Source organism: Phycodurus eques, chromosome 12 (assembly GCF_024500275.1).
Source record: "Phycodurus eques isolate BA_2022a chromosome 12, UOR_Pequ_1.1, whole genome shotgun sequence".
NCBI lineage: Eukaryota > Metazoa > Chordata > Actinopteri > Syngnathiformes > Syngnathidae > Phycodurus > Phycodurus eques.
Window position 1 is genome coordinate 16,796,569 of NC_084536.1, and position 72,089 is coordinate 16,868,657.

Sequence of the window (72,089 nt, forward strand, 5' to 3'; positions counted from 1 at the left end):
TCCCGGCAGCAAGAGACAGCGCCAATGTCCAAACATGAAGAAGCTCCCTTAACACTTTCAGCAAATCCTTGCCAAACAACGTTATTGTCGATGAGGTGTGGATGAAATTACTCAAGAGTCCAAATAAGAAGAGTCCTGGTATCGCTGTCGCAAAAAGAGTCCTGGTAATGCAGACACAGAGAGGACAAAGGTTTTAGACCAAAAAAGCCTTGGCTCGTCATGCGGCTCCCTCGGAACACGTATGCAGATGAGATGTGCGGCGGCGTTAATCCTCTCCTCCCTGTGCTGAGTTGATATTCTCCCTGGAACAGAGGTTGCACACTGTGTTTGGATGCTGTCAGGGCAGGCAGAGTGAGGGGGAGGAGGACGGGGGTGGATCCTGTAGTAGTCACGGCTGATTAAATGGATCCCACCAGCCAATAGCGGCATGCATTCGTCGGCTATGGTGACCGCCACCCCGCCCCCCTCCACGAGCCACGAGCTATCGCCATCAGATAACCGAGCAGAGGAGCTGGAGTGAGCTTGGGCCGGTAATGAGCAGTGAACGAGTCACACATCAGCACAGAGTGCTTCAACAGAAGTGGGCCATTATGAAGAAGATCTGTTTTGAAAATTGCCTTGTCACAGAAACAGGTAATGAATGGATGGGCCTAAGGGAACAAAAGGACAAAATACAATCAAATATAGTATGACCTAAAGAGAAGAATATGTACAGTGCAGTGAAAAGGTATTTGCCCCCCTCCCTGATTTTTTTGGCGTACTTCTCACATTTAAATGTTACAGATCTGGCCTAGTGGTGAGCACATCTGGGTCAGTTCTGAGGATGGGGGTTTGAATCCGGGCTCTGGTCTTTCTGTGTGGAGTTTTACATGTTCTCGCTGTGCTTGCGCAGGTTTTCTCCAGGTTCTCTGGCTTCCTCCCACATTCCAAAAACATCAGAATCGGAATCATCTTTATTTTCCACGTATGTTAAAAACACACAAGGAATTTGTCTCCGGTAGTTGGAGCCGCTCGAATACGATAATAGACCGTCATTTTGACAAAAAATACTTATGTGACATAAAAACACACTACGGAGAGTCACCGAGCAATGGGAGGTTACGGTGTCTTCAAACCAATTTTAATATCTCACAAAGACAACCCACGTAAATACAAAATGCACTTTCTAAGTAATAAGGAGAAAACATCTGGCCCAAGGTGGAAAAGCAACCTAATAATTGGTCATGTCACCCTTGGAAGCATAACAGAAATCAAGCAACTGCGATATCTGGTGGGGAGTCTTTCGCATCACTTTGGAGGAATTTTGTTCCACTCTTCGCAGAATTGTTTTAACTCAATCATATTGGATGGTTTTCAAGCATGAACTTCCCGTTTAAGGTCACACCGCAGCATCTTAACTGGATTTCATTCTGGACTTTGCCAACTCCAAAACCTTCATTTGTATTGAATTCAACCATTCAGAGGTGGAGTTGCGATTATGTTTCGGGTCACTGTAATTGCGGATCTCTTGACTCAACATATCTGGCGGTGATGAGGCCAGTGAACTTGAACTCAGCCTTCCAGAAACTGTGTTTAATTAGAGTTAATGATAATTATTATATAAAAAGAGGAGAGGGTGAGGGCTTATTCCCTTTTTTACATAGGGCCAGAAACGTTTAGATTTCCCCCCCTTAAACATATATATAGCGTTTAAACAAACTGCATTTTGGATTTACTTGTTTGTCTTTGTGAGACAATAAAATTGGCTTGATAGGCCGAAGAGGTACGTGTGATAGATAGGCAAAAGGAAGTGTAGGGTACAAATACTTTTTCACCATACTGTATATTTTTGAAACAAGCAGCAACAACTTCAAGACAGTTAAGACAACAGTCACACCCTTACGATGACGACTGAACGCAAACATCTAAGACCCCACAGTGAAACAGTTTGTATTTTATCGAAGTTAATCAGACAAACATTTCTGAGAATGTTGATCAAGTCTAGAATCTAGCCATGTAGAGTGAGAACTAGTACATAGATTGTCCATTCTTCTGGATGAATGGACAAATATGTATACTCGCAACATCTTCCCAGAAGCTGTTACAGCGAGGAGAGAAATTTTTTTCCACATTCATTTTTTATAGGGGTAATGGCTAGATTTCCCAATACCTTTGTTCATACAGTACACTGTAGCAAGGGCAAGCTTACATATATTATGAGCTCACTTTAAAATATGATACCACTACACAGCTTACTGTTAAAAAATGTATACCCAACATGTTCTGTTCTGTTTAGACATGATGCATTTTGTCTCCTGCGCTACCTTGCAGTCCAACTGTTGTTTTCTCGAGATTTATTGTTACAATCCTGATCCAAATGCAAATTAGGTATCAAATATAGCATCACCATAGCAATGTGAGAGCAAATATGTGCAGCCAGCTTCTGTAATACGCACTCCAAGTCAAATGTGATTATTCCCCCGTGTCGTGGAGTCTATTTCAGACAGTAAAGGTATTCACACTTACACTTCTACTAGAACAGTACAGAGAAAGCCAGTGTGCCAACTCCCTTTGCTAGAGTCACGGTAGGTGGAAAGGTATTAAAAAAATCAGAGGCAGAGGGAAGCAGAGGGGAGCTTTGAAGAGGAAGTGTACGTATGTAGAATGACATCCCAATGTGTGATGTCTAACAGTAGCTGAATCATTACATGAAAGAAGTCAAACAGACGCTTCTGTAGCAAGCCTCCTGCTCAGAGCACGTCCTCGCTCAGTTGGGTATTTGAGTTCCAAACAGATAAAAGACGGCAAAAGCTTTTGTATGCACCAGTTCATCCTCTCCGTCCACAAACACTGTGGTTTCCGAGTGCGATTGTGTTGCCTGCTGTTAAGTGCAGAAGGCGTGTCCCACTCCCAGGATGTGGTTCACTTTGAACGCAGCTCGAAGTGACGCTGATTGAGTTACTTGGCTCTCAAAATTGGCCAGAAATTACACTCAAGGAGGTGGACATATGAAGTATAGTATCCATTACAATGCCAAAATGCCCATCCATAGCCGGCCTTGTAGCAATCCTTTATACACAATATTTTACAACGACAGTACATTGAAAATGATCTATTTTGCAGCAACAACAGTCCCACAGCAATCAGAATCAGAATCATCTTTATTTGCCAGGTATGTCCAAAAACACACAAGGAATTTGTCTCCTCATAGTGATAACCACCAAAATAATGGCATGGAAAATAGTGTCCACAGCATACTAAGCAAACACTGAAAATGCTATACAGTAGAGCATCTAAAGTCAAACATTATTTTCAACAGCAAAAATGGAAATAATTGGTTCCAGGGTCACAACCGTCATCAGATCTTTTCTAAGTAACGTAACATTCTTTCTTATCCGTCAGATAACGAGGTTTGCTGAAACTACGGCGGAATAGCCACCTCCAGAAAATGTTAAAAAGCCCATCCCCTCATCCCTTGTTTGCCAACAACCGGCATTAGACTAGCAAACAGAATCAGAGCGAAGGTACCTCAGGCAGCCGAAAGGATTCAGAACCGACACCGAATTTGCATAATCCCGTCTTGACAGGTACTTTTAACACCTCGTATTATTCATTGTACATTCCAAAAAATAAAACTTCAAACCAATAACATTTCGTGTTATAGTAACACTCCAACACAAATAAGTCATGCTACCTACGTAGCAGCCGTAGATAACGTCAGCTTGTTTACAGTGTTAATGCTAGCTCAGTATTGCTAGCGCTGCTATTTTGTTGAAGCTGAGTTATGTGTTCTCTGTGACTATTTATCATGACTACCCACTTTCATAATCGCATGCTGTTATGAATGGCCATGTTTAATAATTGTGCACGTTAGTGAGGGGCGCGGCTCTGGTCAGAGACTCGATGGGGTGATGGGCTACTAAAGCGAGGTTGCATTAAAAGCTTGCCAGCAGTTCAAACACGACAAACTCTGCTAAATAAACGACAAATGACTCGAGTGTAACGTGAAGATGACAAAGGTTCTTCCTTGCCACGTGTGTAAAAAGAAGTACCACAGTAAAAGGGAAAAAGAACAACACTGACATTGATAACAAGTGACGCCAATGTCTTACTGCTTTGAATGAGAGTTTGCTTACATAACATCATTTATAACATAGCTCTACATTAATTTCATAAGACGGCTCGGTGAGGCTGATCCTTTTGGAATTCACCAAGCAAAAAAATCCACAAAAAGCCAAATAATAAAACCAAAACACACACCTATAATTCATCCTTTTAATGCTTGCTGAAGGAACACGTTCATGCTGCCAAATTATTTCTCAATCTCACGACTGTTCCTACTTTGATGCAAGAACTTTCCTTACTCTCTGCTTCCCTCTTCTCTGACCTCAAGCCATTACGCATTTGGTGATATGATACCTTTTTTCCGCTGTAGTTGTTACATAAGGAAATGTTCCTCTAATGCAGCGCTGACCCAACACCGCTAACCATTAAGAGGGCGGTCACATTCTTTGCTCCGATGTGATTTTGATGTCCACAGCAGACATGCAGATAATCATGTTCTTCATCATTTAAAACTATAAGAATCCTAATCTGGAAATCCCACCTCACTGCAATAAACCCAACATGTACTTTTAGTGATGCACAACTCTTGCTCAACTGAGCTCATCCTCGAGCAAAGCTGCAGATACCAAAGTTACGTCATGTTTTATGTAAGCAGAAAACATGAGTGAGAGATGGGACACTGCGATAAAGTCCAACTACAGAGGAACGAGGATGCCTTCACCCTCCAGTTTTGTATCGCCAACATCGAGCAAGCCAGGCATATCTTCATAATTACTTTTAACGAGATGACTATGGTATAAAGTTTAAAATCGACATCATGTATTATTTACCAGTGTGGAAGAGCACAATCCCAGACAAAGAAACGCTACTTAATGAGACTGTGAGAGATACCATATAGATTTAAGATGTCGCTCCAACAACCCCTTTTTTTTTTTTTTTTTTTGCTGGGTTTGCAAGAAAGCTGCAACAAATTAAATACAATTTCATCAGGAAAGATAAATTACCAGCATGTGGCTGGAACAGCCTGTGCTGTGACAGTGATGTATGGTGCTCCGCTATCATGATTTGCTATTCATAAGCGAGGTCAGACCATGGGTAATGCAACACATAGATGAATGAAATATTGGGTGTTGCTATGACCGTGAGCTGCAGTTTAATTGTGGATTATTTCAACCACCATGACACAAGACTATTATCTGAATAAACATGCTGCGGCGGTTGAATTAGTGCCTCGTGTTTGTTTAGAACAATGACATCTTCAGAATGTATCGGATGTATGAAATACATCATATAAATGTGCCGTCATTCAATGGATCTACTGATCCCATGTGGAAGTCCTGTGGTCCACTTACCTTTTTTTAATTATTTATTTTCATCACAAATTCAGCTAAGGCGGCAAAATGGAATCAAAGCTCACCATCCCAAACAAAATGGTCCAGGCCAGTTTTGTCTGGAGAAGTCATTTTGGTCTGCTCAGAGATATCGACTGGGGGATCATGCAGGAAAAAATGGGAAATATATAGGCTGGTAAATGATAATTAAAATGTTTTATCTCATTGTGGCCGCACAAAGAGCTGTTTCCTCCAGTGATAGTCAGAACAAAAGCACTCAGACTGTGACGAATGGCTTTTGGTGTGCTGGTTATTTTGGCAAAAGGAAATGATCACAATCGCAGTTGAATTTTGGTATTCCCTGAATAATTTAGTCATCAAGTGTCAATCATTTAACTGAATGTAAGCTGTCAGAAACCAAATAATTTAACCCATACGCTATTACTTTCTAAAAAGAGGTGGTTTGTTCCCATAAACCAATTTTGCGTGGGTGAAATTGGTTTGACTTATGATCAACTACTGGGGAGGGTACTTACATGGCAACTGATGTGAGTTGTTCAGAATTGTAAAATATTAGTAGACAATATCATTGAACTGATTGACTACAGGCTGAATGTTTTTAGTTGTTGACCAAGCTTGGTAACTCCAGCTGTTTTTCTATTCTTTTACAAGTAGTCATGTCTCCCGTTATTGAACATCATGGTATTTTTGCGTAACTGTCTCGACAATGTGCTTCGAACCTTGAGGGTCATCGAACCAACAAGACCCTTACTAAGGCAACAGGTTTACCACTGAAAGCATGATTTGGAACGCAGTCTTTCCTCCAACTAGAATATCTTCAAGTACCTCTTTAAGCACTTAAAATTCCTGAAATGAAACTCGCAAATCACATGCCATAACAGATGATAGATACAGAAAGTCATCTATTTTTCCATTAATTACATAATTGGACACTCATACATGGCTGAAATGTCAATGGGGCTCATTTTGCAACAATTTAGATGGCTGATTGAAATAAATGATTCTGGCTCCTTAAGGCATTGTGCTTTATTGAATTTATTTAGAAAGAATGCTAGAAAGATGAATGGCTGGTAACAAATGAAGGAAAAGACCAAACTTTGGGTTAAAAAATACACCCCAAGGCTGAAACTGTTTTAGGTTGCAACTGAATGAAATCAGTTACTCGGTGTCCTTAATTGATTGGCTTACCGTTAATCGGGCAAAGCTTTCTTGAACTAATACAGCAATGTACAGAAATGTTCAGAACACATACAAAGACAGAATTGATTTCTAACAATACGTCCACGCAAATGTTGGATCCTTTAGTTTTAGTGATGTTGATGGTTTTGAAATGTATCGACTAATTACTGGGTAAGTATTTGGAGTCAAAGCCCTGAGTTTGAGACAGAATACTCAAGGAAGTCAAGTAAGGCAATTAAGCTACTGTCGTGGGAGACAGCTGGTCTCAACTCACATTTGGCAGCAGGGCTCGATTATGTGATCTGTAATCTGCTCACTGTCTGCTTTGGCTGCAGAGGACGCAAACCTGTGGAGTGCTGAGCATATTGCATCTTATGTTTCACTAGCCGCAGACAAACAGCATCTGCTTCGAGTTCCAGGTTCCCATGAGAACATTTCTGAGCCACCGGACTTCTTTTATGCACCGCTGGTTGTCTTAATAGCTTCGTTATCTAACTGGTCACATGAGGAGTCGATGTTCATTGATATTTTAGAGGTGTGTGTTAATATTACTGCAAGTTACAATGAAAACCGATTTTGTTCTTAAAAACAAATGAATGCTTCAAAGAACTGTGGTCACTCAAGGACACGGGTTTCTTCAGATGCTTTTGTCGGTTGTCCTTGGGAGAATTGATGGCCGAGCTCATCGTTCGATAGCCTTTTATTAATCAGCTGACGGAGTTATTACTCGTTCTCATCACATTGAAAATAACAAGACTGCTGTGCCTTATTAAGTAAACTTAATTCTCATGAAACTTTCAATCGTTGAGCTCACAAAGTTTCAAATTGAAGGATGGATTATTATAGTTCACAACTTGATGTTTCTAAAAAAAAAAAAAAAAATGTTTCTAATGATGATTTTCTTGCTGCAAAATTGACATCCGTTTGTTTTCTCCTACAACCTTTCATAAAATTGTTGAGAGTGATTAAAATACTTTTGATCGAAACTGCATTATAACTTAGCTGACCATTATTCGGCACTAAGACTTTCACAAGCTGACCGTCATCATTTCGACAGTATTCAATTGTGTCCCGAGGGCCGCAAATCCATCACAGATGACAAATCCATGAAAAAAGTACAACAGCACTATTAGTTTTTGGTGCTTTGAATATTACATTACAGCATCATGATCATCCAATGATGTATTACTTTTAACATCTAACCTGAGACTGAACCTTGCCCGGAGGTCCCTGAGTTTACGCTAATTCTCTCAACCCATCATGCCAACAGACACTAGCAAACAATTTATACTCTTACTTCCCTGTCTCACTTGTATGAAACCATCGTGACCTTACATAATATCTAGAAAAAGGTGTTACACAAGCAGCGGGATAATGACTGTGATCTGCCAGGATTTTCAAACGGTTGCTTTGTGTATAACCACTGGGGTTGAACTCTTTTGCCATCCGCTGTCCCGCTATGATCTTTGAGCTCCCCTCATTGTGTGATTTCATCACAAAGTCACACAATTGCAAGGACTCATTTGTCCGAGATAATCCAACTGCAACGATCGCCCTCAAGCGTGCGCAATTGTGTCGCTTTATTCCAAACCACAGAAAGATTGACAGGCGCTATGTAATGTCCTCTGCGAAGACAAGCTTGCTTATTGTTGACATGCAGCCTTGCTTGCCTCTGGCTCATTGTCCACTTTCACACGTCTGTACTTCATCCAAAGGCCTGTCTCTCAAAGATAAATATACAACTCAAAACCCATTATGGATCAGCAATGGTCTGTTATCTAACATCCTCAGATAAACATGGAATAAAATCGCCCCCAACTATCTATCTAACACATGAGACAGCACGTACCCACCTTTAAAAAAAAGAAAAGAAGAACTGGCTGCACAGCATCATTCAAATAGCAAAGAGAACATTATTTGCTGTGGGATCAAATGGTGTGACTTGAGAGCAGTGCTGCACAATAAACAAGGAACAGGCAGCATCTATCAGGGCAGTTTTATGAATATAGATAAAGTATCCCCAATCCCATAATATTGTCATCTTACATGTGACCCACTACAGGAAGCTAATAAGATTTTTGTTTTCAGAGATGGGCAATAAAAAGGGTGAACAGACCACCAAATGTCTGCAGAGATCAATGCTTATCATCCACCAACATCTTCCAGAGAAGAGCCAAAAGACTCGACTGCAAGAGTAATCAAAAGTGTGTAAGAACATGAGTACAACTATTTAAGGTATAGCATGGTTGGAAAAGATCATAACAATACACTACCCATCAAAACATATATAATCTGCTGAAATTACTGTTACTGTAGTTATTAATGTGCAGTTAGCTAGCTAGCTATGCATACACCCCGAAATGGCAACTTCCCTGAATGCCACAATTTACAGAACAATTCAAAGCCGTTATTTAAATTCGTTCACCGGCTGAGCGGAGCCCCGTAAGCTAACGCATGGAAAACCCAGCGATGTGGGCTATATTCCGGTCACCGCAGCCTTTAAGCAGGTATATTTTTTGCAGCTCAAACACGTAGGAATGTGTAGGCATAAGAAAGATCCATCCATCCATTTTCTGAGCCGCTTCTCCTCACTAGGGTCGCGGGGCGTGCTGGAGCCAATCCCAGCAGTCATCGGGCAGGAGGCGGGGTACACCCTGAACTGGTTGCCAGCCAATCGCAGGGCACATACAAACAAACAAACAACCATTCACACTCACAGTCATGCCTACGGGCAATTTAGAGTCTCCAATGAATGCATGTTTTTGGGATGTGGGAGGAAACCGGAGTGCCCGGAGAAAGCCCACGCAGGCACGGGGAGAACATGCAAACTCCACACAGGCGGGGCCGGGGATTGAACCCGGGTCCTCAGAACTGTGAGGCTGACGCTCTAACCAGTCGGCCACCGTGCCGCCCATAAGAAAGATGATAGACAAATTAGCATCCATTTTTCAGGGGGGGGTTATAGTTTCTTGCATTTGGCGGACACGTCCACAGCATTTGAGAGAAGACCACAGTTTGATTTTTCACGATTTTGAAGCCTGATTTTATATATTTGCCGATTTGTTTAGTCATTCAAATTTGGCAGGGTTAACACTTTGTTGAGTATCCAATTTAGAAGACATTTATTTCCACTTACAGGGACGGAGAGATTTTACAAATTGAGGTCTCATACTTTCACAGCTTTATTACCTCTGCCACCTACTACACCCACTGGAAAAATGAGAAACATTTACAAGCTGCCTGTATGCGTTCCATGTTGTTTCTCTTACACACTGAATTACATTAGATGTCAAGCTGGACGGGTGGAATTTAGCACAGACATTATAGCTTGGTCATAGCGGGGGTCTGCAGTCTACAGAGTGCTCTTGTTTTAACAGGGAGAAAGGTTTACCCAAGCTCAAGGAGTTACAATAGCATCAAGGAAGTAAAAATTATACAAAGAAAAATAGGTTAACATCAGCTCGGGTAATTTGAATAGCATCAGGGAAGTCAAAGTTTTGCAGAAAAATTAAATAAAATGTCTTCAAGCATCCTGTTGAGCATTTTCGCCAAATTTGCATTCGTCCTCTGAGGTCATATCCTGGTACTGCTGGTACTCAGATACCAGATAGTTTATGTTGTTTTCGGCTTCAGTGAATTCAGGATGTGAGATTTCTGTAACAAATACTTGGAAAAGGCTATTTAAAAAAAAAAAAAAAGTGTAATTACAGAAAGTATTACAGGATGGTCAATCTGTGAAAAACAATTTAAGCAAATTATGCACGTATGATTAATAACAAAAAATCAAGACATTAAGTACACTCCCCCCCCCCCCGCCCAACACTGACGCTGAGAATCAAGGAAATCTCTATAGAATGATATTATGTAAATGATCAAATCACTCGAATGTAAATCTGATACCCAAGGCTGAAAAATGATTAAAAACCAATTATAAAAAGGCACTGACTGCTCTATGTAATTACTGTATGTTAATCAGAATCAGAAATACTTTTATATTGACTCTCCCAGGGATATTCCTTTGTTATGGTGTCTGACTCAAAGTACGGAGTCGTGTACAATACACAGGATATAACGAGGGATGCTAATTAAGTATATGTATAGACGTATAAAAATAACTGCACATGAGAATACACCCAAAGTACCTCAGATTGCTGCCATTTTAGATGTGACGAAAGTGTCAATTACATTAGACTTCAATTACAATGGTACAAAATGTCAAACACTACTCTTAAAATGTGTTTTTGCCTTGTGATTGACAGTCCGGGGGTTAGCATGCTATAATCAAGAGTTACACGCATATCATGCAAACTCCACACAGGAAAGGCCGCAACTGAGATTCAAACACAAAACCTCAGAACTATGTTGCAGACATTTCAACCACTTGATCATCGTGCTGTTTTTACACTTAATTACACTGCTATAACTGCACTATTAACTACACAGTCAATGTTAAAAATCCTAATCCATCACAGTAATCTTTTTTTTTTTAATTATTATTATTATTATTGTTGAAGCCTATGATTTTTACCACTGTAATGGACTCATTTTTACACTTACAAAGTATAATAATGTCTAACTGTTACATATTGCCAGTACAGTTCATGAAGGTTTCATGATGACAAAATTTTTGTCCTGGATTGGATTCTTTCTATTTCCATTATTTCAAGGTTACACAGATTAAAATCCATTGTGGCATACCTGTATGGAAAGCATTTATTTGCTATCCATCTTAAGGTCCATGCACTAGTTTGCCACAATTCAGTGAAGTAGTAAAACAACCGTCTTACGGGTAATGCATTTTTCGGACTACTGCGCTACACTACAGCATGACAATTGCGCATACTACCAAGACAACTACATGTTACTAGTGAGGTAAAACTACATGTGGTCATTTTGGTGCTACTAGAAGGGTCCAGCAGGCTACTAGTGTATGACACATGTCTACTAGTTGGGTAGTATTACTCGTGGAGCAAGAAGTTCACTCATGAGGTTTGATTGAGTCGTAGCAGGCCAAAAGTGACACTGGTAGTGGAAAAAACATGACTAGCAAGACACAGTTCTACTCGTCTACTAGCGTGCCCTCGTTGTTCTACTCGTGCACTGAATTGTCTTATTAACTGAGGACAAAGAGCGTACTTGGTATGTGGACCTTAAGATGCATATCAAGGATAGTGACTACTGTAAATGCTCGAACAGCTTTCCATAGTGGCATGCACATTTGCTTGTATGGGCTTTTAGTTTGCCAACTAATACAGCAGTAAAACTATAACATCCTACTTCCTGGCCTTTTAGTGTGCTTTCTGATCACTTTGTGACTCCTGGCTTTGAGCTCTTGAGGTGATCTTAAATAAAAAGAAGCAACAAGTATTTTGTTACATTTTTGTCATTCCTGTCCCCAAGCAGCTGGCTTTATTGGCTAATCAAACACGGGGTGCTTGTCACGTTACACTAGCTCTCACAGGTCAGAGCGTCCTTTTTAGTTTTATCACCAGCTGGTGTAGAAGGGGAGAGAGTCTTCTCTCGTTGCTCTTGCCATCAGTCACAGACTTTATGGCCCCGGCTAGTGTAGCGCTGCCTCTTTAAAGCAGTGACCTGGTAGCCCCAAATGTCTCCAGATCAACCTCATAATCTACATCGCTCAGTAGCTTCACTGGGACATTTTATAGGAAAATCCCAGTTTTGCGGGGCCCGTAATCCCATGAAATGAACTGGTCTTGCATGAGAGAACGAGCACAGGGCCGTTCAAGAGCTCAAGCGGACAGAACAAATTGTAGCTAACTGTGTGGATCCCCTAACATGTTGTTAAGCACCAACATGAACATGTATTTGAACCCAGCCAGTTGATTTATGTGGAGTATATTCCATTGAGGCGGCACGGTGAAATACTGGTTAGCACATCTGCCTCACAGTTCTGAGGACCTGGGTTCAAATCCGGCCTCGCTTGTGTGGAGTTTGCATATTCTCTCCGTGCCTGCATGGGTTTTCTCCGGGTACACCGGCTTCCTCCCACATCCCAAAAACATGCATGGGAGATTAACTGAAGACTCTAAATTGCCAATAGGTGTGAAAGTGAGTGCAAATGGCTGTTTGTTTATATGTGCCCTGCGATTGGCTGGCAACCAGTCCGTGGTGTACCCCGCCTCTTGCCCAGAGTCAGCTGGGATAGGCTCCGGCACGCCAGCGATCCCAGTGAGGATAAGCGGTATCGAAAATGAATGAATGAATATTCCAGTGAAGGGCGTCTGACGTGGAAAATGAGACTTGCTGCTGATGCTTGTGTTTATAGCTCACAGCTAATGGAAACGCAGAATTCACGCTCTTCAGAAATTAGAATATTACATAAGAAAAAAAAATTGCATTATTATTGATGTAGAAATTAGATAGGCCTTGTAAAAAGTATTTTTCTATGTTTAATGAATGACTCTATGACATGAGTTTCACTTTTTGATGAAATTCTGATTTCTTGAGATGCACATGTATGTACAAGAATGTGCCTTTAAAAAAATATGAAAACTCAGTTCTGGTTGATTTTGAGGAGGGGCCAAATACGTTTTCATGTCATTTTAATTGGATGAATGACGAATGAGTGCTTTTCTCCAATTTTTCCTAAAAACAGTGCAGCATGGGAGTATAGTGGTTAGGATGTCTGGCTCACAGCTCTGAGGGTTCTTCAGAATCAGAATCATCTTTATTTTGTCAAGTATGTCCGAAAAAACACAAAAGGGATTTGTCTCCGGTAGTTGGAGCCGCTCTAGTACGACAACAGACAGAGAACACTTTTGAGACATAAAGACATTGGGGAAAACAGTCACTGAGCAATGGAGGGTTGCTAGTTATAAGGTACAGTTGTTCTTTTTTTTTTTTTTTTTTGGACAATTGTGCAAAACAATGCAGAGTCCTCTAGCACTTAGAGCAGTTTGAATGACTAATATAGCAATAGTCCAGTGCAATGACCATTGTGCAAAGGGCGCCGAGACTTCAAGGAGTGTATGCAGTTTCAAGTGACGAGTAGCGCGATAATCTGGGACAATGTTGATTGTGCAAATGTTGCAGATACTCCACAATCAGTGTGCAAGTGGTGCAGATGCTACTCTGGCATGAGTGGCCAGCATTGGTCAACAACAGATATGCAAATAGTTCAGCGTGGCAAGACTACTACAGTGAGTGCACGAGTAATGTATCATTGGCCCGACAGAAATGTGACAACAAACTCAAGACAAAAAAAATTGGCAGCATGTTGCAATGGAATTGTAGGTTAGTTGTTTAAGAAGTCGATGGCAAGAGGGAAGAAGCTGTTGGCATGTCTGCCTAGTTCTAGTTTGCATTGATCGGTAGCGCCTACCTGACGGAAGGAGCTGGAAGAGCTGGTGACCGGGATGTGGAGGGTCCAAGAGGATTTTGCACGCTCTTGTCTTAGTTCTGGCAGTTCGAAAATCATCAGCGGCCTCCCCGTGGAGTTCATTTTCCCTCTTAGGTTTTCTCCGGGTATTCCGGCTTCCTCCCACATGCCAAAAACATGCACGTTAGCTCCATTGAAGATTCAAAATTTTGCTCACGTATTAATGTGCATCTGAATACTTGTTTATCAGTATGTGCCGTGCGATTGGCTGGTGACCAGTCCAGGGTGCACCCCGCCTCTTGCCAAAAGTCTGCTGGGATAGTAAGCAGTCCAAACAAACATGCACAAAAACCAAAAAAAAAAAAGTTTTATGTTTGAACGTCTATTTATGAAAAGACCGTGTCACTGTTACGAAGGATGAACGGCTCAATAAAAGCCAGCGTACAATATGATGGACAGTGTAATGAAGGAGCTAATGAGGGAGATCAAGACGGCCGCAGAGACAATAAATCAGCACAAATGTGCTTACAAAGATACAAGCGCAATCAGTGGTCAGTGCACAGGGGGAGCGGGATGGGGGGGGGGGGGGGGGGTAGCACTGAGAGGGGGTAGATGTGCCATTGGTTGACATTGTAATGCAGTCAATGTCAGTGAGCGCGCAAGAGATGTTTTACAGCTTCTGAAAGAGCATCGTAACATTTTATATGCAGAATATGAAACCAAGGAAGAAGTTACAGGATGTGAGATGTTTTAATTAAAAAGCTTAATAGGAATATGGTCATCATTGCAAGTCGTAGCTCATGGGAGAAAACTACCCTGAGGTCTTCTCACTCTTGTTTAACAATCGAGTATAGTGAGAGAGCACATGTCAAAGTTCACTCTTCACAGTTTTCTGTCATAATATTCCTCATCCATTCATTTTCTAAAGCGCTGATCCCCATTAGGGTTCTGGGTGAGCTGGAGCCTATCCCAGCTGACTTTGGGCAAGAGGCAGTATACACCCTGGACTGGTTGCCAGCCAATCACAGGGCACATATTCTGTACAACCATTTAGCCTATCATGAACAATTTAGTCTTCGATGAACCTAACATGCTTGTTTTTAGAATGTGTGAGGAAGGCCGAGTACCCTGAGAAAACGCAGGCACATGCAAATTCCACATAGGAAGGCCAAAGCTGAAATTCAAACCTCAGAACTGTAAGGCAGAAGTGTTAGCGTGGTTTGTGCGAGTTCCCTCATCCACATTGTTGAAAATATTGTATATTGCATGTCTTTGGCTGCAGCATAGTGTTACTAGTGGTTAGTACTTCTGCATCAGAGCCAAGAGGTTCTGGTTTCGAATCTCAGGTCCAGCCTTCCCGTGTGGAGTTTGTTTTAGGTTATTTAAAGACTCCAGAGACATGAAACTGAAACTGTGGAAAAGTATGAGCGAAGAATTAAAGCAATGTCCAAACATCAGTTTAAAAGACTGTATAAAAATAAACTGCATACAGTGTATGGGGGGGGGGGGGGGAATTGCTGTACAGTATGTATATGTACATTTGTGTACACAGAAAAAAATGTGTATATGGGGGGGGGGATGTATAAATGTACGTATAAATATGTCTACTTCTGCCCTATGATTGGCTGGTGTCTCTCGCCCAAAATCATGACCCTAATTAGGGCAACAGCTATAATAAATAAATGTAAAAAGAAATTTAATAAAAAAGATGGACAGATGTCTGACTGAAAAATCCTCACAAATAATTGTTTCTGTATTGATTTTGCAAAGCTTCTCTGTTCTGATCAATGTTCTCAAAGCGAACACAGGCTTCACTTTAGGGATAAAACAACGTGTCAAGCATAGCGTGGCATCATCAGAATGGAGCGTGGAGTAAAATATTGACAAGAGCGTAGGGAAAATGCATGCAGGAAGATGATGTGCAGACACAGCACTCGAGCAACTCGACTGGACCAGCCTGGCATGAATACTAATGCAAGCCGCTAATGGAGGAGACCTCCTGGAGCCTCGCTGAAAGGCCAAAGCTCTGGGGAGGGATTGGCGGAGTACAGCGTGTGCACATGCCCACTGGGGCTTCGCCCCCTCCACAACACCACCGCTGTTGGTGCCCGTGCCTGGGGTCCCACATATAGGGTTGCAAAATTCGGTCAATGTTTAAAATGGTGGCAACTGTGCGAATAAACCAGGAATTTACAAAACCAAATTTTGGCCCTCAATACAAAACATAAATATATATATTATTTTAGAATAATCCTGAATGTTGCAATTACAGTAGTACCTTGATTTAAGAGTACCCCAAGTTTTTTTTAGTTAAGAACTTTCGATATATATATTTTTTTTTTTCCTTGTACTGTGAGCCAAAATTTGAGGTACAAAAAAGATTCGGTTATGCTGCCGCTAAAGTGAAGTGAAAAAAAGAAAATGGAGCAATTAAAGTACAATTGTGCTCAAAACACTCATCGTAAATATTTTTTCATGAATGAAATGCCATTAATCTGTTATAACCCTCTAAAAAAAACGCCCAAATATTTGTTACATATTTTCTTTAGTAAGACAAGTCACACTGTATTGTGTTGTACTTTATGAAAACATACCTTAATAACATAATGACTAGAATGTACAGAATCAAACATTTTGTGCATCATGATAGTTCATTGGGCATTGTGCTATTCCTTCTGGGTGTGCGGGCCTTGGCTACCAGGGGCACCATAATACATAATAAATACACAAATATACACAATACACAAAAAAAGACACAGTAGCTCAGTAAGCTGCAGGAATATTAGTCATTTTTCAGTGAGGATAAAGAATATATGCCTGTGAGTATTGTTGTCTGTCAACATGTCTTCCTGCACCATTTGTCTTCAAATATCTTTTGTGTAAAGGGTTGTAACTTCTGCATAATTGATGCTAATTTTGTTAGCCCATGTATGGCGTTTGTCATTGTGTGTTAGCATTAAGATAGCAGATGTGAAGTTTGCTGCTACCATCTAGCGCTCGTGACTAAAATTTTGCTAGCGACTCAAGACAAAAAAAAAAAAAAGATCAAGCAACAACCCACAACTAAAAAAAAAACTCCCATTCCTTCGTCGGGGTACCAAGGTACTGTAATGCTCTGACGTTTGCAATGATGGCTGCTCATGACATAATAAAATGTATATATTCATGGTTGAAAAGTCCTCAATTCCCAGTTATTTCTATAAAAAGTTTTGAAATTTGTGATTATTTCCAAAGTTCCCCATATTCAACTTTCCAGACATTGTCTACCCCTTTGCAACCAGAGCCCTATCCAGAAATAAAAGAGTTAAAGTAGATGGCTGGTCTCTCCTGGTAATATGTTGTTATCATCCTTCATCTACGCTTCACGAATGAATAAATGAACCGCCACATTATGTGTGAATGAAATCTTCTCATGCACAACATTTGCATCATAATAGAGGCCATCTTGAGTGGCTGCTGCAGGCAGCTTGTTCCTGTTTGGTTTGGGACACAAGCAGAATATTTACATAATCTGAATTAAATGTAAATCAAGTTGTTTCATCTCTGTCTCCCCGGATTTAAGGGGTTAAAGCCCTTTCTTATATATATATATATTTGTAAAAAAAAAAAAAAAAAAAGAAAAAATCTGCACTCAGCAGCTCTTCATTGTTAGCCACGGCATCTTTTATTCAGCAGCCTCTGCGTTTTTCAAATCTACTCCTGATGCCCCATGCAGAAAGAAACGGTGTCGCTCCTTTTGTATTTATGATACAATCCGCCTGTCAATGAGGCTGTTTGGCCTTAATCCTCACTTAATTAAAAGTGCTGCTCCACACATTCATACTGCTAAGGGTCAAATGTTTGCCACATTATGGAATCAATATGCCTGTCAGTACATCCTCTGGCTGGTTTTACATAGAAATATCATTCTTTATCACAAATATGTGTGTAGATCAGGCATGTGCACACAGCCACTAAGTGGTGCTCAAGCACCTGTCCTTTTGCCCTGGATGAAAAAGGTGCCCTATTTTGCTGCACTCCATATTTTTCTTCATTTATCAATATTTAAAAAACAACAAAACAAAGTCTGTTTCATTAATCAATTGTGACAGGTTTTGCCTTTTGATTACCGCTAAAAAATAAGGAGAAGAAGAACAAAAAGAAGAGCTTAGATGTATATAGCACCTTCCGAGGAAGCCGAGTGCTCTTTACATTAGGTAGACAAGAACACAGAACACTCGACATCAATCAGTCAGATGAGCACAACCTGCGCATTCATACTGCAATCGGATAAGATACATATCCAATTTATAGCCACATACGAAAGAGAAAAATCGGAATTGTACTGTTCACATTGACAATCAGATACGTCACATTGGGCAAAAAAATCTGCACTGACCTGCAGTGGGAACGTAGCCTTAGTTGTATATCTGTAAATTGATTATTTTACAATCAAACGCCCTTTCTCCGTCTTGCTTTTGTTTTGTAGATTGGGGTGTCACAAAAGCAACAAATATTACATCGTAGTCACTGTTCTGCTTGACGTTTCTTTTCACAGAGAGCTCTTTCTCCACTTGTCACAAACCGGTGTTTCTGGTGAAACTAACCCATGTTCCATTGCTGATTACTAAAGACCAGAAAAAGTTAGAAACAAACTTTTCTGGTAGAGACTCTTACTTTTAGTGGGTTCATTGCTTCTATTGTCACAGAAGACAATGTGGTTGTTGAAAGATCAGTCAAAATGCTCTAAAACACCTTGCAATATGGGGAACTCTGCTTTGAAAATGCCTACCAGTGAATGATAACCTCAAAAATATTTGTTATGTCAATGGGTCACAAGCTTGATGCCGTTGTTGCAAACAAAGGGTTTGCAACCGAATATTAAGTCGTATCCATTTTAATAATTTGTTTTCATCTGTTCCAATACTTCTGCTCAGCTGAAAATGTGGGTTTCGCTTCAAATAGATTACGCATGAGCTGTAAATATCTGTAATTAAAAGCTGAACAGCTTGTCTCCATCTTTTGATGTCAAAGCCAGATGTTTTCGGTCTATAGGAAAAATAAAGGAATTGGCCTCACTGTTACACGGCGATGCTTTGCGCTAGTCATCCCTTAAAGATGCATGTTGCTGCACAGTGGCACCATTGGCTTGTGGCTTGTATATAAAAAGAACCCGACCTGCCGAAGCCAACATGTTATTTGTGAACGCCATGACCTACATAGTTATGTTTACAACTCTCCCCTGTGTGATCAGCAGCTAATCAAGCATGGCCTACTTATGCACTGTCAAGAAGCGCCATGTTGCTAGGGAGACTTCAGTCAAATTTGGAAATTAATATCATAACACATTACCTAATTTTATGATGTTAATTGCATGCAAAACGTGCATTAATGTAACAATGGTTGTAGTTTGCAGTGGTAAAGAATGGCGCTTTGTCACTGAGAACTATTTTAAATATTTAGTCTATTTAAAGTATGGGGGCGGGGGAGCCGCATTTGATAGCCCATGTGACTCTAATGAAGTGGTCAATAAGTGTATTTACACGTCATTCCACTCAAGGTTTTCCTGCTGTGAAAAGACATTGACTGCTGTAAACATATTGAACCCCCTTCCTTCAATGCTCCATACCATGTTGCCAGGAACAGCGCGCTGACAAGGATACCACTCCAATATGCTTGGATGCAGCGCCACCGGTTGGACATTTCAAGATAGTACTTAAAAATAAATTTTAAAAAATAAGAATTAAAAAAAAAAAAAAATTCATAAAGACAATCACGTGTTGACTTGTTTCAATCGTCAAATCAAGCATAAAAAAAATAAGCTTTCCTAGACTTGGACATTTAATACACGCAACCATCATGGCGTTAAAAACGAATGGAGCCAAATAAGATAGAGGTGCATCTCAAGAAATTTCAATATCCTGGAAAACCTAATTCAGTTCAGTACAGCAGTTCAACTCAATGAGTGAAACATGTCTCGACTCACTAAACACAGTGAAATATTTCATGATTCTGGAAAAAAAAAAAAAAAAAAAAAAAAAACCCCATTATTGCTTACAGTTGACAAAAACCTATAATTCATCATCGCAAGAAATTAGAACATTACATATGAAACAATCAGTTATTTTTAATCTTAAATTTAGGAACTGGCCTTCTGAAAGGTAGTTTCCTACAGTTGAAATCATATATTTACATACACTATATAAAAAGGCATACACAGATAAATTTCACTTCTTGAAATGAACTACCGTACTGACATTTTATTATCAAGATGCACCTCGATGTCAACATGGAGCAAAAACTTGCACGAATGTTCTGCTTCCGATATCTTGTGAAATATTTGCTTTAAAAAATGACGTCACTTTTGAGGGCAAATGGACGTCCGTCAGGGAGGATGGCACTAACAAGGTGAACCTACAGTATAGTGCTTTCTTAGTATGCAAATCAGTGTTCACTCTGATATAATGTTCCAAAGGTCATTGTGATGATGATTGGCAGGTAAAATTCTGTATAGTGGATCTAGAAGGTGAACACCTGTTAAAACAGCAAAAAAAAAAAAACTCCACTAAAAGGTACATCTTTTTTAACTTAAGAGGCTCTCATTCCAATATACGTTTCATTTTTTTAGTCTTAATCATCATGGACAAGTTTTGGTCTAATGATCGACTTTACGGTACCACTAGGTGGCAGTACACACCACAAGAAAATAATTCATGACTTGAAAGTGTCTTAAACAGCCACCCATCCATCCATTTTCTGTGTTATGCTCATATCTAGTGATGATCAAAATATTGAATTCAAAAAACGACTGTGACAATACTACTTCTGAACAATTAAAAAGCAGCGGAGATGGGAAGCTAAATATTCAAAGGTTTATTACAATGAGTAATCAATTGGAATTTCATTGAGAACGTTCACAAGTCACGAGTACACATGGAACACAATATCACACCCTGGTTTAGCAGATCAACTAAACAAAGCTCCTTGTTGACTGATATTTATCCGACTGAAACATTGGCGAATTCTCGCAGAGAATCATTATGTCATGCAGAGCACAAAATGTAAAAAATAAATACAATAATAATAACCAAATAATCATCTCGGATGACTACACAGTAGTAAGCCAGTAGAGTATTAATATTAACATCACGGTGGGACTTATTTTATTTCTGCTTATCTGAATGAAAATCCCTAAAAGCAATTTTAACGACGTTCAAAACAGCTCAGCAAGAACTCCTATTAAGACGTTCAATACTTATAACATACAAATGTATCAGTGATGTTGCTCACATGATTTTGTTAAAAATGAGCAACCTGAAAAGCATCAAGTTTGCCGCATGAAGCTATTTACACATATTTAAAGAGCAAAAGCAAGCCCCCCCCCCCCCCCACAGTGCCAGCTAAACATTGATACAAAAACATGAATGCTATTGAACGAAAAGGCCGCCACCATGACAACGCAATGTCCTGCAGGCCTACAATCACCGATTCAGTAACAATCAGCAACGCACGCTTTTAACCGGTGCATCCACCTTCTTACGTTGTTTTTTCTTTCTTCCATTTGAGCAGGCAGAGGCTACGTGTGAACAGTCAAACTGCACGATGCGACTACAGCGGATCCCACCATCGCAGACAAAGAATTAAAAAGGAGTCCAATGGGAACATCGGATTCAGCCACTGACAATTAATTGTGTCATGTGACAAAAGCTGCCACTGCTTGGAAAAAAAGAAAAAAAAAGAAAAAAAAAAGCTAAACCCGTAGTTTCTCTAAATGTGCAAAATACAGGAAGCAAATCACGTAAATAATAAAAATATGGGTGACTACTTCAATAGTGCTGCTTTATGTCAATAAAACAAATACAATAAATTAATGTGCCAACACACTTTGGTATTCCAACCTACTGAGAAGGGATGGGCATTGGACTCCATTTTCTACAATGTAGGAAATTAACCAAATTACATTACTCTGAATGTTCTGAACTCCCTTTTCCATGCCAGTGTCAGACTGAACAAAATGGCGGAGTTGTGCCATTGCATGGGAGTAGCTCAGGTAGGCAATGTGCGGACCGCTTTGCCCTTTAATCCGGCCCACTGAACATTTAAGAATCCTGCAATACTTGTTTCATTCATTTTCCCGCTTTTTTTTGCACTAAAAATTGGTTCATCAAATGTATGGCTCTCTTTATTATGTATTCATAAAATTGATTGCAAATAACACAAACAGTATTAATATTTAATTATCATTTTTTTCTTTTGCCCCAGCTACAAATGGTCTGGCCCGACTATTTCTTTTTTGTCTCATAGCTGCAGTCACGTACAGCGAACCCCAGCATATTCGCGCTACGGCATTTGCTTTTTTTTAAAAACCATTATTTACTTAAAAAAATCATTTATTTGCTGTTCTTATGGCATCTTGCTGCCAAGGAACATTTGAGTGAGTTGAGGAGCTTCATTCCGACAAAAGTAGTGCTTTGCTCCCATTTTGTGGCATCTACAGGCAGTTATAAAAAATTTCCGGGGTTTGTCAATTTTCGCCATTCACGGCAGAGTTTGGTCGTATCCCCCTCGAATAACGACGGTTCACCATACTGTATTTCTTTAGTGCACCAACAATCACCTGTGCCTCTGCTGGAAGGGTACTCCAACTTACCCGAGTTAACACGATTAATCAATGATCAGTTGCACACAATTGACACAATTCCTAATAAATTATTGGAGTATGCCCATCCCTACTTCTCAATGAACTGTTAAATGAAAAAAAAAACCTCATTAAGATGAATAAATACATTATAACAGCATTACGTTACACCTAAAGTGCCTTCTCCTTGAGTCTCATAACATCACTATTGCCGAAAGAAGATAAAATGGACCCAACAGGATGACAATCCCTTTACTGTGTGGTTTTGCATGTTTGTGTGTGTTTGTGAGTGAATGAGTGACACACACAGAGAGAGAGAGAGAGAGAGAGAGAGAGAGAGAGAGAGAGAGAGAGAGAGAGAGAGAGAGAGAGAGAGAGAGAGAGAGAGAGAGAGAGAGAGAGCGAGAGAGCGAGAGAGCGAGAGAGCGAGAGAGAGAGAGAGAGAGACTGAGGCATTGAACAGTGCTCCCGTGACCAAATCCAGCTCAGGACGGGATGATCAGCTCCCTGAAGGCAGAGACCGGGTGGCGCCGCTCAGTGGCTGGCTCTCATCTGTGCTCTGGTTGGACGTGGCAGGCGCTGAGGATGAGCTGACCCCATTGGAGGTGCTGATGGAGCTGTGCTGGATGGCCTCGCTCTGGGGGCTGCTGGGGACCGACATCTCCTCGGAGCTCTCGTCTTTGTCGGTGACTGCAGTGAGGGGGGAGAAGTGTCTTGGAGGAGCTTCAAAAAGCGCAGGACCAGGACGTTAAAGTGCTATTTGAAGGCGCCGAGTGTTAAAAGTATTTTCGTTAATCCCTGTTATGATGGGTCTCCACACCCGTTCCTTTAATCAAAGCTCCCAATTTCAATTTAATGTACATCATGAGCCCCCGCCCCGGACCTCCATCCCATTTGTTTTTGGTTACCTTGCCAATGACTGCAGCGACAGATGATTACAGCACCTGATTTTAATGATGCTCACACTTGAGCGTATGCAAGACTTGGAGTCAAAATGCCACCAGCTGCTAGGCACTTGCCTTGAATTAATTGGATCCTGATGGGGAGGGGGGAGAAAGAAGCCTCTGCTCTCCATTTTGTGCCGGAATAACGCGGGCTACACACAGAACTATTTTGAACATCTTAACCAATTTTTAAAGAAAGACGCCATAGATTGTGTGTGTGTGTGTGTGTGTGTGTGAGGGGGGGGGGGGGGGGGGCATTTGTCTGCTAACAGCGCTTTTACTGTGTGATGTACTCAAGAGGATTAACACAGCACACTGCACATAACCATATCTTGTCATAATACCAAAACTGACCTGTGAGAGTGCCACTGGGCAGCCAGGCTGCGGGAAAATACAAAGAAGAATAATGTGGTAGTAGAAATACAAGAAGCTAGGCTGATATCTTAGGCCCGGTACACAGATAAAGACAATCGAGCTGTTGTCCGAATTTGGCCCCTTCCCGACCAAGGACGTCAAATGCCAGACAATCTTATGTCTTATAAGATTATCCTATAAAATTATCCTAAGGTCTGAGGTCTGTTAAGAGTGGCTTTGTCCCAATTGTAGGATCCGAAACGGGTCATGGCCGTTAAATATTGTCGTACCAAACCTTTCCAAGCAGATTGGGGTGTAAAATTTACTCAACAAACCTCACACCAAAGGATAATCGCTCATGATAATCTTTTATCAACATCCCAGAATCAGGTTTTTGCTGACTTGGATCACAGGGGAGGCAAATTAATGAATTTAGCCCGATTGCCAGGACAGTATGTGTGTACCCGACTTAATGGAGCACAATGGAAGCTAATATTGCTCATGAAATGTAGCAGCCTGTTTTTGCACCAAGCTTGAGCGCATGCAAATGGGAAATCAAGGTGCAAATATGTTCTGACTTTAACCCATTCATTCAGTTGCTTCACCATATAGAGCGTCAGCCTCTCAATATGTGGCCATAAAGTCACCATAATCTTCTCAAAAAGACTTGTGATGTCACTCAAATAAGATTCTCTCTGCTTTCTCTATACTTTGAAAGGGCAACTTTGCAGCAAGCAGATGGCCGGCTGAATGTGCCAAACTCAAGTCAGCTAACTTGAAGGGATAGTTTTGAGTAATTTCCCCCAATTTGCCACAGCTATGCCCAGGCAGCACTGTGAAGGAGGAGGCTTGTTCGGGTCGGGAGAGCAGATGAGGCTTGTGGGTCAGACTAAAACAGCCACGGATCAGGCAGAATGAAATGATGCACTTTACTGAATCAGTCTTGTCAGGGTTTGACTGGACTCCAACTGAGATTTCAAGCCTGGAGAGCAAGCCCAGTTAGCTTCACTAAGCTGTATAATAAAAAGTGATGGGTCCTCATCTAATAATAGTTCTTATTAACAAAGCCATCAAATCTCAAACTCTTTTGAAAGCTTTATTGGATATTTGTAATTTAGGTAGGTGCTGGAACTAATGTTATAATGAAATTATATATCATATTTATGATTAATTTTGATAATTAAATATAAGGGTAACAAGGCTAAATAAATCATATCTTTTCATATTAACATACACAAAGGAGGAGGAGGAGGAAGAAAAAAGGAAAATATGAAAGTTATGTGAGAAAGTCATGTTTCAAGAATAAAAACATGTTACAAGAATAAAGTTAAAAGAATGAAGTCATATTTCTTTTAGGAAAAACTCAATGTCATGATGAAGTAGTAAGTCACGTCAACATTTGTTTGGGAAACTTATACTAGTCTCACTTAATCAATCCTCCTTTGTACTCTTAATATTACAACTTTATTCTTGTGAATTAGATTTTTTTTCCACCCTCAGAAAATTAAAATTTGTAAAATTCAACCCCCCCGGATTACAATTTATTCTCTTAAATAGAAAGAAGACAATGAAAACATTCTCATGAAATTACATCTTTAAGTTCTTAAAACATTTGTTTTCTCTCAGATTACAGCTATTTTAATAACTTAATATTTCAACTTTTATATTAATATAATTTTAGTATATGAGGCACCAATTTTCATTCATAGCAATAAATGCCTAAAAGTATAGGAAGTTTGGAACTATACAGCTTAGATTTGGTTTTAGCTATGAAGAAATCTGAGATATTGCAAAGCATATTTATGCAATTTTACACAATATTTACTAGTGTCTACAATCACTGGTTCATCCAGACCTAAGAACTTGTGTTCAGAAATAGAAAACTATTCTTCTTCTTGTTCCCTTAGATGGATTCAGCTATTGTAGCAAGGATTTGTCTTAAAGTACACCTGTCTATTAGTACGGCAACTTTTGCAAAGTTTAGAGAAAATAGGGGGGGGGGTGTCCTCATGTATCAATGGCTCTTACTGTTGATGGTTTTGGTTAGATGGTGCTCATTTTCGAAGAGTTGGTGGCGAGGGGCCTGGAACGGAGAATAATAGTGCATTACTCACGGTGATAGCCAGACTTCTTCTGCATGGCGGTTACAGGACAATCTTTATGAGCCAGGAGGAGCTGCTTCAGCTGAGCCACTTCGCTTCTCAGCAGGGTGACTTCACTCTTATTTGGGAGACAGGAGAAACACGGTGAAACTTTTAAATGGCACCAGTGTTTGGACACTGACACAATATCCTCATGTCAAGATGGGGGAAGAAAACAGTACAGTGGTACCTTGACTTACAAGTGCCCTGACTTACGAGTTACTCAAGTTATGAGCTGCTGCTTGGTTGGTTGGTTTTATTTATTTTTGTTGAGAGCAGAAATTTTACTCAAGTGAGCTTTTTTCCTAACCATGATGTCTACTCTGCCCTCCATGAACGTGCCGTGTGCAGTTTGGCAGACAGCGATCAGTTCTTCAAAAAAGATCCAAAGTGTGCTTGCTTCAAGCTCCTTATTGGGACTACCAGTTGAAGTTTACAGTAAAAAAAAAACATAAAACAGAATCATACGTTGTGTCGTTAACCAAACCACAAACTTTGTCTTATGTAAGTCGGCTAGCTTCTTCTTCTTCTTCTTCTTTTCCTTTCGGCATGTCCCTTTAGGGCTCGCCACAGCGCGTCATCCTTTTCCATGTAACTGCCCTCATGTCTTCCCTCACGACATCAATCAACCTTCTCTTTGGTCTTCCTCTAGCTCTCTTGCCTGGCAGCTCCATCCTCATCATCCTTCGACCAATATACTCACTATTTCTCCTCTGGACATGTCCAAACCATCGAAGTCTGCTCTCTCTAACTTTGTCTCCAAAAACAATCAAACCTTGGCTGTCCCTCTGATGAGCTCATTTCTAATTTTATCCAACCTGGTTACTCCGAGAGCGAACCTCAACATCTTCATTTTCGCCACCTACAGCTCTGCTTCCTGTTGTCTCTTCAGTGCCACTGTCTCTAATCCGTACATCATGGCTGGCCTCACCACTGTTTTATAAACTTTGCCCTTCATCCTAGCAGAGACTCTTCTGTCACATAACACACCTGACACCTTCCTCCACCCGTTCCATGCTGCTTTGGACCCGTTTCTTCACTTCCAGACCACACTCACCATTGCTCTGGACGGTTGACCCCAAGTATTTAAAGTCCTCCGCCCTTGCTATCTCCTCCCTGTAGCCTCACTCTTCCCCCACCACGTTTCTCATTCATGCACATATATTCTGTCTTACTTCGGCCAATCTTCATTCCTCTGCTTTCCAGTGCATGCCTCCATCTTTCTAACTGTTCCTCCACCTGCTCCCTGCTTTCACTCCAGATCACAATGTCATCTGCAAACATCATGGTCCATAGGGATTCCAGTCTAACCTCATCTGTCAGCCCATCCATCACCACTGCAAACAGGAAGGGGCTCAGGGCTGATCCCTGATGCAGTCCCACCTCCACCTTAAATTCGTCTGTCACACCTACAGCACACCTCACCACTGTTCTGCTGCCCTCATACATGTCCTGTATTATTCTAACATACTTCTCTGCCACTCCAGACTTCTGCATGCAGTACCACAGTTCCTCTTTGGGTACTCTGTCATAGGCTTTCTCTAGATCTACAAAGACATAATGTAGCTCCTTGTGACCTTCTTTGTACTTTTCCATCAACATCCTCAATGCAAATATTGCATCTGTGGTACTCTTTCTAGGCATGAAACCATACTGTTGCTCGCAAATACTCACTTCTGTTCTGAGTCTAGCCTCCATTACTCTTTCCCATAACTTCATTGTGTGGCTCATCAACTTTATTCGTCTATAGTTCCCACAGCTCTGCACATCACACTAGTTCTTAAAAATGGGCACCAGCACACTTTTCCTCCATTCCTCTGGCATCTTCTCACCCGCTAAAATTCTATTGAACAAGCTGGTCAAAAACTCCACAGCCACCTCTCCTAGATGCTTCCATACCTCCACAGGAATGTCATCAGGACCAACTGCCTTTCCATTTTTCATCCTCTTTGATGCCTTTCTAAATTCCCCCTTACTAATCATTGCCACTTCATGGTCCACCACACTTGCCTATTCTACTCTCATTTCCTTCATTCATCAACTCCTCAAAGTATTCTTTCCATCTATCGAGCACACAACTGGCACCAGTCAACATATTTCCATCTCTATCCTTAATCACCCTAACCTGCTGCACATCCTTCCCATCTCTATCCCTCTCTGTCTGGCCAGCCCGTATAGATCCTTTTCTCCTTCTTTAGTGTCCAACCTGGCATACATGTCATCATATGCCTCTTGTTTGGCCTTTGCCACCTCTACCTTTGCCCAATGTCGCATCTCAATGTATTCCTTTCGCCTCTCCTCGGTCCTCTCAGTGTCCCACTTCTTTTTAGCTAACCAATATTCAAAGTCCCCACATTCAGTTCTAGGCTCTGTGCTTTCCTCTTCTCTTTCTGCTGAATAACCCGCTTTCCAACTCTTCTTCTTCTTCGACCCACAGTATTTCGACCCAGAGTATTTCCAGAATTTCCACCGGCGCCCTGCAGGTTGTTAACCCGGGCCACGACCGATCCGGTATGGAATTCTTTGGATGAACGCTCATATTCGTTTGTCAAAGTTTTAAGCCGGATGCCTTTCCTGACGCAACCCTCTGCATTTATCCGGGCTTGGGACCGGCCTACAGTTTGCACTGGCTTGTGCCCCCCATAGGGCTGCATTAGTCGGCTAGCTTAATGCGAAACACTGTGGATGGACTAATGAAACTCGCATCAATATTGCAGTAGCTATAAACCTTTAAACAAATCAAATTCAAACAAAAACAGTGCAGCAAAGTAAAGGGCAGAAACAGTTACAATACCTGTATATATTCTTCTGCAAAAAAAAACCTAATATCACTGTAGTTTAGTCACAATGGTCTTTGTATTTCATCATCAAATGTATGTGTATTAAATGTATGTATAATACTCCCCCTGGTGGCCAAGGCATTTACACACCAGAAGGAGCAGCACAATGTCCATTGAATTACAGCAAATCCATCGCATTTTTTTTAAAAACGTTTACATTCCATATATGTTAGTACATGTAATACTCCCCCTAGTGGCCAAGGCACACCCCCCCAAAGGACCAGCACAATGTCCATTGCATTACAGCAAAACTGTCTTTACATTCTATTTAATTATGTTATCACTGTATTTATTTTATTTTTATAACAAAGAATACTACAGAGTGATACTTTTGTTGGTGCTTTAGGAGTGGCTGGAAGGGATCAATGGCATTTCCATTAACTTCAATGGGGAAAGTTCATTTGAGATAAGAGTATTTTGAGTTATGAGCATACTCACAAATGAATTAAATTCATGAGGTACCGCTGTAATTCCATTATTGTTAAAGTTTATTATGATAGTTGTTGTCTTCAATCATTAAATGTACAACAAGCTAATAATTCAATAATCCAAGTTTGCAATTTCTAGGTCCAACACACATTTCCACACGCGCAGTAGAACCCTGCGTGTGCACTATAAGGTGAGCTGTGTGACTGTCGGCACAACTTCGTAGATGCTACAGAGATTTACATCCGTGCATCGTTAAGAGTTCCCAGCGGAGGTTCAGCCAAGGATCTCTGCATGTTGTTTTTATTAAAAAAAAAAAAAAAAGAGGCACATTAGGCTGAAGGTGACTTTAACTGGATTTAGAGCGACCGGGGCACGTGGAACAACCGGTGGCAGATTTAAGCTCCTTCTTTTCGCCTTTAAGAGGCGGAAAGTGGCTCAATCTATTAGTGTAAAAGGAACCAATATATTTGCTTCCATCGGTTTAGCTGAGCTGGGGTTGGCAGGATCAATGTATTGTAAGACAGATTTAAACACAGCTGGAGGAACCACATATATTGCATTTTCACCGCTTCGCTAGCCTGATTCATAGTATACACTCACTCAAATTAGCCAGAGGTGGGTAGTAACGCGGTACATTTACTCCGTTACATTCACTCACGTAACATTTTCAATAAACTGTACTTGTCAGGGTACTTTAAATGCACTGTACTTTTTACTTTTATTTGAGTATTTACCATAATGTCTCGTGTATAATACGCACCCCCAAAGTTGACCTAAAAATTCTGGAAAAACCTTCTACGTATAATGCATTTTTACAATGCATGATTTTGCTTCTACCCATATGATCAAAACATTAAGTATTATCTGTATTTTGTTAGTGTTTTTTCAAATAATTATTCTGAAGTTTACCACTTTATTTGAACACGTAATACTTTTTTAAATTTACTTGCTCTTATTTTGAAATTCACAGCCCTACTTTTATTTAGTAAATTAGAAAACAGTTGTCCTCATATATGTGATTACCCAGGCAGAATTTGTAAGATGGGTAGAAAAATTTAAGAAAACATGAAGGACCAGGTGAAACACATTTCATTTTATTTTAATGGGATTCAAATTATAAGGTCAAGCATTTCAGAAAATAATTATCATTAAACAAAACATAACCAAAAAGAAATTAATGTTGTTGTTCAGTCATATTTAAAAAAAACAAACTTTCACAAATTCTGCCAGGGTATGTGAACTTATGAGGACAACTGTACCTAGTTGCAGTCATACGTACCCCTCTCATATTGGAATGAAAGTGTAGGCTACACCTTTTTTATAACCACTACCACAATATAGTTTGACGCCAATTCACCAATCAGATGACACAAGGCAGTCACATGACCACGCACGTGGCCATCGCGAGCCAATACAAATCACTCATTTTGAGAAAAAAAAACAGCCGCGCGAGTGTGTTTACAGAACAAAAAACAAAAGCTTTGTCATGCAGCTCTTAAATTGTGACTGCCCAAACTTGGATATTTCAGCCCACTTCTAACTTGAGAAAAAGTTGCAGATGTTTTTGCTGTTGTTTTGGCAGTGGATGTGGCAAAATTAGCAAACGCACACACACACACAATCATGAAGTCATTTCAGCAAATAAAGCAAATAATGTTTCTGGAGGACACAATGCATGTGTTGTTGGTTTCTGGGCACTTAAAGATTGAAATGGTGGCAGCTGTGTGTGGACTCCCATATATTATTTTTTTTATTTGATGTTCATTGCTTTGATTTAAAAAAAAAAAAAAAAAAAAGTTACTCACAAATTAGTATTTACTTGAGTAGTTTTTGTCATTAAGTACTTTCTTACTTCTTAAGTAAATATTTGGATTGGATTACTTGAGTCATATTATTCTGAAGTAACTGTACTCTTACTTTAGTACAGTATTTGGCTACTCTACCCACCTCTGAAATTAGCTAACAACCCCACCTTGTGTTGGTAATCGTAGACGTGCTGTTGTGGTATGTCATGATAGTTAGTTCTGCTTTTCAGTAGACACAATGCCCTTTATCTTCTTTAAGAGTGACATGATTCCAAACTTTGGACATTCTCTGTCCTTCACCGCACTCTTTCTTCCTGGCTCACCACCATTGTGCCACTTTATTTCTACACGGAGTGGTCCGTGAGTCTGTAGTAAAAAAATTTCGTGTGGACAAATGATCACTGCAAAGCTTCAAGTCGGATATTTTGCTTTAACATTTTTTGTGATCGAGTTATCCAATTAATAGGTCCATGCCCTAGTAAACACCTCCAAAAAGGTTTCCAACAATAAAGGGAACTGATGGAGAAGACAGCAATGTTGATGTCAGCCAAGTGTTTTAAACCTACTCCTGTTTGGTTACTTACAGAGGGAAAGAGCATTTTTCACCAAATGACATAACCTTTACGAGCTTCTACTTTAATGCAAAACTGCATCACACCACAGAGACTAAAACCGCACATAAATTCGTATTCTGAGTTAAGAGAATTTGGGCAAATGGGTTTTGCATGATGCTGGGAGTCCTGAGAGCCGATGGGTCTGACACCTCGTTGAAAAGCTAGTTATGGATGATGTTAAAATAATTGTGCCCCATTAGAGGCAGTTTTGCTGATAAGCTGTGTCTATATCCAAGTGCGCTGCTGATTAATGTCTTTGTGCAAAATGTTCTTTTGTTTTCTTTCCATGTGTTATTTCCTTATTTGTACTTGGGGCATAACCCTATTCACGCATTTTAAACACCCCTCCTCTTATCGTCTTCATTTTAAACCACATTTCCACTGTTGACTTGCTATTCACCTGAATATCAACTACCTCAACCTTCTTGATGTCCTTCCCTTCCTCCAGCCTCTACATAAAAAACAAGATTGTGCAACATAAACATAACCTCTTATTTAATTGTCTGGAACACTAATGTGCTGTACACCTGACTCAAACATATCAACAGATACATGAACTGCTTCGAACTTGTCAGCATCGCATTCTTAATTGCTTCCAGCAAAATTAAGGTTCAAGCAGACATCTTTCCCTCTGAGAGTTTTGAGGCCATTCGGTAAACTGCTGAGACAGAAGCGAGGACACGCTTGCGTGCAGCTGACATCTGGAGGAAACATCTTTATTGACAGCCACGTATCGATGTAAAGGCTTCATGCATAAATGCACCGCTTCTGTCACACGGAATCTCTTCTTAACGGGCTTTAATGACTTCATCACGACAGAAGGGACAGTCTGCGCATGTTGACAGTAAAGTGCATACACACGATTATCAGTTGCTGAATACCTGAAGGTGTCCATTCGTGGAGTTGAGGTCGTCAGCCTTTTTCTCCAAGGACTGCACCCATACTTTTCTCTTCTGTCTGCAACGCGAGGCTGCCGCCCTGTTACGCTCCAGGAACTTGCGCCGCTTCTCATCTGGGTCTTCACTTGTGGTTCTGCGTCGCCGACCCCCTGTGCTTGGAGGGTTTGGAGCAGGGGGTACCGGGGAAGCCTGCAAGAAATTCATAAAAAACGTGGACCACTACTGTCTTTCTAATTGAGACCCATGTAAAGACACAATCAGTCCATCCATCCATTTTCATTACGACTTATCCTGTTCGGGGTCGTGTGTAGTTGGAGCCTATCCTAGCTAACTTTGGACCAGTAAATCACAGGGCACATAAAGAGACAGTGGGAACTGAACCCACTCTGCCTGCACCAATGTCAGATGAGTAAAACACTACATCATCAGTGACCTATGACACATTCAGTCATTTCAGAAAGAAAAAAGTTTATGTTTAGCATACATTAGTTAAAGTACACCTGCATCGCCGTATGAGATTCAATATAAGAGCTGTATTTTAGTCGGAATAACAATAAATATATTTTCTTGAACCGCTGGTAAATAAACGTAGTGTAATTTTCAAACTTTCGGGCTGCCTGTCAAAGCTGCCTTTTTCATGTTTGGCTGTGGGAAATGTACCAAATAGCAGATTTTACGTATTCTGAGGTCGTAACAAAGTTTTAACAAATGCAGGGCGATGACTGTGTTTAAGGTCTATTTGTGTTGAAAGCAATTGTTGCCTGTATATGCTATCCTTGAGTCAAATTCTTCAGAACTTTAATTTTGTCTATTATACGCGTAGCTATATCTAGCAGTGTCTCCAGATGACTACAGTTCAATTGAGGTGTTGTGTCACTGTCTGAAACAGATAAATATCTGGATGAGCCAAAATTTTCTTCAATTAAACCACAACAAAACTGAGATAATTGTTTTTGGCAATAAAGAAAAGAGGATTGCTGTTAGTAAATACCTGGAGTCACTCTCTTTAAAAACCAAAGACCAAGTCCGAAACCTTGGTGTTCTGATAGATTCCGACCTGACTTTCAACATTCATATCAAATCAATTACGAAAACTGCCTTCTACCACCTGAAGAACATATCCAGAGTGAAGACTTGCATGTGTCAAGCAGACTAGGAGAAGCTCATCCATGCTTTTATCTCAAGTAGACTTGACTATTGTAATGATCTTCTGACTGGACTCCCTAAAAAGAGCATTAAACAGCTGCAGCTCGGGTTCTGACCAGAAGAAAGAGGTCAGCGCATATTACTTCGGGTTTAAAGTCTTTACACTGGCTTCCAGTCAGCTTTAGAATAGATTTTAAAGTTCTGCTACAGGTCTATGAATCACTAAACGGTTTAGGTCCTGAATGCATGAATGAAATGCTAATGGAATATAAACTCAGTAGAGCTCTGAGATCGACAGACTCAGGTCAAATAGTGGAGCACAGAGTCCAAAGCAAACATGGTGAAGCAGCATTTAGCTATTATGCTGCACACAAATGGAATAAGTTGCCAACAGAAGTGACATCAGCCCCAAGTGTGCATGTTTTTAAGTCAAGGTTCTTTTTTCCCATGCTTGTTAGAGCATTTCCAGTTTTAAATGATATTTCTTGCACTGCATGCCGTTTTAATTGTATTTTAATTTTTTTGTCTTTGTTTTAAATGTTTATAAGCTGTTTGAGTTACCGTGTGTATGAAATGCGCTATATAAGTAAATTTGCTTTGCTTTGCTGTCCGACGTGTTATTTACGTCATACCAGACTAGGGCTGCAACGAGTACTCAGATTTTGAGTACAAAATAATTATCGTGCAATTTTCTCTAGCTTAGGGATACGTTTATTTAACTCATTCAATGTCAGCTCTTCCAGTTTGATACTTCTGGTATATGCAGTAGCTGCCTGTCAATGGCAGGAATTAGTCAATTGTGAAGCTCAAAGGAGCGCAACAGAAGAAGGCGGAACCGAAGCGCACCTATTTGAGTCAAGGAGCGGGAAGATACCGACAACAGGCAGAAATGCTCTATTATAATTCGCAAACCGCCATTAAACACAACGAAAGAAGAAGATGGCAGCAACATCACATAAGAAAAATGCGAGAGAAAAAAAGACAAAATGCTGAAAGTGTGGGAGCATTTCAGACGGAGCAGCACGTCTCTCAAACATGTCAATATTGGAACATTTTCACCGAAAACACACAGACTACAGCAGCTGACCTAAGAAAAGGTAAAATTTATGTAGCGCTCTGAGGAGGGCTGGTTTTTCTGTTAATTATGACTACCGTCAAATTTGTGGCCAGTTTATTGCAATGTTGAGAAGTACAGCATGCCGCCACTATAACCTGACTTCATTCAGGGTGCTTGTCATATTCGTTAAGGCACAATTTTGCTCATTCTAGGCCAATAGTTAAGCACTGTGAGACATATGGGCAGTGTACTATCATCTGATCCGTAAGTGGCTACATTTTGGAGTCATGTACTGTATTTGACAAACTACAACAAATGTTCACCTAGTAACACACTTGTGCACCTTGGCCACTGACACTGAATGGACTTATTCAATCACATCAACGGGCTCATGAAAACAAGTGAAACAGTTGCACAATTGTTGTGGGGCAAGTAGTCAAAGCCCTGCATATGTGAGTACGTACAGGTGTCTCTGTGGTGGAGGTGGCTGGCTGCTGAAGGGAATGTGCAGAGGGTTCTTCACTGGCGGGTGGCACGTTAGAGGCCAGAGGGAGGGATGTGGATGGGGTTGGAGTGGGGATTGGGGCTGGTGAAGCAGGAGCAGCAGTGTGCGTTATGTCGCTGCTCTGGACTTCATTGCCATCACCGTTGGTTAGAGGAGGAAGCTGCTGGCTTCTGGCTGGTTTCTGAAAAGAAAGACTACTTCTAAAGTTCTTATCTTCATTGCACAAACACATTGTGTACAGTTCTCAGCTTTCAAATGTTTGTGAAAGGTTTAAGGCAGGCCCTTTGCAAGGTGCATAAAGGCGCAAAAGCCCCTGACCTAAACAATATCAAATACCTTTGGGATGAAAGAACAGAAATTGTGAGCTTAAGCCCTTTCTTAGCTTCTTGTTCTTCTGGATGAATGGACACAATTTCCCACTGAATGCTTGTAGAAAGTCTTCACAGAAGAGTGAAAGCTCTTATAATTACAATTACATATTTCCACGACCTTATTGGCCACATGTCCAAATACATTTGTGTTCATAGTCTGTATTGGGAATGATCAACTTAAACCAGTGCTGCAACGTTTAATCGAATAACTCGATTACAAAAAGGTCACTGCAAAATATCTGCATCTCAGCTTTGCAGGGATAATTTTACCACGCAGACTAATGTTACTGCATTCACATGAACCCCTCCATTTACAAATAAGTTGGTATGATGGTAGCGAGCAAAGGAGGAAATTGTCTGTCAGACAAAATCATCATTTCACACTAAGCAAGGAAGATGAAGTCCAATGTGTACTACAACCGCATGTCTCCGATCACACAGACGGACGGGCTTACAGGTTAGTCTGTTAACAGCCAGCCAACTCTCATTTGCTGATGCACACATCACTCACCAGACCAGACCCCGCCTTTTAAAGCTATACCCACGCAAAGTCACAGACACTACAGTAGACCATGATGATGGTGACCCAAAATGGATGAAAAATAATACCACCACCTCACATGCAAATGTCATTGTGTTTAATAATGCTAAACCATATTTTATCCGATTACTCAATTCATCGATGGAACAACATGTAGAATACTCGATGGTAAAAGTATTCAATAGCTGCACCCTTGACTTCATCCATTCATAAATCTACTTTCTGAAGCACGACAAGGGTAGAATACAACCGTCAGCATGCGCACAATTCCTAGCAAAGATAACTCAACACACTAGTGTCGAGTATCCACAAGCACAGGCATCAAGCACCAGCCAACAAGGTGAAAGAGAATGAGCCTTTCGAAACACTAACAAAGTGAGAGGCAATACATTTACATGAGAAAACAGAGGAACACATTATTCTAACAAGTACCTTTGCCAGACCAATCTATCTACCAAATGAGTTTATGGTGTAATACCCTTCCAGAAACTCTTCTGGCAGAAACAAGATATTATTCTCTTGGAATGGCCCCGAGAAAGAGGGGGAAGCCAGTCAGATTCATATTTCATCTCTGCCATGGAAAGCTCATCAGTGTAATAACCCTCTCTCTCATGGGTGTTATTCAACCATCTGCTACTATATTACTTATCTTTATTTTGCAACTAATTAACAGTATAATCTTCTAAATTCAGCAAGTTAATTATCATTATTGTGGTCTTTGCAGCATCATCAGTCCTTGTAAAGCGCCGTCTCTGCGCAGCCAACCCGACCCCCCCACCCCCTTCAGGTTGAGCAGGGGTCTGTTTCCTTGACGTGGGCTCATTAGATGTTTGCTGATGAGCTGAGTGCAGTGGGAGGCACCAGGAGAGAGACGAGGTGGGGGATGCAGGTCAGGCAGGATTCTGCTGAACAAAAAGGTTCCATGCAGGGTGAGGCCGACTTAATGTGTCTCGCTGAGCATGTGCCAGGATGCCCCCAGCTGGCTTTCGCGAGTTGCCCCCCTCCCTGGTGAAGTGGTGTACGCCATCTCCGTGTTTGTCCTCTCCACACCCCACAATTCCTAACAACATCCCCTTCGCATAGCCCCCTCCTTCTCCTTTTCCATCCCAGTCAGGATCAATCTCCGTGTCAACAAAAATGCCTCGTGTCCACAGTTTATCTGTTAATATCGAGCTGCAACGCATGCTGAGAACACTTACAGGTGCTGTGATATGTGCTTCATCACATTGACACACATCTCACTCACGACAGACTGTATGCTTATTTATGTTCTTTTTTTCATACTGGAGGAATTTCCTGTAAGATATTTGCAGTGTTTGTTTGTATTTGAGATTATCAAAATATAAATTTTTTCGTCATTAAAATATCAATATATTGATGGTAAAACCACAAAGAACAAGAGCATACAGAGAGCATAGACCATCACCATGGCTTCAAAATCAATATGGTCTGAGGATCTTCTGGATCCAAGGACACACAAAATCAAATAAAATTAAAACCAGAGGCGTTGGACACGGTAGATGCCTCAAATTGCACACTCTGGATCAGATCCAAACCTTGCATACAGTTTAATAGTATGCAGACCCCAGCCAAACTAAAAGTGAATTTGTATTTATTTATTTTTTGTCTTATGTGGGGAAATTACACAAGAAAGTTGTATTAAAAAGTAAAAATATTATCTTTATTGTAACATCAGACAATTTTGAGGACATTTTATTTTTGCGCCATTCAAAAAGATCCTGGTAATTGCTCAAGCAACTAGTGCGTTCTAATCTACTGTACTGTACATTTCAAACATTGGATATGCCTTTAGTGAGAAAATAATTTTGGACATAAAATTTGACCCCCGAGAAGTAAAATGGCATTTTTTTTTAAACTATATCTTTAACACAATGCCTCAGGTCTTTTGAAAATTTCTTGTCTCCTTTTCAGTTCCAAAATATACTCTCAACTCAAAATTTGGTCAGGTTATGAATAATTTGGGGACTAACTGTACACACAACACTATTTTTTTTTTTTTTAACTCTGTAAGAACTGACAGCAGAAGTAGGAATTTTTACAATGTTTTTATGATAATGTGCGGATAGTCAAAATGTAATATCCTTGGAAGAATATTAAAAAAATAATTTAACAGGAGCTTTCACAATATAAACAAACACCATTTATAACACTGCCTACTTCATGAAAGTAATGAGATATCTTAATCTCACTAAGAGGATACTGCTGTATATGCAATGCTATATTCGAGTAAGTAACAAATATTTGATGTAAAAACACAATGATGATAAATACCAGTTTTTCTTCTGACTGGGCAGGCTGTGGCTGTGGCGAGGGTGGACCGGGGATGCCTGGGACGTTAGGCACTATGGTGAGAGGTCTGACAAGCTGACAGCAGAGACACAGAGAGAGACCCCAGCACAAAATTAGTCTTCCCCAGGAAAAGGCGGCATCATGCTCCCCCACAAAACACACACACGCATACAGACAGACACAGACACAGAGACACACACACACACACACACACGCAGCAGAGTTCCCTCATATCTCAGCCTCATTATGTCAGATAGCCCGTTATTTTGTGGAGGCAGCGCCACATGGAGATGCCGTGTGCTCACTAATGAATCTCTGCCTGGCTGTGTGAGAGCATATGGGTAGGGAAGCTGAAGAGGGGATGAGAGAACCAAGCTGAAGGTCCAGAAGGAAGACTTCTCTCAGAACCGCTGATAAGATGTTGTTAGGTCAAGTGGTGGAGGCGGGGGTGAAGTCGTTTTTAAAATAGGGGCCTGTTCTGTTTTTTTTTTTTTTTTTTTAATAAAACGGCCTTCAAAATCATTACAGAAGTGTATTGCTACCATGTTGCCATCAGAACATGGTCTGGGACTGTCCTATTGGTCAATTTTTAGCTTTGTGTTGCAAGCTAAAACCTTAGGTATGCACAAGCTTCAGATATGCCGCAGCTTGAGTGAAGTGAAAAAGAGGAGAGCAGCAATCGCCGATGCACTTTTACCTGTTTATTGAACGGGAAAAACAGTCAAACACAAATACAAGCGGAAAACACTCAGAAGGAGCATGGAAGAGATGGTAACACTAAATTAACCGTGTGGTAAACGACCAACCAGACTGAATCCAGGCTTCTGACATCTCTCAGTAGGCCACACACCCTTTAAAGGCACACAAACACAAATGTAGTACACTGTGTGACTTTGCCTTATTTACATTTTATCAAACAATAATATTTCTTTACATTATCTTATTATATTATGTTTTTATATTTATATAATACAATACGGTGCTGTTTTTCCTTATTCAAAATGTAACATTTTTCAGGGAGCGACTGGAACACATTAATGGCATTTCAATAATTTTTTACGGGGAAAACTGATTTGATAAGTAAAATAGAGTTACAAGCTTGGTCGCGAGCATATTAAACTCATAAATCAAGATAGCGCTTTCTTCTCGCACAAGATTCATAACCCTTGCACGAGCCGCACTTATAATGGGATTGCAAAACACATTAGTGCTAATCCAAGTGCTCTGCCAGAAATCAAGAACGGTGATTTGACTTGAACAAGGACAAATGACAAAGTGTGCTGGATGAGTTCCTGTTGTGCTTCAGCCAATTCCCGCGTATTCGTCACAACCATACAAAGTCCATTACTTTCCTCGCTCGCTCCGCAGATCCAAATTGGCTGCCAAATCTGCTGTGCCAAAGTCGTAAATAGTCCTTGCTGCCCAAGAGAACAGAAGACGAGCAAGGACAAAATGTGGCATTAATCAATCACTAAGTGTTGTCTGAACATCACTTGAGGAGCACTTGTGTTCCTTTGGTATGTGGCATCTACCTCACTGACCCATCACAATTAAGAGGCAGGTCTAATGTTTTTACTTTGAAGGCGTAAAGAGTGTGCAAGCGAGGCATGTTGGGAGGTCAGGTGAAAGTATTTTGTCACCATCGGCTAGCTATTCAGAGAAACACTGTTACTTCGATAGGCAGAATAAATAATTATTTTTGACTCATGAAGAACTTGATAGATCGGTTGTAACAATAAAGTAAGTCACGTGGTCACTAAGTCTTCAAGCAGGGGAATTAACCACATGTCAGCAACCAAGTACTTCAGGTCCAACTTTAACTACATTCACACTGCAGGCTATGATACCCAATTCAGATTTTTTGTGAAATCCGATCTTTTTATGCAAGTCGTTTACATTTCAAAACCAAATGTGACTTCTAACGTGAACAGATGTCTCCGTGAAGTGACACGCATGTGCACAGAACACAACGTCACGAGGCGCAGTGCGTTTACTGAAGTAAGTATGGCCTCTCATGTTGGTCTCAGTTCTGATGCATTTGTGGCAATTTCAAAGATTTTGTTTTACCGAAGAAAACATTTTCTTATATTTATCGGTTCTAAAGCACCTTCTTATCGCCACTGACTGTTTTGTACTCCTTCGTCTGCCATTGCTTTTCGCGCCTGTGTGTTTTGTGGAACAATTGTGATCGTGATTGTCGCCTTTTGATGAAGTATAGTTCGGATGAGCCGACCTGAGAGTCGAGACTGCAGTTGCACTGGATACATGTCCGATTTATATCCCCATACGAGAGGCCTGGGTCGGATTTGGAGGAAGGAAAGGAAAAAGAAAAACAAAATCGGATGGTACTGTTCACAATGACATGAAAATAAATAAATCAATCAGATTCATGTTACATATGGGCAAATAAAAAAATCGGAATTGACCTCCAGTAAGAACATAGAATTGGTTTCTGCTTAAATAGTTACAGAAGAAATCAAACCAGAGAGTAAATAAAGTACTGGACATGTTCTTTTGTAATTCTATGTACAGTGAACCCCCATTTATAGCGGGGGATTAAGTTCTAGGCGCAACCGCAATAGGTTAAAATCTGCCATCTGGAGAGACCATATTCAAAACGTTTAGCCCTCCCACATGCATTACATACATTTAAATATATTCAAATTTACTTTTTAAACACATTTTAATGTATTTGAACACATTTAAAAAATTGCAAATATAAAATGTATAGACAATACTGCATGCAATGTAGTGTCTGTGTACATGCGTGTGCCTTTAAGGGGCAGTGCCTGGTGGGTTATCATGCGAGTGTCTGGGTATGTGCTAGGGCCGACAGCAACTTCGGCGTGACTGCTCATTGTCTTCGTTTTACTGTTCTCCAGGCTTCCAATAAGTGGCCGAACGTGCACCAACGACTGTGGTCACCTTCCCCACAGAGGAGGGCATTACAGTAAGTAAGTAAATATGTGTATGTAAAAAGCCATTAAAAAGAGGAACACTCTCTTTGAACACTAATGCTTCATAAGGAGAGAGCGACCATTTTGAACTTGTCATGCAGAAAATAGTACAGTAGAATATAAGTTTTTAAAATCAACATTGGTAATAGATAATTATTATTTTCAATTTTGGTAGGGAAATTAAGAAATTAATTATCAAGCAGAGATATGAGTATCATTTCCAGTTCTGTAACACTGAGTCATTACTTGGGAAAACCTAATCAGCGCAGCACTCACTGGGATCGTGGTGGGAATATGTACACTGGAACTAGTAATGGATGCTGGAATGGAGACTGGCATGGTCTGGCCGTTAGGCAGTTGTAAGAGCACAGGGAAGGTGCCAGACACTGGCCTACAGCAGGAAACAAAAGACATCAAAGTTAGGACAAAAAAGTGCGAGACGTTAACAATTTAAAGAAAATACACACATATAAGTGACAGTGATGGCAAGATAAAAACGTTCTGTCACATTCAAGTAACAACTGATGAGAGAATGAAGAAACACCCATCAAGCTCAAGAAATATGACTTCATGTTTCTACTGTGATATTAAATGACATCAAGTCTTGATACCGTTAAGCAACTAAAACATCACCTCTTACTTACTAGCTGACAAACAAATCACATGGACAAACAGCACACCACTAACAGCTGTTTTGTTTTTTTCCTACACAGACTGTATTTGATGTGTGTCTGATGATCACTTACGAATGTATACTAAACAAAAATACAGTGGTGCCCTGAGATATGAGTTTAATTTATCCTGTGACCATCCTTGTAACTCAAAACACTCATATCTCAAATCATCTTTCCCCATTGAAATGAATGGGAATGCCATTCATCTGTTCCAGCACCCCTCAAAAAACAAAAACAGCAAAAAACACATTTTTGTTTTTGTTTTTAATAAGGAAAAATAGCACTCTATATTGTACTTTACAAAAAAAATTGTACTTCATAAAAAAACAGAGTAATAACAGAATGTAAAGTACTAAAGTTTGTGCATCATGATTTAATGCGCTGCTTTTTCAGATGTGCCCGCCTTGTACAGGCAGTACTGTATAACGCAGTTCTGCAGACACAGATCAAGAATAGACTTCTACTACTACTAATAGTACTGTAAGGTACTCAGTAAGTTGCTGTAGTATTAGTCATATTTCATAGAGGATAAAACATTGTGCCTGTGAGTATTACTATATTATCTGTCTACTCTACATGTGTTGTTTGACCATTTGTGTTAAAATATCTGTTGATCAAAAGGGTTGTAAAACCACGACTATCGATGCTCACCGTTAGCCTGTCAACGGCATTTTCCATTATATTCTAGCATTAATCTTGCCAAGGGTGTTCTAAAGGCACAATTGGTTGTTTTAAATCACAACTTGTAATTCTTTGTTTTCTATTTACGAGCTTGACAGTAAAATGAGACTGAGATTAAACATCTTAAGCCTCCTTTTTGATTCATTCAAATTCACTATTCGCCGAACTGCTTATTTAAAGAGAGTTAAATTGCGTTTACTGAGACTATGCAGCGCATGTATCTCGAGTTTGCACTCGCATGTCGAAGCAAAAAATTCGAATTATGGCTCATATCTCGGAAAAACTCCTAAATCGGGGTCACGCTTATCTCAAGGCACCACTGTACACTCATTTGCTCCACACGAGTGTTGCTTAAATTATTTAAGTAAATGATAGCGCACTTTTCATTTTGAAAGGAACAACAACAATTACTACAGCCAAAATGAAGAGTCTGCAAACTGCACTTAAATTAAAAACAGAACAAGCACATGCCCCACTAAGACAAAACTTAAAATGAAATGAAGATTTCAAAATTGGAACTATGATTTTTTTTTTTTCCTTTTCTAAAATGGACATTCTGAGTTACTTACACTATAGGCCTACTAGTGGATGGGACCTGGGTAATAACAGAGCTAGATGTTGGCGATGGGAGCGCTTGCTGTATAACAAGATTAGCCTCTGAGGTTGCTAGGAGTACATTGGGAACTTGGAGGGATGCAGGATGGACTATAGTGGATGTTGGCAGTGAGGCTGGCTGCAAAGATAAGTCCTGGAAACATCACACAACATCTCAGCTGCATCAACAGCAGATGTGTCTTTTTTTGTCTCAATGTTTACAAGGAAAGAGATGAAGAAAAGACAAAATATTAGTTTTCTCAAAATTCTAATAATAACAATTTCCTATTTGTATCAGAACAAGGTGAACATTATCTTTAACCTCAAGTTGTGATGACAGTAAAGTGGAAACTCCAAAGTTAAACAACGTTCTGTGATTCGTTTGTTGCAGGCACAAACCATATCATCATCATAAATCCTTTATTAAATGTATAGGCTATGTTTTAAACAACATCTAAAAACTCTGAACTGTCACGCAAGTACAAAAAAAAAGCTAACAGCGGTATAATAAAATGTATGGGTGCTCAGCCTTTAATGGCTCCTGAGGGACATGTAAATAAGACAGAACACGGAGGTGTTTATTTACAGAGTGATATTGTCACCTAATGGTGTTCTATCGGTGTTGTTAGAATGAATAAGTGTCCGTTGACAGGCAGCTTGAGAACACATTCTGGTTTTTGGTTGATTCACGGAATGCATTAGTTACTTCATCTCACAATGTTCCCTCGGTCGCAGTTCATCATTTGCACTGCCGCAATATCCAAGAATTTCAATACTACTAATTAACATTCAACTTATGAACATCTAGGACATACAAACACGTTCTGTATTAGTTTACATTTTTTTTTTAATACTTCAACTATAGTTGGGCTGCAACATTATGGGCAGCACTCCGGTCTACTGGGTGACATGCAGTGCAGAGCAAAAAGAAGAGGCTGAGAAGGGCCCCTACTTAGCTCCAGTAATAGTCGTCGTTCCTAGAGTGCAGACCGAATATATGCCTGTGAGTATTGTTGTACTTTCTGTCTGTATGTGTCACTGCTAAATGCGTGTGAAAGTGAAGGTTTATAAATTCCATAATATTTATGCTTACAGTATATACTATGGTGCTTCCCATTATGTTAGCATTAAGCTAGCAGACTTTCATGATACAACATAATACAGTTTAGAAAAAACACAGTGTTTAAATAACGTTTAATTCTTTTTTGTTGTATGTGTTAGTGTTACTGTAAACTTCAGCTGGGGGTGACAAATAAACAGATTGAAGCATGTACGCTTTGACTCTTATTTGAAGAACTTTGTGACCCAGAGTGACAACAGATCCTAAGAATACTTTAAAAAGTGTGTTTTAATAGGTTTAACCATGTTTTAATAAGTTTATATGGGTTAAGTTTATATTTTGGGTTTAAAGTGCGTAAAACTATACCAAAAAAATGTGTATGGTCTCACATTATCGCAGACTTTTGCCTATGCACAATAAATGGGGGTTAACTATATATTCAAACGGGCCATTTATTGACAAGCCCCTCTGGTACTTTTTTTTGGTCTGCTACCCTGTGTGGTGTGTAATAAAAAAATATATAGCGGAGTGTAAACTAAATGCCCCCTTGAGGAATTTTAATGAGTATTTCAATTTTTTAATAATCATGAGAAATTGGGAATCGTTGTTAGTTTATTTTTCTCCACTTAGTGATATGCTTAAATATGCTGATTTGAGGTCAGAGGGAGGGGAACGTCTGTTGGTCGACCTCCGCTTCGCGTAGCCCACCTTCCGGTCGGGACGGTGGACTGCCAGGCTTCGTCACGCTTTGGGGGACCGAAGCCGGTGCGAGGAGTGCCTCTCGCCTGATGGATTGCGAAGGGATGGTCAAACAGGCGAAGTGACGATGATCAATGTGTCATGCAATTCACATTAGCTGTCACCACTACTTATTTATTTTAAATTGGGGGATTAATGTAAACCAGTTAGGTAACCCAGTTAGAACGGGCACATTTTGTAGACATTACTTCCCCATTCAATGCAGCATTACGGTAACATGGGCCAGTCAGCATTAATCAGTGTATTTCTTGTGATGTCATCACATGGGTTACGTGGCCGATGTGTGCCCTGCGATAGCCTGGTGACCAAGCGCTGCAGGAATTGGATGTATCGATGAATTTTTATTTGTATTTTGAATAATAACAAAAAACAAGCTTTTCATAGAACAGTATGTTTCATATTATATTGTAGTTATAATTTGCAGTGTATAAGTGAGTACTATCATAATGAATCCGTAAGATGTAGTGCAGTTCTACATTAATGGAATCGACAGCCACTATAATACACATACTATGCATTACCGAAAATGGATGGTTGAATAGGACAATGTTTGGGGAGTTTGACTTTGAAGGTTCCACTGTAGCCTAATGAATTATTATATGGATATTAGTAGGAGAGGATTTAAAGAGACAGATCAGAAACACATTTACCCTGTGACTTAGCTTAGCAAAAAACAAAATCAGCGTTTCACCTTGTCGTCGTTCGTCGTAGATTCCGGGTGAGGCAGAGGGCTACCTCGATGGGCCTCTAGGGCGGAGGGTTCTTCAGTTTTGTTGCGTATGACTGGGGTGGCGAGCGGTGACAAATCCAGTGGTAACTACAAACAAGTCAAGTAAATGAGCTTGTTAGGATGAACGAGTAACATAACTATAGACATCATCAGAGAAGCTTCGGGGTTTACAACCTTTTTGATGTCATCTTCAGTCCCTTTTTTGAAGTCGTGATCGAAGGGGCTCGTGAGTTCATTAAAGAGTCCGACTTCTTCGCAGTTCTTTAGAAAGCGTGTAGGTGTGGGCGTTTGGTCTGTAATGGAAGTAAAGATGTAAGAACAGACACTGGGTGAAAAAGCAAATGCATTTCTGAACTTTGTTGGGTTTTACCAGCAATAATGACACTGTCGGTCCTGGCTGGACCAAATTTGAGGGTCATCTCATGTTTGTGCTTGTGGACAGCCAAGTGGTCTTCATTTGTAAATCTCTGGGAGGACAAACAAAACAGCAGGACAACAACATGAGGTTCAGAGTCTTCGGACCATAAGATAATGCTTTCGATGAGGCATTTAGACAATCTATTCCTTGAAGTTTGTCAATTTCAACCATGCTGGTACCAGAGGGGATATTTTTTTCGTAGAGACATTTTTCTTTGTGACGGCTATTACTGTGAGCCCCCATTTATCACAGTGTATACATTCCAGAACCACCCACAATAGAGGAAAATCTGACTAGAGAGACCATATAAAAAACATTTGACACTAGTTTAAACACATTCGAACATATTAAAACATACATTTCAAACACAAAAGTATTTGAACAAAAGAAATAGCAAGCAAAATATGTATAGAAAATTTAGTACATATTGGAGCGTCTGTGTTTAAGCATGTGCCTTAAGAGGCAGGGCTTGGTGTGATGGCGTGTGAAATCCGCAAGTCTGCCTGTTGAGTGTCTGAGCTTCAGCTGTGACCAAACAGCAGCTTCTGCGCGTGTTTTTTTTTTTTTCTCCTAGCTTTCAATAAACAGCTGAAACGTGCATTGAAAATGTGGCGAGGGTATTACAGAAAGTATAAACTGATAAAAATAATGTTTAAAAATACCACAATATAGCGGGGTGCGAACTATGAATAGCAATATAGCGGGGGAACACGCTATATGATATTTTGTTAAGTCAACTTAAGGAGCTGTAAATTGTACAATTCAGAATTTTCTGAAAATATTCAGGCAAATGATTCGTTCTGGGCTCACGAGTTCTTTAGCTTTATAGGAACTCATTCAAAAAGATGGGCCGCTTTCATGGATGACATCAGCATATCTCACTTCAGCTCAGTGCAACAGCATCAACGTATAACTTTGTTTTTTTATTTGTTTTGTCTTTGGCATTTTGTGACACTTTCAAATGCTCAACAAGAGCTGTTGAAAGACAAAAACAGCAAATGGGCGGGAAGTTAAAAAATAACTAAGCATTGTTAAATACATCCGACAGTTTTAATCAAAACTGAGCATTATCTTTGTGTAGGCAGCTGTATGAGACCTTGTCAAACACCGAAACCATACTTCCACGTACCACTATTTTACTCAACAAACTTGTCTCATTAAAGCGTTACCTGTCCACAGCCAGGAGCAGTGCATAGGAAAGGTTTATCATCACTCATATTAAGGTTTTCCTGTTCGGTCAGCCTGAAATGGGATAGAAAAACAAGTGGTTTAAATTGTCATGTTGTGGTTTTAACAACTCGACTATTTTTTTTTATCTGTAGCTAGAATTTAAATTGTAATAGACAAGAGTAAAGGACGCTGTGGCAAACCAAAAGGTCAGAGATGTGGACAAAGCAAGTCAGAAATGGGCGGTTACTAGTTGTTGACAGCTATGGCTCATCATAACATTACATCCTCCGTCTTACCATCATTGTTCCACAGAGCGACAAAATAAAACACACCTCACCACCTTTTGCTCCGGTTTACGTTTTGAATTTAAACAAATTATTATTATAACCATAACCATATATATTACAACCATCGTATTGCCCTGCAGATTTAACGAGCATATTTCCCAGTCGCTTCCATGTAATAGTCTTAGCCCTGCGTGAACATGCAACCGTCGCCATATTTAGATTTAAATACCGTTTTTAACAAAGGGGTTGTCTTTCATTTCAGTACAATATAACCGACATTATATGCTAAAGCCAATAACCCAGGCACAATTTCATACGATAGCATTGTAAACATTCTTCCAGTTTAAATGGACACTACTTACCTCAACCAGCCACTACCCTCCTTGGATTTTTCCAAAATCCCACGTCTGAACAGCAGTATCGCGAGAGGTGTTCAGATGCTTCCGTCTTGGGCACAGAATGACATCATACACACCGAAAACAGCTTCACGTTTCGTACATTTTTTTTATCGAGCTGTTACTTTATATTATGCATTAGCATTCTAAACAACCAGTTATACAAGCATGGGCTATTTTAAACGTGGCTAAAAAAATTTAGCCTCTTGATTTAAAAGTAGTCCCCCCGTTATTATTTTTTAAATTACCCATCTATGTAACAGTGAGTACGTGTAGTTTACTTTGTATCCTTTGGGGGGGTGAATTTAAATAGTACAACTGGTCTCCATTCAATAAAAGGCGAACATTATTTTCTGAGATCCTTTTAAACGTTTTAATTTATTCAGTTCCATTTACAAAAGCCACACTCACCTGCTGCCTAAGAGCAGAACTAATAAACTGCAGCTCAACCAATGACTTACGGAGGTGGACCCAAAAAGCTTCCATGAGAAAGCAAGACTTTTTGCAGCTAATCACAGAACAGATGACATTTAGAAAAAAGCCGCTTTTGGTTTTAAAACTATTCCAGACATTACATTGTTAAATACATGTATTTTAATCACGTAATTTCTTACATTTGTACAATACATGTTTTTGCTCATTTTGACAGTGTCTGAACGACTTGAAAATGTACATTTCTTTGACACCAACACGGAACAAATTTGGGAAGCCACAAAGTGTAGTCACATCTGTAATGAAAGTTGGACAGCAGAGTTTTACATAGCAAACAGGATCAGGAAAGCAACCATCAAACAGAACAGTCCCATGGCTTCAGACAGAGCAAATCCCAGGATGGCATAGGAAAACAGCTGCTGCTTCAGGGATGGGTTCCTGCAAAAGAGGAAAAACTATGAGGGATCTATAAAGTTAATAAAATTATATATTTTATATAGAGTTGATCAATAAAAAGCATGCATAAAACTGAGGCACACCTAGCGTAGCCAATAATCAGACTCCCGAACACAGTCCCGATTCCAGCACCGGATCCAGCTACGCCGACTGTGGCGGCTCCGGCGCCGATAAACTTGGCTGCGGTGTCGATGTCCCGGCTCACCGCGCTTGTCTGGAAGCCCCTCAATGTGACCTGAGTCAGGGGGCCATGTGGCATCACGGCAACAGTGCTCTGGAACGAAACCAGCTCAAAAAAATTAGTATAATCCTTCTATATATTGCAGGAAATGATCCAATTTCATCTAAATTTGTCCCAAAATTACTTTGCATTTACAGTGGACTTCCGTATATTCGAGGTTCAGCATTCTTAAATTCAGATTAGTAGAATTATTAGATTAAAAAAATAAATAAAAGCATCCCACATTATTCGTGGAACTGAAAATCACCCGATCCCCCCGCTTATTCGAATTCCCCCCGCCCCAGATTTCTTCCCCACAGCAATTATAAAGGGTGTGTCAATTATTCATGTAGTTGTCTCTATTATCCCGTGTACTTTAAATAATGGAACAATGCCATCGACACAGGTACAATTAAATGCTTTTCCGTTAGTTGGCAGAAGTTATTTGCATCCACTAAAGCCCCTGTATTCACAGTTCAGCATTTGTGAATTATCCCATTCACAGATATTTTGGCAAACCTACCCTCTGTTATTTGCTGAAAACCTCACGTATTCACTGTTTCTGTACTCAGGCCAACATTATGTCTAATACAAATATTGCTTTGGTGCAGTTTTGTGGCACCTTGGGGCCAAGTTAGTATGTTGAAATGAGGAGCTTTATTTAACCAGGCCATAGCCTTGTCTAATAAAAAAATAAGTGCTTTGGCACCATCTAGTGGCATCAATGGGCAATTACACCCTTTTTGGGTGAGTGTCAAATACTGATCACAAGGCTTGGTCAACTGTATATGCTGTTTTTCTTATAACATATGTGCTCGGACTCAAAAGTCAAGAAACACTGCTCTTTACGTGAAATGACGTTTTACATGTGCAGTAGTGAAAGGCAGGTATCAAGTCTACGGTCAAAACAATTGACAGTAGACTGTCAACATGCATACACCTACAGAGCTATTCTGTCATACCTTTAAGAAAAAAAACTAATATAATCATACCTGAGAATATGTATTCCTGATCAAGACCACAAGTACACATTATGGCATACATCCTTACCTCTGATTTCACATCAGGCCTGGACAGCACAGAGGCAGACAGGGGTCTGTAAAGAACCCGGGAACCAGCACGGACCTGTAACAGCATAGGTATTGAAGCCATATTTATATTACATTTATGTATCAACACAGAAACAACAGAGGGAGGATCTGGTAGGAAGTGCTTAGAATGATAATCAGTGCATCATAATCACACTGGGTAAGTCTTTAGTTGCAGCCAACATGTAGCAATTGGAAAAAAAATTCTGTAAAACTTTCCAATGACAAGCCAACAGTTCTCACTGAGCCAACTACATTATCCGCCATCGAAGTGCGCTAGAACAAATGTGAAAAGTTATTCGGTAGTAGTTTAAAATTCTATGGACACATTGGCTAAATGACCTTAGCTGGTAGCCCCCATTGCTCATGGTAGCTGCAGACTACGAGACAAATTGTGGTTTGTAATGGAACTGAAAGTGCATTGTTAAAAATAAAACAAAATGAAGTTAGCGTATGCAACCGAATGTCAAAGTCCGTGTTAGCATTAGCCATCTAGCAAGGCTGCAGATACCCTTGCCATTCAAGCTGCAGTCAAGTTCATTCATAGGCCCATTGGTTTGGCGGTGATATTCAAGACGCGGGACTTCAATTTAAAAGGTTAAAATGCAAAGAGGGCGATACACTCACCAGAGCCGGCGAGGAAACGAACTTTGCACAGGCGTACATTTTCTACTTCAGGTAGTTTTTAAGCGGTTCGGTCAAGTCTGGTTGAAGCCCGGGTCTCTCTGAAGAAGGAAGAGCGGACAGAACTAAGGTCAAACGGGTATTAAAACGCCCCACATATAAAATAAAGCTATTCATACATACAATAACATGTATTCTACAGCTATTGCACTTTGCATGCAGCAATTATACGTTTGACAAGAGGATGAGAAGCGATATCGGATGTGCTTCGAGGACCGACAGCCATTACACACTTACCGACTGCAGAGGTCGAACCACAGTGACTAAGTGCGCATGCGTAACGCGATATATGGCGAAACCCGGATGATGACAGCGGAAGGTCATTTGAATCAACTTTATTTATAAGAACAATTCACAATGTTATTCATTTCCGAAACCTCACAGTCTGTTTTGTCTACCGTAATTCGTGAATATAACCATGAGGAGAAATAATGTGTATCAATTCAAAACATAATTTATGGATTGTAAAAAGTGTTACAATTTTACACTTTGGCTAATAGTTTAATTGACAGACTGACTTTGTTGGCACTTGTCCAGTTGTTTTGTTATTGTTGTTTTTATACATTTGAATTATACAAAAATAATAGTATAATGTTGAGAACGAGAATGTGGTCTGAGACGGAGAAAACACCTCCCCACATTGACTCAGTCTTAAAGGTATATTCACCTGAAAATAAATGGATAAATAAATACATATGTATACATATTATATCGCAAAGCAAATTTATTTATATAGCGCATTTCATACACAAGGTAACTCAATGTGCTTTACGTGATTAAAAGCATTTAAAAAAAAATAAACAGCTTATAAACATTTAAAACAAAGACAAAAAAATTAAAATACAATTAAAACGGCATGCAGTGCAAGAAATATCATTTAAAACTGGAAATGCTCTAACAAGCATGGGAAAAAAGAACCTGGACTTAAAAACATGCACACTTGGGGCTGATGTCACGTCTGTTTTTTTTCCATTTGTGTGCAGCATAATAGCTAAACGATGCTTCTCCATATTTGCTTTGGACTCTGTGCTCCACTATTTGACCTGAGTCTGTCGATATCAGAGCCCTACTGGGTTTATATCCCATTAGCATTTCATTCATGTATTCAGGACTTAAACCGTTTAGTGATTTATAGACCAGTAGCAGAACTTTAAAATAAATTCTAAAGCTGACTGGAAGCCAGTGTAAAGACTTTAGAATTGGAGTAATATGCTCTGATCTCTTTGTTCTGGTCAGAACCCGAGCTGCAGCTGTTTAATGCTCTTTTTAGGGAGTCCAGTCAGAAGATCATTACAATAGTCAAGTCTACTTGAGATAAAAGCATGGATGAGCTTCTCCTGGTCTGCTTGACACATGCAAGCCTTCACTCTGGATATGTTCTTCAGATGATAAAAAGCAGGATAGTTAAACGTCTTGCTTGTCAGTGAGTCGAATTTTGTTTGACGAACATTTGCATTTTAAAAATACTTTTATATAATGAAGACAATACAGTTTTGAGAATATATATATATATATATATATATATATATATATATATACATACACACTCACACACACATAGAGGAGGAGGAGTATTACAGTACTGGCATTATTATTAATCAGAACATAACAAAAATCTGGATTAGGGTGGTTTATCATGCTAGATCACACAGTATACTTGTACATCCTTCTATTTGTGTTTTGGTCAGTAAGGGCAATGCACTTCTGCTGAGCACCAAATATCAGAATCAGAATCATCTTTATTTGTCAAGTATGTCCAAAACACACAAGGAATTTGTCTCCGGTAGTTGGAGCCGCTCTAGTACAACAGACAGTCAATTTACAGAACACTTTGGAGACATAAAGACATTGACAAAAAACAATTGTGCAAAAAGATGCAGAGTCCTCCACCACTTAGAGCAGTTCGAATGACTAATATTGCAATAGTCCGGTGCAATGACCATTGTGCAAAGGGCGCTGAGACTTCAAGGAGTGTATGCGGTTTAAAGTGACGAGTAGTGCGATCATCTGGGACAATGATGGTTGTGCAAATGTTACAGATACTCCTCAATCAGTGTGCAAATGGAGCAGATGCTACTCTGGCATGAGTGGCCAGTATATGCAAATAGTGCAGCATGGAGAGACAACTACAGTGAGTGCACGAGTAATACATAATTGGCCCCACAGAAATGTGACAACGAACTCAAATAAAAAAAATTCCAGCTTGTTGTAATTGAATTATAGGTTAGGTGTTTAAGAAGTTGATCGCAAGAGGGAAGAAGCTGTTGGAATGTCTGCTAGTTCTAGTTTGCGTTGATCGGTAGCGCCTACCTGAGGGAAGGAGCCGGAAGAGCCGGTGACCGGGGTGCAGACGGTCCGAGAGGATTTTGCACGCCCTTGTCTTAGTTCTGGCAGCGTGCAAGTCCTCAATGGTGGGTAGGGGGGTACCGACAATCCTTTCCTATTGGATCCTGTTCAAATTTATTATTTTCCTTCAAAACAAAGCATCTCGTTCGAGTCCTCTACGATGACCTGTTGTGTCGTCAATTTAGCAAGCAGCCCTGAGGGAAAGGTTTCTCGGGGCCGTATGCTTGCATCTTACTTACAGGCTGATGGTGGAGCTGCAGGCAGATTTGTAATCATGACGAATGACTTGGCAGCAGCTGCTCTGTGATGGAAAGGTAATGAGTGCGGGGAGTTGCTCTTTGCCGCATGCTGACTTTAAAGGTCCCATATTTTAGCTATTTAGACCTCCATAGAGGGACTCTCTTACATTGACTTGGTATAAAAGTGTCAATTTCATTTTAAAAAAAAAGAACACCTTGGTTTTTTCATACAAGTGTTCAGAAAAAGTCCCTCTGACAGCTACGTCTATTTGACCCAGTTTTGTATCCGCTTTGTCCATATTCGGCTAAAATGGATAGATGGATGTATGCATATTAATCATCAAAAGCTAACAATCAGCTCCCTCAATTTAGCATAGTGACATCACTGATTATTGAACACACTGTAACAGTTAAATTCTTAACAGTTGTACTTAAAAGTTACTTTTCGAGCGGAACACAGAAAGCACTTTGTACTCATTCCCAATTCCCCATGCACACACTAACTAACGTCTTGAAAACATGGCCTGCAAAAATAAGGTAATTCTAGCGAACACCCAGTAGAGGCCGCAACAGAGTCAAATGAGCAGTGCCTTTTAATGTACTGTAATGTAATGGCAATTGGACACACTCCAACGGAAAAACATTGCTTAAAGATTTACTGAGATATACAGTTCAATAATCATCCTAATGAATTCTAATGCCTAATTTTTTAATCTATCTATCTATCTATCTATCTAGCTACACCCGCCTCCTTGGGCAGGCCATAGGGAGCCATGCCCACCCGCCAAGATGCGTGAGACAGAGCTCTAAAATTCTCATTTTTAAAGTTTTTATTTTATTTTATTATACTAGCTAATTAGTTCATGTTAAGAAATATTTATATTGAGTTCTTTATCAGGGCTGTACGTACTGCGTAGGCCTTCATAACGTTATGTATGTACGTCATGTTGGCTCGCCACAGTCTCGCACAATTTTTGAAGTGAATCTGTGAGCATATTTGATGATTAATAATTATAGATATACTCAAGTGGTTGAAATTTCAACCACCTCTAGTTCTGTTAGCTGAGACTGATGTGGTTGAATTGGAATATACTGTGGCTCGTCGTTTGTTCCTGGTAAAGAAAACGGCAGCACCCCGAAGATGTAAACAATGGCTAGCATACTTAGCACATTTAAATGTGCACTGCGAACTGTGCTGACTGTTGTCACAGCCTGCAACTTTGTCCTAACTTTAGAAGCTTCCATGACAATGTGTGAAAGCTCTTTTTCATTGGCGCAGTATGCTGCCCTGATGCAAGGCCCATGTGATTCAGCTTGCTTTTCAAAAGAATCTCTCAAAATGGTCGACCTTATTGGAAGAATGTGTTGATGAGGAAGTTCAGCATGCTTTATTGACACACAACTCATAGTAAGTTCAAAGTGTGTGTGTCTGTGTGTGTGTCCTCTCTGTTTTGGCAATGCATGTCTCTTTGTTGAGACCTTTAACTGCACACCTCGTGGTGCTTTTTCAGTTTGAGAGAGGCTGCTGGTGTTACACACACAAGTGTTTTGTGGCTACTGATACCATTGCATTAAATTGTGAGGACTGGTGTGTTACCAGTACAAGTAGTGAGGGTTGTGTTTTTAAATGGAGGCAACCAATCAAAGGAAAGGGGGCAGTCTTAGCCAAATATGGACAAAGCCGATACAAAACTGTTGTCAAACAGAATTAGCTGTCAGGGGGCCTTTTCTGGACACTTGCATGACAGAACCAAGGTGTTTTTTAAAAATGAAATGGACACTTTTATACAAAGTCCATGTCACTCTATGGAGGTCTGACTAGCCAAAATATGGGACCTTTAACATGACGATTATGTGCGTCAGTGCTTCGGGAATAGAGTTGGCTATCGGATTATCAAAAATATGTACTGTCTGTAGGTAATAATAATTGTGCCCCCCATGAATTTTATGTGTCCCCCTTAAGTCTGATATCTACCTATCTATCTATCTATGTTATGCACAAGGGTATCTTTAAAGCAGTGCTGCTAATTTTCTATGCCTGTGAATACAAATCTCCAATGTGGGGCTGTACCAGTAGGTCCCAGTCAGAAGCGGCACCTTACAGGTCAGAAATAACCATATAATAAAACATGAACTTTACAATGAATTAATTGCAGGTCGGCGCATATCAAAGCGGCCATTAACTACGCCAGGTCAATGTCACACTGTCTAATTAACCGGGCACTGGGTGTGTGGACCTACACGGCTGTGGAAGGTGGAGAGAGGCGGCTAGCTCACGCACACACGCACGCACGCACGCACACACACACACACACACACACACACACACACACACACACACACACACACACACACACACACACACACACACACACACACACCACCACCCTTTAGACACCTTCTACTTCCTCCCATTCAGAAGCGAGCACGCACCCACTGTCTGACTCTTGCACAGAACACTAGGAGACATTCCATTTGCATGCCCGCCCCATCAAGCTGGATGCACTCAGACTGGTAATAAAAGGCATTGACCCCCTTAACCTTTATGAATTACAATTTGTGCCTGCAGCACGTCCTGTCAAGAGGCCTCAAAAAAGCAGGCACCTTGCTCGGGCGGGGTGTGTGCGTGTTGTTTTGCAGTTGTTAAGGAGAGGGGAAAAGGTTTTTACAGCTCCTCGTCGGCGCTCCTGACAAGCAGGAAGGCGGCGGCCTGACAGCGGAAGCGGGGTCGGGGAGGGACTGCATCCTTGCTGATGGCTCAATGCTAATCTCCATTCTTGGATGCTGCATAGAAATACATACACGGGCTCTTTTCTTTAGTCGAGACCCAGTGTATCACTGCCTGTGAGGCTACACTTTATCTGTGTTCCACCTCTTCTGTATGCCTCACATACCAAAGCAGCCTCTTCTACTTTCCAAGTTCAACTGCATGCAGCTAGAACAGTTCAAACCAGATCGACTGTGATCAAAGCATATGGCTGCCTTTTCCACAGCAGCTTGTCTGCATGATAGAAAACAGCAAGCTACATCTGTTGTAGATATCAAAAGGAAATGTAAAAAAAGAAAAAAATCACATTACTTCAATTGAAAGAGTCACACATGTTGCTCAGTGACATTTTGGTACAGAGATGCACCACATGATTATTGTTATTGCCAGGAGTTCATTACTCAGGGTTCTGTTGTTCCAGTAAATTCTTTAAATATGTGGGATTGGGATTTGGGTGTTAAGGGGTTTTTAAAATGAGTTTTCCTGTTAAATCAGTGTTGATAGTTTAATGAATATTCAAGCATACCACTGATTACCATGCACCTTATTCCAGACCCTCAATTCACACTGGAATAAAAGTCTTAAAAGGAAGAAAAAAAAAGAGCTTTGTTATATGACTTTTATTTCAATTCTGTACTAAAAAAAAAACTTAGATACTATGATTGATATTTTTCACATTTGTAATATTATTAGTAACTCAGCATGCCTACTTTTCCTCGTGTTGTTTTCATTGTGGAGACAATTGGAACAGTGAATTTCCCTGGATGAATAAGAACAAAAACAAAACTACTTTAATACATTAATAGTAATAATAGCAATAATAGTAATAATAATAATAATAAATCTGTTATTCAGTCAAGAAATCATTGGGAATTTTCATTTGGAGTTATTTGAAACATAGACAGTGAACCATAACCTCACATATTCGTGGTTTGGTATTGGCTAAACAAAACTCACCTGTTTGCTTCTTTTGTGTTCTGGCCAATATTAACTTGGCTCCATATAGTATCTTGGTGTCAAGGAATTATGTATAGTAGTGTAAGTTGAGAAGTTTGATTTCGACATAAGTGTGCTTTGCTGCCATGTTATGCCCACTATAGGCGATTATAGTGGAAAAATCTTTTCGGGGGAGGTGGTGGTGGGGGGTCAATTACTATTCACGGCAGGGCTCAGTCGGTCCCTGTAATAACGACTTTCCAAGCAAATGTACATATATTTCCTTGTCCTTTATTTTGAACAGATCTTGAAAATTCTATTCAATTTGAATCTGTCAACTGGTCCAGAAATGTAAATTGGAATGGTTTGGTCCTATTGATGCTTAGTATTATTCACATGGTTTTAAATGAATGATAATAATATAAAAAGCTAATACTCCAATTTTCCGAATTGAGATGATGATGATGATGATGATGTCTCAGATCCACAAAACAGGTTTACTGGATACGATACTCCGTATGTATTTGTATGACTTTTAATCAAATGGTGTTTTATTAAAAGGCACGACAGTATAGCTGCTTTTAAGCGCACGCTGTGTATGTGTAGCCTTTCTCCTAAACATGAACAGAGCTCCTCCTTCCTTCCTCTGTTCAACATCAGGAAATGCAGACAGTGACTGTGTGAACACAAGCGTGGCTGACAGGGGCAGCTGTGCGATGATTGGTTTACGGAGCTGCGCTTTCTCCGGTGTCTTCAAGGTCACTGAGATTTACAATCAAACGGCTTATGACACTTCAGTAAAAGCTGATGACAGAAGAAGAAAACAACACGGCCCTTCAGAGAATCTTCTTGACCTCGTAGCGTGCACCATTACTGGGATGTACCCTTGCCTGTTTTTATGGTGCACCGAGGAAAGATATACACACCAGTTTGAGCACACAGCAGGTTGTTAAGGCGACATATGGGGAACATATTTGATTGACATATATATATATATGACGCACCCTGGATAGTGGATTAGGAGAACGCTGTGCTTCAATCTCCAGTCAAAATGCACTTAGAGACTCCTACAAAATGAGCAATTAAATATTAAGAACAATGTGCAATACTGGTATGCTGCCCCCTGTTGAAATATTATTGTCCAACTACATAACCACTGTTGATGGTGATTTAGTGTTCTATTGTGCTAGTAGTGCTGTCTTCAGTTTGATACCCAGTGGTTGTTTAATTATGTGCATGACTCTTATCTCCATTTTGAAGGTGATTTCCATCTTTATAACAGTCCAAACAATGCAAGGATGTAGGAAAATCAACCCATCAATTTTTACAATAATATAATAATAATAATATAAAGTTGTTTAAAATCAAATACAGCATCAACCCAGGATGTGAAGCATAAGATGATATGAAAGGCGTGTTTACTTAGCGCTCAAATGGAAAGCTGTTGATTTTTCATGCGAGGCATATGGCTGCAGTTTATTGTGCTCAATTAAATCACTTTAAGCGAGGATTAACTTTTTTCACTCTTATATTGGCTGTATTTACCGAGAGATGTTTCATGTAAACATCTCACACACATCTCACAGATTTGGGGTGTCAAATATCAGGCTGTCCCAACAATTCTTAGTGGGAGAGCCCTTCCTGCTTTTAATAGCCTGACCTACATCCCAGTTCAGAGAGCTAATAAAGGCAGTCTGGTGGAGGTCCTGGAGCTGCACAATGTCACTCACAGATGCCCGACTCAGCAAGATCTGGAATGCTCAATTAGTTGCTTTTATAGGCCCCATTAATATCCATTAACTCTCGTTCCAATGGCGGTCGCAGAGGAGCGGCTTGCTGCTGGTGACTTATCATGCAGGTAACACTAACCTTTTTTTGGCAGTCGTAAAAAAAAATACTCGAGAATCAAACAAGGAGAAGAAAAGATCAAATCGTTTTGGGGAAGTTCCGTTTTGACCAACTGCAAAAATGAACACATGAATCCAGAAGTCATCAAGTATTGAGCTCTAAACACTTTAGTAATTCTTTTATTTTATTGTTATCATTATAGTTATTATAATGACATAGCAGTATAATACACTTTTTTCCCAATACAATTTGAATACAGTGGTGCTTTGACTTACGAGTTAAATTCTTGCCGTGACCTCGCGCGTAACTCAAAACACTCGTATCGCACATCGTCTCACTCCATTGAAAAGAAATGTAAATGCCTTTATCTGTTCCAGCCTTCCCCGCCCCAAAAAAATGTATAACGTGTATTTTAATAAGAAAAGTTTGTCTCTATAATATTGTACTTTATTAAAGCATGCAGCAATGACTACTTAGAATGTAAAGAATTAAACAGATTTTGCTGCATTTTTTTGCTTCAAATCATAGGACATTATGGTGCTCCTTCTGGTGTGTGCGCCTTGGCCACCTGGGGGCTCTATATTACAGACGGAGCCTTCTCCGTAAGGCGCATTAGTATTACTTGTTTTTCGAAGAGGATAAATAATATATGCCTGAGAGTACTGTTATTGTATCTGTCTACATGTGTTGCTACACCGTTTGTGTTCAAAACCTCAAATATCCATTGCTAAAGAGTGACACAAGGCTTTTTGCCTTAAGCTAACCAAAGCTATTACGTTATTTTAAATACAGAAAGTGTAATTTTCTTTGTTTCATGTTTAGTTTGACAGTAAATTTCAAGTGAGTGTGGCAATAAACAGATTGAAGCCTCTTTTTTTGAAGAATTGTTTACGATGCCTTGTCTTGCCCATGTGCCAAATTGCTGCTTGTTGTAAAGTGAGTTGAGTTCACTGCTACTATAGAGTGAGCGGTAAACATTTTTTAATGATGAACTGCGATATAGCAGGGGAACACTGTATGTTGATTGCTGCCAAATAAGGGAACAAAAATGCCAAACAGCAACAACATTAAGAACACTTCTACCGTACATTATAATGATATCCAACACAGGAGCGGTATTAAGTATTCAGCATTTACACAAGAAATAACATCCGAAACTGAGCGCACCATAATTGACTGCACTATAATTAGAGCAGTATCTAATATTTTGGTTGGCTTAATTAGACACATGAGAGTAAAAAACAAAACAAAAAAAAAAGTAGGAATTACTAGTTTTTGCTGTCAGTATGATGCAGTACCTTTCTCCACCACTGCAAACTACAACTACAATAATAAGCAAGTTTCAGGCAAAACTGAGCATTCTTATACTGCTCTTATCTTGCCACTGCAACAAGACAACAGAAGCCCACACACAATCTGGTACCACTCCTACCGCACAATAAAGCGATCTGGCACCCCAGCTAGCTGAATCAATCATGGCACTTTATTATCCTGTCACTGGTATGCTTCCTGCAAGTGTGCTTACCCCGTCCATGGCCCGGCCCGGTGTGGCTGTTCAGTGTACATTAAGACGGACATAATTGAGATTGTGGGCGTCCGAAAGTGCAGGGCTCAACCTGTTGTCGTTAATCTGTCATATTGTGGGGAGCCACAGCAGCGGTCACCCATACGAGGCTCCACCTTGAAGCGCTTTGTTGTTCAAGGCAGAGGGCCTCACTTATATTTTAAGTTTATTGCTTTGCCACCAATGGAGAAGCCAAAGAAAATGTGATCAATCACCAGAGCCTCCCGACTTCAATTCCGCTGCTGTGCTTCTAATCCGTGTTAGGTGCTTTATGATCTAAGTGATTCTCTTGTATAACTCATCGCCTCTTAGCAGGCGTGAACGATTGCAGGGATACAAGACCAAGCGTTATCATGGAAAATAACTCCTAAAAGCAAAATGTCTGAATTCGTCTTTGTAATATGTTAAATTATATAAGCAATCAATGTGGAATAATTTCTAAAATAAACGGTGTCAAATTCCTTTTGAAAATGAGTGCAGAAATGTCCCTCCCTCACCTTACAGAAAATTACTTCTCTGGAAAAGAATTTACAAAATAACCAGGTCTAAATGAAAGCTTCAGTTCTATTGGAAAGGATGTTTGATGGAATCACACAACTCATTAGAAATAATAGCTAAATCTTGCCTCGGCTGCCTGCTATTAATTACCTAGTAAATGGGACCTGTCTGTTCTCAAAGTGCTAGTGAAGGCTCACCAAAGAAAAGCAAGTAGCACTCAAAGTACATTTCTATCATCATAATTCTAATTGTCAGCATCACCTTTTCTGAGACTAGAATTCTGCAGTTTTTATTAAGTGGCTCAATTTGCTGCTGTTTCACATTTACGTTTCACAGTATCATGATGGTGTCATTCATGCGTGCTTGTTAATCCTCCTGTACAACATTATTTAATCAACATGGAAGCAGGAATAGACTCCCATTAAACTGCATTTAATTGATGGCTATAGAAAATATCTGAAAGGTCATCTGGTTATCTTCACACACAACAAATAGTGCCAATAACCACAGTTAGGTTTTTATCCCATCATGCCAGCCTTTTATCCAGCCGTGATTTCTTTCACACTGTGAAAAAAATGAGGATGTGAAGATCTGGGTCTATGTCCTCAGAATCGGGCTTCTTTTATAGCATGCCGTTATATCAGCTCAGAGACTCATAAGTTATGAAATGTCAGGATTCTATGCATTCTAATTGAGTGTGGAACATTTAATGGCTTTGGAAATTCAGCCGCTTGACGTCTTATTCCCCCGTGTGTTGTTACACAGCCTAGCCCATGAGCCTCGATTAAATGACAAAATGGGCCCATTCTTGAAAACAACAATAAAAACAGCAGCCTGTACGTCGATAATACCAGGTCTCATCTTGAGTCAACAGTGGCTGCAGCCTGCAAAATGCACCCCCCCACCCCCCAAAAAAAACAGCTAAACAGAGACACAATGGGTAAGCATTAAAGTGTAATATATCGGTAGTAAGAAACTGTACATTTGGTTAGATCAAACAATGTGCTGCTTCCAGATATAAAATATATACAGCGACGCTTTAAATACGTGTTAGCAGATTCATAGGTTTTTCCATACAAGCTGTCGTTCTGCCGATTTCTTTGCTTTGACTTGCGAGCAAAACTCACTTCATAACGAGCAGCAGTTTGGCAGATGGTAAACAATTCTTCAAAAAGGAGACTTTAGGCTGTTTATTGCCACTCCTAGTTGACGTTTACTGTCAAACTAAACATAAAACAAAGAGACTTACATACCCTTCCAGGTGGCCAAGGCGCTTACGCCAGAGGGAGCAGCACAATGTCCATTAAATTGAAGCAAAAAAATGTTTTACATTTTATTACATCATTACTGTATGTTTTGTAAATTCCAATATGATAGAGTACTGTTCTTATTAAAAATATGTTTTTTTGGGGTGGGGGGGCGTAACACATTATTGGCAATTCTGTTCATTTCCATGGGGAAAGATGCTTTGAGATATGAGTGTTTTGCGTTACGTGCGTGGTCACGGAACGAATTAAACTTGTTCTCAAGGTACCATTGTATTCTCAAACACTAACACTAATACAGCAGGTAGTGCACTGTGCCCACAGGACACAGTTTTTCTTCACTCAGAGTGAGGCCTACTTTTCCTGCTAAACTAGAACATGTCCCTAAATAATAAACCTGTGCCACCTACCGTCTTCCTGTGTACTTTTGTCTCACTGAAGCTTTTAAAAACCTGGAATTAATTAAGCCCAAACTATCTCTGAATACACATTAAATTGCATCAACTATATTAAATTCTCTCAAATGCTAAGGAACTAAATATTGAACCAATCGTAATAAGAGTGGATTTTTTCACACCCTTGCTTATTGTTTTTACAACTCTTTGACCCTTTTTACTACACCACTGATTCCAAGCAAAAAAAAAAAAAAAAAGGAAAAAAAATCGCTTCACAATACTTCAATTTATAGCACACTGTAAATGGAAATCAAAGTACAATACAGTTTGGAAGCATTGAGAAAGGTTTTGGCTCCAGCGTCGTTCTGGAGGCCAGAAGAAGAAGAGAATATTCATTTTACAGTTTTCTCACAATCTAATTAAAAGCCAGAAGCTACATTTCCACGCATGCAGTATAAATGTAATGTACAAGAGAGGAAAGGAGACAGATGGTGGAGTGAACCACTCATGTGGCAACACTGCAGTGTGCGGCCAATGAAGAAGCCCACCAAACACCTTCCAGGGCCAGATTACCTCTTAATACAAGTTCATGTGCGCACATCATTGTGCCCATTCACATGTGCTCTGAGTTCATATCTGGATTGTGCTGCACGTGGCGACATCTCATTTGTCATTTACTGTCATAGCGAAAAACAATGTGGGATGAATCCACCACAGCGACGAATTACCATCCTATTTATTTATCCAGGCCTTGCTGTCACTCACAGCAATAATCAGTATAACTGATTCAAATCCTGAGAAAATGAAGGATGCTTTCCCTCCAATTTTCAATTTGGAAGTGGCAACTATGGCCATGATGAATGTCTGAATAGTCCATCTTCTTCCTCTCATTTCTCCTAACCTTTCCTGACAGCTTAGATATTGCCTACCTGGTAATTTGCTCAGCAATAATTGGCATTGTGAGATTTCACCCGCTTTTTAACAAGGATTCTTAACACCCTCTGTAGGTAAAAAAATGTAATAACACAAGTGGCCTAGCGTGACTGGTCATCAGCAGCTGCCGCCTCGGTTCCCCAGTCCAAATTGGCTCCGCTAATGAAAAACCAAAACGATGCGTATAGATTCGGCCAACATTTGCAGCAAATAAAACTTTAATTAAAATATATGAAGATTTTTTTTTTATTGATTAACAGTGTTGGTGATTAAAATGAACGTCTGACACTTTTTTCCCAGGCTTGCCGTTTTGTTCCCTCTCAGAGATCATTTATTGCCGCATGGGCGTGTTTCTTGATAAGCGCTTTGAATGAATACAGATGCATCTCTCACTGATGGAGCAATCATATTGTGCCAAACACCGGGCTTAAGCAAGAACAGCTGTTGCGGTTCTTTGCGCTTGGGAGCCCGTGTTTCGCCGATGCCATGCGTGCACATGCAGACGCGCATGCTGTAAAGCTACAACCGACATCATCGCAGCACCCGGACATCTCTATGAATTTTATGACACATTACGAAAGCTCCCTCATCTCTGTCCAGCACTAAAACCTTAATCACTGGGCTAATTGCAAAGGCTATATTCTCTCTCGATAGCTCTCCGTCCTTGTGTGATTACATTTTGTGTTCAATAGCGGGCTTATACTTTAATGAAAATGATTATTAACCTTTAAAACATAACCACACGAGAGTACATGTGACGAAGGTACTTTATTCCCTTTCCAAAAAAGTTATGGATGAGGAAAAACGTTTACATTTTAACCCTTCAAAAGAGACTCTCAGTTGGTCAGATGGCTTAGAGCTGTTGAACTATATGTTCACCTTTTCCCAAAAGTACACTAGAAAATGCAATTTACTTGTGTATGGCTATTGAGCAGGGCTGTTGGCAAGCACAAATTCCAAAGAAAAACTAATTAACTGATACAGCAAAGCATATTATAGAAATTCTCACATTTCATGCAAAACCCGGGATAGAAAATCCCCTTTTTTTGGGGAATAGGTGAAAATCTGCAATATATAATAATAGTAACCCCTCCAAACACATTCTTTTAAACACATTGTACAACCCCAATTCCAATGAAGTTGGGACGTTGTTGGGACTTTGCGTCCATAACAGTCCGGATGGTTCTATTCCTCTTTGGCCCGTCAACAATCTCCAAAAACAATTTGAAATGTGGACTCGTCGGACCACAGAACACTTTTCCACTTTGCATCAGTCCGTCTTAGATGAGCTCGGGCCCAGAGAAGCCGGAGGCGTTTCTGGGTGTTGTTGATAAATGGATTTTGCTTTGCATAGAAGAGTTTCTAGTTGCATTTACGGATGTAGCGCCGAACTGTATTTACTGACATTGGTTTTCTGAAGTGCCGCTTACATGCAGTGATTTCACCAGATTCTTTGAACCTTTTGATGATGATATGGACCGTAGATGATGAAATCCCTAAATTCCTTGCAATTGTACATTGAGGAACATTATCCTGAAACCGTTTGACTATTTTCTCACCCACTTGTTCACAAAGAGGTTAACCTCGCCCCATCTTTGCTTGTGAATGACTGAGCAATTCAGGGAAGCTCCTTTTATACTCAATCATGGCACCCACCTGTGCCCAATTAGTTTTTTTTTTCCTGTAAGTTGGCTCTTCATTTGATTTTTTGTCTTGGTTTACTCAAGGTTTCTCCGGGCACTCCGGTTTCCTTCCACATCCCAAAAACATGCATGGTAGGTTAATTGACAACTCTAAATTGTCCGTAGATGTGAATGTGAGTGCGAATGGTTGTTTGTTTGTATGTACCTTGTGATTGGCTGGCAACCAGTTCAGGGTGTACCCCGCCTCCTGCCCGATGATAGCTGGGATAGGCTCCAGCACGCCTGCGACCCTAGTGAGGAGAAGCGGCTCAGAAAATGGATGGATGGATGGTTTACTCAAGGCAGCCCAGGGAGGATTTGAGCAAGGAGGTTTGCAATATTAAATTCAGTTTCAAGCTTTTTGGCCATAAAAGGAAGACGCCAGAGCGTTTCTTTGTCCTCACCTGCGGCTGGATGTTTTTTCTGTGCTTTGTTACCCCCGTAAATTCTGGTGTTTTCTTTGTATTCCTTCTTGCGCTACTCTGTCCTCGTTTAGTCTCTGTCTTTGTTGACTGCTATTCTCCCTGCATTTGAGTAGCACTTTATTAGTCTTATTTTTTTACTTTTGAAAATATACATTTCCTTACTAGTTAGCAAGTGGCAGTTTTTGACATAAGGAGACAGTCGCCCAGGATGGCATTCTGCTAGAGGTGCCAACGACCCGTCGACCGATCAGCGAGGCGCCATCGAGGGGTGTCGCAAAAGGTGCCAATCAAGCTAGCACCGTTACTGCTCGTTAGTAGCACTTTATATTACCAGTTTTCTTATTTAGTACTTTGTGTGAACATACTACACTTACTCGTCAGTAGCACCTTGTGTTTGTATTTTATTGGTATTAAGACTTTTGACTTACTCCTTCAACGTTCCATCTGCTTTGGGGTCCCACCAGTAACAAACTGTTAAGACTTTTGAATCAATGTCATTACCAAAAACAAACAAAAGGAGGGTCTAAAATATATATATATTTTCAATTAGCTAATCATCAACATCCATAACATCCATATGTTGTTGTAATTAAACCCAACAGAATGCTGACACATGACACGCAGCGTACTAACAATCGCTGAGCTCTGGCCAGAAAACAGACGAGAGCAAGGTGAATCGGCCAAAGTATCAATGGTAAGGAACTAATTACAATACAGAGAATGAAATATTTGCCATGACTTTGCCTACAAGGTTTTTCACCTTCAGTGCAGTGGAGTTCAGAGGTCAGAGTAAACCAAAGCGAGACGTGATAGAAAATCATTGGGAATCTAATAACAATGAGATTTGGGGCGCTGAGGAAGCTGGACGTACGATGATGACGCCTCATTGATCTGCATGAACACTTGCTTAAGAGCGAGTCCAAGCTCGGTTTAGTATTGGAAGCCATGAATCTCATTGATGCTATCAGTGTCACAGTAATGCAACATTTTGCACAGGTGGCAAAAGTACTCACCTCCTATGTAAAAGGAAAGTTTGCAGTTTTAAAATTGCTAGCAAGATTTCAATGTAGCCTCACTTCACTAATACCTCACCCCCCTCGAGTTGCAGACCAAAGACACCTCCTTCACTGACATGAAAAGCAGCTTCTGTTCTACCTTGTTTTGTCTTGTGATATTTCAAATTCCTTCTTAAATTTTGTTGCTAACTGGAGGTGGCTATTCTCTCATAGTTTCAGCAGACTTCCTGAAGCAGAGGAAACCAGTTATTATGTGGCTGCGGGTGTCCCCAAGTACACAACAAATGATTTACACCTTGTACAGAAGGTCACATCTTCAACTCAAATTGGTTGTTTTTCCTTAAGCGTGGTGGTTACTTAAAAATAAAATTAGAGGTACAAGATTGGGCCAGACAGGGTGGAATTTTATCACAGATAATTTTACTAATGTACCTCTGTCAGGTTTATACTGTTTTAACCAATACGACAAAAAAGTGTTTTTTTGTTTTTTTTTTTGGAGGGGGGGGGGGGTGCAAACTAAGTAGAGTACATAGATAGTTGGGTAAAACAAAAATCTGGTAAAAGTGGGAGTACCAATTCAACTCCTGTAATTCAGTACAAGTAAAAAAGTAAAGACAATGATATGTACAAAAAAGTATAAATTGTTTTCTGTCAATTACAGTATATGCAATATTCATGTTAAAGGTTAAACATAATATCTGCCTGCAAAATATATATATATATAATATTTTATAAACTTATATAACATACAGCTTGTACTGTGGAAAAAACAAAAATAAAAATCATGTTACATTTTGTTGAAGAACCAGCTAGCGCTGGCTCAACTTGGCTGGCTCAAAACAACTTGTTCCTTATAACCTCGCTAATTTTGAACACTGAGTAGCAAAAAAATGCTTAATTAGCTAATTGTGACAACTGAAAAACACACCTTACTTGTATCTGCTTTTTCAAATTTAACGGAGGATATTTTAGCTTGTGGGGCTAGTATTTTTAGGCTGGCACCAAACAACGCGTTTGCCATGAATCATTCTTGTCATCGACAACATCAAACAGTTCTCTTAAATAAGACCAGAGATGGGGAATATCTTGCTTACAGACACTGTATTTGTTTTCAAATACAGGCTAAAGGTAAAAGGTTTTTAGAAAAATAAATACTCAAGTAAAGTACAGATATGTGTAAAAAATACTTAAGTAGTGTAATAAAATACAGTATGCGTCCCACCACTGGCATTTTGTGCCATCAACACCTCCCCTCATCACCACATGCAAACAAACTTTGCCTGCTGCTGAGCAGAGTCATGAGCTGTTTGCCCATTCCTATGCTACGCTGCAAGTGTTCATTTGAATGTCCTAATTAGTTAATTAGTTGGTGGTTAAGGATGATATGAGCGTCTCATCAATCTCTCGATCTCTAAAAATAAACACCCAGGGATGGCAGTGGCGACTCATTAGAATACTGATGAGTGTGGGAAGAAGAGGCTTGCGCTCGTGACATTCCATATTTCCGCACAGCAGCCGGCTCGTAAAGGAAGGAGTCATGGCTTGTGAGTGTTGTGCGGATGACAGACCAAACACAGCGTGTGCGCGTCAATTACTCATGGATGTTCTCAACTAATGGCCGGACTTGGCCTATCCCCCACGAATATCGGGGGTTCACTGTGGAGTAGTGCCTTGTGATTAAAGTTTAATTTCTTCGTAGCCACGCTTGTATCTCATAACACTTGCATGTCAAATCATATTCCCCTATTGAAATGAATGGAATTTAAATTAATCCGTTCTACCCCCTCACCCTCCGAAAAATACAAAAGTTGAGATTTTTAAAGTTTATATTTTTATGACAAATTGCACTTAACAGTATTGTACTGTATACAAACAGTAATAACCATTCACTGAGAGCTGGGACAAACACAGGCATTAGATGCTTTTGGCCACAACTCACCTGGAGGGAGGGAGGGGGGGACAGAGAGAGAGCGAGAGAGCGAGAGAGAGACAGACACAGACTTGCTGACGTCACATACCACACCACCTGAGCCCGCCTCTTAAAGGCATATGCATGCACACAGACATTTCAATACGTATTTGTTCTATTCATTTCGTGCTTGCAAGGCGTTAAAAATGTGTTTTAATAATGTTAAGTGTGTTTTAATACGTTGTTTTTTGCATTCAAAGCATGTGGGAGGGCTAATACAATAATTATATGGTTTATTTATCGCAGAGTTTCACGATTGCGGGTGGATCTGAAAAGTATCCACCGTGATAAACAGGGATTCATTGCAAATAGAATTACAGCCTTAAAGCTGAGCTCAGAAAGAAAAGAAGCCATGCATTTTTTTTCTTCTTTTCAGACCTTTTTGTATGGAGCAATCCACCCCTTGTATGTCATGTAGACTTTTAGCAATTACCTCGGGCAATGTCGCAGCAGTGGAACATAAGACTACATTAAGAAAAGGGTAGAAGTAGAACAGAGAAAAGGGAGAACTAACAGGTTAAAAATAGTTAGCATACGGCAGCATATGATTGAGCTCGCTGGGCTCCGAAAATTCACTCTAATTATTCAACGGGATCCCTCTGTCATCGCTCCCTATATGCGTTGCGTTGCGTGGAAGTGCAAGTAACTCCAACTAATATACATAATACTGCTACTTAATTGGCACGGCTCGGGGAGAAGTGGGCTATGGAATCTCCACAGAGACTAAAGGGGGCACATATCATTGGCTCCATCAGAACAGCAGTCCCACAGGTGATAGAAGTCAGCAAATATTTCACGAGCTGTTCTATCAAAGTGTCTCACCTACGGACTCTTGCGTATAATCCTGCAAAAAATGTACACTTCCGAAAGAGTGCTGCCGCCAGGTACAGTATATTTATAGCAGGTGGAGCCGTGACTGATGCTAATGCTGTGGAAATTATGCAGTGCACCACTGCTGTCATAACAGTGTGTTAGGCTTCATCAGGAAGGTTAACTAAACTAGTCATTTAAGTTATAAGTGGGCCACCGGCGTACAGCCGTGTTCACAGACCTGCATTTTATTTTTTTCCCCACTGAGTTGGAGTCAGATTCAGCCCGGTGTTGATTTAAATAGGTGGGAGAGATTTGGCTCAGGGCAAAAAGGATGTGTTAAATTAAACTGAGGGGAACGTAAAGCTCATAGTTTATCTGTGCATCTAAATCACATATTTCCACATCTTTGGGAGATTTTTTTTGTGGTCGAATGAAACCAGTGTTGGACTAAAGATGCTTTGGGGCCGTTTTTCTTCAGCTGAAACTGGGGACTCAGACAAGGTGGAAGGAATTATGAACAGTAACAAATAGCAGTCAGTGGTCGGACAAAACCTTCAGGCTTCAGCTAGAAAGACAAAAAAAGGTCAAGAAAAACCAACGAGAACAGCTGACATTTATTTAACAATCAATACAATTGATAGCCCAAGGATATCAACTAATAACTAATAATACGCAACTTTGTGTACATGAGGAACATGATAGCAACCACTACAACACCAGAAGGATAACAAATGTTTTCATCAAGCGTCTTATCTTGCTACAAGTCCGCGTATTCCTTCCGGACAATACCCCTTTGACCTCTCCAAAAAATTAACATGGACCACCACAAATATTTAAAATCTTGACTTGCTTCCTCTTTTTAATTCAGTCGGTCAGCTGGAAGCAAAACCTTTCGAACACGGAATTGAAAAAGTAAAGGAAAAGGCACAACACTATATTCAAAACAAATTGTAACCACTAAAAGAATCAATTGTTGACACCTTACCTCTATCTATAGAGAGTTCAGTGACCCTGGCCCATAAATGTTCCGCTATGTACAGCCTCAATCAAAGTGTTTGACAGAAGCACATTTGGCGGAAAGTTTTAGTGTAACACGCTGTAGATCATGACACGCATGGATTTAATGGGCCCCCGAGTCCCATACATATCTCATGTCATTCATGTGGGGTAAACAGCTCAGCTCTCAATGTAATAACACGGGTAGAGATTTGTGGACCGGACCCCATTTCTAATCTTAGATCTATTAAAGCGCCTCGGAATGAATCATCAGAGCTATTGATGTCAGCGCTCTATTGTTAGCCGCATCCCAGAGTCAATAGCAATTTGTGATGGGCTGTAGTAGAGAAAAGGTTACAATTGGTTAGATTGTACATTGTAAGAGTTGTGTTGCAAAAGGAAGATTCATGTTGTATGCATGCTTCTGTAAGATTATGGGATGTAAAGACCGGAGTTTAAACTATGATGAATAGAATAATTGGGTCCAAACATTTTTACTCAAGGGCTTGGGTGACGTGTGTAAAGGAAGAAACCAGGAAACGGCAGGGAATCTCCCCAGCAACCCTGTGTTTGCTGGCTTTTTGGAGACAAACACACAGGGACAATTTAGCTCTTTCCCTACCTAGCGGTGCTGTCCATGTGTAAATCCTGATCAGGGTGCATTTCCAGCAATTGAGCGGGCTGGCAATAGCTGTGTCGGCTATGAACAGTCGATATAAAAAGTCTACACACCCCTGTTCAGATGCCAGGTTTTCGTAAAATAAAATGTGACCAAGGTAACTCATTTCAAAACCTTTTACAATACTTACCACTATTAATATGGTCTATAACCTATACAACTCTTGAAAAAAATAAGATGAATTGGAGTCAGCAGTGGCACACACCCACCACCTTTTAAACTGTGTCTGATTAACCCCAAATAAAGTTCAGCTGTCATAATAGGCTTTTCCTTACTTTTATTTCTTTGCTTTTTAGCACAAGCCTGAAGATTATGTGCTAACTAGTATTTAGAACTGTTCATAATTCCCACCATGCAAACATGGGTAGAAGTGGCAAACTCCACACAGGAACACCCGAGTCGAGATTCAACCTCTTGGCTGTGGGCCACCGGGCAGCGGCAACAGTGTAAGCTAACTTCGGGTATTTATTTATTTATTTATTTTTTTTCCCATTTCTAGCACTGTATCCAAAAATGACTTCTCAAAGAGTGAGCAGTGGTTCATGTCACCTATATTGCATGCTTGCATGCTTGTAACCCTGTCTGATGAGGTACTAGAAATAGTACCTTGTAGTACAACAGGTAA

The 72,089-nt window shown here is 40.1% G+C and overlaps 3 protein-coding genes across 6 annotated transcripts in view; all 3 read right to left on the reverse strand.

The window, feature by feature from the left end:
- The window catches only part of chn1 (chimerin 1), a 9,422-nt gene extending 9,065 nt beyond the window's left edge, over window positions 1-357 (reverse strand). Inside the window, exon 1 of the mRNA XM_061692722.1 lies at window positions 1-357. This exon is cut by the window's left edge and continues 268 nt beyond it. The gene's annotated coding sequence lies outside the window, so the exon portion shown is untranslated.
- A 20,386-nt stretch (window positions 358-20,743) lies between these two features.
- On the reverse strand, window positions 20,744-48,259 carry atf2 (activating transcription factor 2). 3 transcript variants are annotated; one of them, XM_061692677.1, is made up of 12 exons: window positions 48,180-48,259; window positions 47,530-47,602; window positions 46,313-46,409; window positions 46,117-46,235; window positions 45,904-46,029; window positions 43,369-43,547; window positions 41,721-41,835; window positions 38,470-38,562; window positions 35,225-35,446; window positions 32,540-32,746; window positions 25,944-26,049; window positions 20,744-23,221 (listed from the first exon to the last, which is right to left on the reverse strand). In XM_061692677.1, the coding sequence occupies exons 2-12, from the start codon at window positions 47,575-47,577 to the stop codon at window positions 23,031-23,033; spliced, it is 1,503 nt and encodes a 500-aa protein (XP_061548661.1). In that variant the 5' UTR covers window positions 47,578-47,602; window positions 48,180-48,259; the 3' UTR covers window positions 20,744-23,030. The 3 variants fall into 3 exon arrangements, with proteins under 3 accessions (XP_061548661.1, XP_061548659.1, XP_061548660.1); XM_061692675.1 differs by lacking the exons at window positions 41,721-41,835; window positions 43,369-43,547 and adding an exon at window positions 23,830-23,856; XM_061692676.1 differs by lacking the exons at window positions 41,721-41,835; window positions 43,369-43,547.
- Window positions 48,260-48,572: 313 nt separating this feature from the next.
- On the reverse strand, window positions 48,573-51,364 carry atp5mc3a (ATP synthase membrane subunit c locus 3a). 2 transcript variants are annotated; one of them, XM_061691620.1, is made up of 5 exons: window positions 51,331-51,364; window positions 51,037-51,134; window positions 50,372-50,446; window positions 49,185-49,375; window positions 48,573-49,083 (listed from the first exon to the last, which is right to left on the reverse strand). In XM_061691620.1, the coding sequence occupies exons 2-5, from the start codon at window positions 51,073-51,075 to the stop codon at window positions 48,969-48,971; spliced, it is 420 nt and encodes a 139-aa protein (XP_061547604.1). In that variant the 5' UTR covers window positions 51,076-51,134; window positions 51,331-51,364; the 3' UTR covers window positions 48,573-48,968. The 2 variants fall into 2 exon arrangements, with proteins under 2 accessions (XP_061547604.1, XP_061547603.1); XM_061691619.1 differs by lacking the exon at window positions 51,331-51,364 and adding an exon at window positions 51,217-51,321.
- Window positions 51,365-72,089: the final 20,725 nt, after the last annotated feature.

Excerpts from the sequence above, each read along its gene's own strand:
- atf2 (XM_061692677.1), bottom strand. The coding sequence starts at position 47,577 with ATGAGTGATGATAAACCTTTCCTATGCACTGCTCCTGGCTGTGGACAG. Across the intron at positions 41,836-43,368 it reads TCCACTAGTAGGCCTATAGT|GCCAGTGTCTGGCACCTTCC; the intron begins GTAAGTAACTCA and ends TTCCTGCTGTAG. Across the intron at positions 23,222-25,943 it reads GAAGAAGTCTGGCTATCACC|TCACCGACAAAGACGAGAGC; the intron begins GTGAGTAATGCA and ends CCCTCACTGCAG.
- atp5mc3a (XM_061691620.1), bottom strand. The coding sequence starts at position 51,075 with ATGTACGCCTGTGCAAAGTTCGTTTCCTCGCCGGCTCTG. Across the intron at positions 50,447-51,036 it reads TCGTTTCCTCGCCGGCTCTG|GTCCGTGCTGGTTCCCGGGT; the intron begins GTGAGTGTATCG and ends ATGCTGTTACAG. Across the intron at positions 49,376-50,371 it reads GGCCTGATGTGAAATCAGAG|AGCACTGTTGCCGTGATGCC; the intron begins GTAAGGATGTAT and ends GTTTCGTTCCAG.